The sequence below is a fragment of the Tympanuchus pallidicinctus genome, unplaced genomic scaffold, assembly GCF_026119805.1.
Source record: "Tympanuchus pallidicinctus isolate F22 unplaced genomic scaffold, pur_lepc_1.0 scaffold17, whole genome shotgun sequence".
Taxonomy (NCBI): domain Eukaryota; kingdom Metazoa; phylum Chordata; class Aves; order Galliformes; family Phasianidae; genus Tympanuchus; species Tympanuchus pallidicinctus.
In genome coordinates, this window is record NW_026294690.1 from 9,766,058 (window position 1) to 9,830,162 (window position 64,105).

A 64,105-nucleotide genomic window follows, 5' to 3' on the forward strand; every position below is an offset into this window, starting at 1 on the left:
TGCCTTTCATTATATTTCAGTGAAGTTCTGTGCTTTTCTGAAGTTCTTAGGTGCAGCGCTTTTAGAAATGAGCCTGTTCTTCCTCTTTGCTCTTGCAAAAACCGCGACTTTCATACCATTTCCCAAGCCAATCTTCCTTTACAGATTGTGCAGCCAAAATTTCTCTTCTCTAATTAACCCAGAATGGTTTTTGAAGAAGTTTTAGCCACAGAGAACATCGAATTTAGCTCTTAGCCTGGAGCCAAGCTCTAGGCTAAAGAACACATGTCATTTTAGGAATTCATGCAGACACACCTTGACATCTGGGATGTGATATGTTGCCTGTGTGCTTCCCTGCTGAGCCAGTGAGCAGTGGTGGGCAGTGCTGATGCTGCAGGTGAAGCATCAGGTGTTTTGCCATTCGTTCCAATGCCTTGTCCAAGCTATACAAGTAATTGCAGCTGATTTCTCTGACACATGCAAGCCTCTTCTGCTGGTGTTTGTCTATGTGATAACTTAATTGCTTCGTTTCTTTTTCGGGTTGCTTCTGTGCAGCATACTGTAGCGTTTCCTAAATATGTCCCATAAAAAAATCGCCTTCTCTGGTTTCCAATGGAATGTTCCTTTGTAGTGCTAAAAGACAGCCAAGAATACGGAACGCACAGCGTTTTCCAGCGTGATTTCAAAACGTCCGTAACGGAATGTGGTTCACAGGTATCTGGTGAAATTCAGGTATGGAGTTTTAAGGGATCTTCAGAAATCATCTGCCTTGAACTAGAACCAACCAGGCTTCCAATTCGATAAAAGCCTCTGGTGCTGGTTGTTCAACCTCTAGAAACAGTAAGGTTAGCATCCAGGTCTGCCTGTTGTAGGGCCCTCTCCCACAGGCAGATACAACAGCCCCTGAATCTTGTTACCTGCAAGTAGGTGTCTAGCTTAAACTAATCAAATGAACTTTGTTCCTTTGCTTCTGTTCCAGAAAGCATGAATTTCACCCTCTTTTAGATGCCCTAGATGGGATGAAGCCCTCTTTGAATGTTTTTCTCTCTGCAATGGCTGTAGAAAAAGTCTGGCAGATGGCACTTGGCAAGACTAGATGAATATGCACTGAATGTCTCATTTGCATTGGGTCCCTTTTTGTCTTCATGGTTTGGGCACCCAACATCTGAGATACCAATTTCACATCCCTGTGATCCTCAGTGTGTTCTTGAGCTTTCTTTTCTGCACAGCTGTGACTCATTTCTCTGTGCTGTATTTGATGATGTTTGGAACAGTGACAGGGAGAGATGAGTGTGATGGTTTCTTTCTCAATATCTTGTCTGGGCTAAATAAAGGTAAAACCTTGATGAGCTACACTAGCATCCTGTCCAGAATACGTGTTGGAATGACAGGCTAGGAAGGTGATGGCTTTGAAATGCTAAACCATCAACATTTACAATGGAAGCCCATTCAGAACCAAAGAAGAAGCAATGATGTGAAGCCGAAGTGTTTTGAGTCCTCGAGATTAATTTATTTTAGAGATCCTATCTGTTGTCCAAAAGATATTTTTGGAAAATGCTGAGAGGGTAATTTAAAGTAACGATAGCTTGTGGAAAATAGCAAACAGGTGGAAGATCATTCCTGAACAGGAGAAAGTAATGCATTATTTGCTATCACTTACTGCCATGGAACTTAATCAACAAAGAAAATGTGCTTTCCCTCTGGGGTAAATATCCTTCACGAGGCCATTGGTTTTTAATCCTGCCTGTGTGCCCACAGAACCAGGCCTTTGCTTCTTCTGGCTAAATGCAGCTATATGCAAGGTTCATGGAAAAGCTTTCCTCTTGAGCTATAGAGCCATCAAGCAGTGGGGCATCATGTCACATTCTGCAGAGAACAAACTTCCACCTGTAAGCCTATAACGTGCATCTCTGAGTCCTGAAGGAAAGCCAGCTGCATGTAAATTGAGGCGGCTTGGTTTCCTGAACTGCCTCTTCAGAGGCAGCAGAAATAGGAAGGATGAGTGAGCTTCTGTGCTTGCTTGCTTCTTTATTCTGAAAGCTACTGGGGACCAGCTGCACGGTAACATTAACCTGTTCCACTTTTCTTTTTGTCAGTGAGCTCCAGCTACTTTCCAAATGTGGTACAAGCTTGCAGTTATGTGTGACAGCGTCTTTAGATGCACTCTATTTTTAAAGTTCAAAGAGCTTCCTTATTAAGTACTACGTGTACTCAGCATATGAGTGATAAGCAGCAAGTCTGTTGGGCAAGGAGAAGCCAAGCTGTTGTGTCTCACTCCATCTAAATGACCCTGGTGGGGCTGCTCTGAGCCAAACATGCCATCATTTTGTGCTCCTGATGGTCGATGCCTATGCAGCAAACTGCTCTTATAGCAAGAGAGGGCACAGAAAAAACATGGAGGAGAACCTCGTCCTACTGCTTCTCTTTGCCAGCCAGTTTCTGAAGTGAGGATGCAGAGATCATTTTCACCCCCGCATTAGTAAAGCAGAGAAGTTTTGTCTTGAAATCTCTTACAAAGTGCCACTTTTAGCCTGCCTTGCTCATGACTGCATGGCTTTGGATTTTTGTCTTTTTCTTAACTACCAATCAGCCACCCTCCAGCTGCAGTAATAACGTGTGGGATGGCAGTTGCCTCCAGTGGCTGTTTAAATTAAACACAGATCTACTGAATAGACACTGAGTGTCAAGAGATCTCTTCTGGGAAGTGAGAGGAGGATCTGCTTCCCTGTTAGCATTGCCAATGTGTTTCTGAATCTAAGGACTACACCTTTCTGACTTCAGAATATGTCCATAATCATCTTCCGTAAGCAGCCTGTGTGCCTGCTGTCTCCTGGCTGAGGTTTATAGGCTGTGATTATGCATTATATTTAGAATCTTCTAAAATTTTGATCAGCCTTGGAGACTCAGCTTCAGTTCTCAAATGAGTGCAACAGGGCTGTTAGCCAGGCACTGGGAGGCTGCTTCAAGCCAGAGACTACAGTGAGCTAGGGGAAGCAAAGAAGGGGATGTGGCTAGGGGAGAGACATCCCTGGAGAAAGTGACCCTACTGCTTTATTCAGCGCTCAGGATGCCAGTTCAGGCAGCATTTCCCAGATGGACCCATGGGATTACAGTCAGTGTTAACTTCAAAGCTGGGTACTATGGGAATATGAGGGGCGCAGGTCATGGATGTCCTTGAGGGCAGCTCCTTTCTCCCCATGCTGTGAAGAGCAGATGTAGTATAAAAGCTTCCTCTAGGAGAGGGCATGATTAATCTTTGCTTCTTAGAGGATGACAAATATATTATATTCGCCGACATGCACACGCATTCTCTTCATCTGACGGGTGACCCCTGTCTTAATGCCAAGCGTGCGAGGTCCGGCTCTGTAAACGAAGAGGAGAGCTTTGCAAGCTCATTAATGCTTTGAAGTCGCTCATTAGGAGCAGATTCCTCTGGAGCTGGCAAGCGTAACACCCTTTGTGAGCACAGCTTCATTTGATATTAATGCGGGTGCTGCAGCTGGAGGCATACAGAGATGCTGAGCTGCCGTTCTGCACACATAGACCAGCATAGTGGGTTGCTGTGGCTGTAATAGGAAGGGTAAAGGGAAGCAGAGAATGTTTTTGTCCTCTCTTGGCACCTCAAGAGGTGACATTTCCTCTTGGCAGGGTTTTTATGTGTGGTAGATTAACCCAGTCCTCTGCTGAGCTGCAGCATCCTGCATTGGGCCTTCCCAGTCCTTCCCATAGTGAAGGATGCTCCAGTATGTCTTCAGCAGAGGGTATGCTCTGATGAATAGGTTTCTCTGTGTGGGCATCATGGGAAGCACGGCAGTGCATGGAGGCCAGGCCATTTGGGGATCTTCTGGGAGGGGACAAGACTGGGAATGGGTTGCGGAATCCCAGTAAAGCAGTGGCAGCCCTGTATAGAGATGCTGGCCTGGGAATTGTGAGAGTGGCTGAAATCAGAGATGTAAAACATCAGGTTGCTGTGGCTTAAAGGTTAAAGACTTAGTGCATGTAGCTGTTTTGAGGCTGTGAGTTTGAATCTCATGTGAGTCAACAGAGAGCGTTTTTTTTTTTCATTTAAAACAAAATAAAAGCTAGACAAAATAGAAGCTGTACCTCACCCCAAAGGAGAAAGAAGGACTCATCTCCCCACTGTCTCTTCTGACCAAATGCCCCAAAAAATCTGAACTACAGAGGGAGTAAGGATCAGGACCCAAGGTGGAAGGATGGTGCTAGAACTGCTTGGCATCTGCAATGAACACTGGTGGGCTGGCAGAGCTGCTCGTGTGCCTCTGGGCACCAGCAGGGTCAGGATGACAACCTCCAAAGATACCTGTGCTCCTGGCACAATGGTCTGGCATGGCATATGGGTTCCATTCTGTTCTCCATGGCCCGTGAGAACTGTTAACTCCTGGTTTGGCTGGGGTGGATAAATGGGCTGAGCAGATGCTATTTGGTGGTGGATCACCAAGATGTGAGGGAAAATCTATGAAAGTTTGGAAAATGCATGAGATCAGAAAACGTTTTTTTGGTGTGGTATAAGTAAAAGGTGTCAGGCAGCTTTTCTTTCTGTGCCTTGCCAGATTTGCTGGAGACCTTAAAGGAAGTGGTGAGGAGAGGAAGATGTTGCTGATCCTGGGAAGAGCCTTGAGTTGGGACTTTGGTGGCTTGGTGAGGTGAATGTCCTTGAGGAGAGGACCTGGCTGGCCAGGGGACAGCAGGCAGCCCACCAGGATGGCCGAGTGGTGAAGGCGTTGGACTTAAGATCCAATGGGCGCATGCCCGCGTGGGTTCGAACCCCACTTCTGGTAGGAGCCTCCTTTTTCTTTCAGGCCACAAACCCCATCCTGGCCTTTAGACCATCTGTTTGGAGCAGGGGCAGGAGCTGTTAGCCAAGATACTGTGGCACCGAGACCATTGGACACCCCAGTATGAACACTCTGGTGGGACTGAGCGACTTCATCATCCAGGCTGGATGTGAAGAGAGATGTGAAGCAGTCCCTCTAGCACACGGTTACATCTCTTATCCTTTGTGCAGGGAGTGTTGCCATCGTCATGGGCTTGAATCCCACATGCCACCAAAATAGAGACTTATTTTTTCCAAGACAGAAGTAGAAAAACCTGACTGTCCTGTGGAAGATAAAAAAAGATGTTGAGCTTTACACAGTTCAGGCAAGTCACAAGTGGGAATATGTGCAAAGAAGTGGGTTTGGGTTTTGGGTTTCATGCTGGCTTCTCCTGCCAACTCTGCTCTGTGACCCCATGCTCGAGGCTTGGATCACTCCAAGCACCATTTGGCACTTTTTGGAGGGATCTAGCAGCGTCAGCAGTCCCTGGAGCAGGTCTAGAGGGCTCACAGTATGGCACAAGGATGTTCCTGGTGAAGTTGGGGAAATGCAGCAGAAACTGAGAGCTGCTCCTGTGCTAGCATGCCTTGGCACCCACAAACACGCATGAGATTTCTTCATTCCCTTCCTCTAGTGCATTGATGGGCAGTACACATTTCCCTTTGAAAAGATTTAGCCCACCGGACCCATGGAGATGCTGTCAGACTTTCATTTGGCTGCTTTGCTCTAACCCCGAGGCCAAACGGAAATGTCCTACTGCTGGGACATGATTTGAAGTGATGGTGTTAATTTGGTTAATTAGGATTCCTGGGTAGCGTGCGTGTCTTGCAAATCAGCTTACCATTGTAGTATCTCCGCAAAGAGTTATTTGCTGGTGCATGAGGTTATGTATGAATTTACGATTATGATGTAGGACCATTAATTTCATGTTTGTGGCAGATGATGCAGCTCAATTAAAAGTTGCATGTTAAGATCCTTGGCTCTCTCTGATATATAGGAATCGGCTGGTGGCCTGCAGGAAGGATTATAAGGCCTGTAACTGTGGCCATATAACAAATGGGGCAGGACCCAGAGGAGAGGACATGGGAGAAATTACTGCTCCTCTCCCACTTGATTAGTTCTGGGAGTGAAATGTTTTGTGTATCTGCCAGTTGTGACTAACCTCGGTCATTAAGTGATGCAAAGAATGACAAATACATCTCTGGGAGCACACCAGGGGGTCTGAGCAGCACTGCGGGTCTTTTGCCTCTGATGGCTTGGAGTCAGACTCCTGTTTAGTCCATGTGTCAAAGGCATTTACTGCCCTTCACTGAGTTCAAAGCCCAAATCACCTTGTTTAAACTTCCCTGTTGATCCATATTCTCACAAATCTTGTGGTTTTTCTACTCTAAGGGTATGAGCTCTGCTCTGCTCTTCATCCACAGAGGGTATCTATCTACTTTGCAAAACTATTGGGCAGAAAAAGTGTTGTCTGCAGGCACCCAGATCTGAATTAATAGCCTTTGAATGGCACAGCTCTGCACACAGGATTGGATGAACATCTGAGGCCACTTGTTGATTCAGCTCAGGACTGAGATCAAATGGCAGAGCCATGTAAGAGAGCCGAGCAGGAGATCTGGGGCTGGAGCAGCAAGGAGGACAGCGCTCAGGGCATGTTAGGGCTGTGGTGGACTGCTAAATAAGGAACATGGCTCATTGGGTATGGTGGTGTGGTGGGTTGATAATTGGACTAGATGAGCTTAGTGGTCTATTCCAACCTTTATGATTCTATAAAGCTATGATAAGTAGCCTTTCACCAGGCCACAGCTTTCCTACTTCTCATAAAGTCCTGTAACCTCCAAGTGTGTGACAAAGTTAAAGGAGCAGCTTGTCCTTAATATTTATTAAGATGGTTACTGCTGATTAAATACCAATAGTTTATTGAAATACATTTATTATAGATTAACCGTGCAGTATGACATCTGTTATGTTGTGGTTAAAAGTAAACCTCAGTAAAAGGTTTTTAATAATGAATTTGTATTGAAGTAGTGTATAATAAGTATCTTTAGCAGTCTCACTCTCTATTTCACAAGACAGTTTTATGTTCAATAAATACCTTGAGATTATTAAAAACATATTTATCAAAGATTAACAGTGTTAAAATAGATACAAATCTAAGCTGCTAAGCTCAATAAGTGTGCCTATAATAATCAATTCCCATATTAAAACACAATAATAGCCCTGTTTAAATGAAATGGGTTTTTGGGATCTTTGTAAGTGCCATCTTTTGCTGTGTGCTCCTGCTTGCAGATCTCAGATTAGATCATGGAACGTTTGTACTTAAAATAAATCAAAGTAAAAGCAAACCAGTCCAGGCAGTTTCAGGAACGAGGAACCAGAGCTTCAAAGGATGTAGGTCAGTGCCAGACCACAGGCATCACAGCAGCCTGTCTGGCTTGCCCCAACTCTACATCCTGAAGAAATCCCCATACCCAGTCCAAATTACAGCCATGACACTTCCTGCAGCCCCACCACTTCCAGGATCGGGAGTTTGGAGCAGCAACTCTCAAAGTCTCCAACATCATAGATGCACCCACTCTGTTTTGGTGAAACAGACTGCCTGTCTTGTGTCCCGTTATTATCTAGTTGCTTGGAGGCAGAGTGCTAAAATGAGCTCACTATTTAGGGAGGTAAACAAAATGTTATTGTTTTACTGTTGTTATGCTACTGCTATAATTGCCGGCTGGTGGGTAACGAGAGCTTCAGCCTGTGCTGTGCTGCAGCTGCTGGGAGCAGCACCCCAGGTGCTCACTTTTTGTGTTGTGGGTGCCTCTTGGAGCATTTGGTGGTCAGTGTGGGTTGTTGCCTTTATACCTGTGATGTATTGGTGGGGAAATCTGCCTCTTGTGATAGCAGAATCTCAGAAAACAGCCCGAGGGACAGACATCCCTCATTGCTACTCAGCAGTTCTCAAATACTTGGTGCTTTACTGTCTCCCACTTGCCTGTTGACTCCCTCCTTTTTCAGTATGCGTTTGAATGATAGATTCAGACACTGTCTTACCTCTATGGAGTCAGCTTCTTTTCCCAAGTAATAGTAATAGAACAAGAGGTAATGGCCTCAAATTGGTCAGGGGAGTTTCAAGTTGGATATGAAGAAAAAATTATTCTCAGCAAAGGTGATGATGTACTGGTACAGGCTGCCCAAGGAGCAGTGGAGTCACTGTTCCTAGAGGCGTCTGAGAACCTTGGAGATGTAAGCACTGAGAGATGTGGTTAGTAGGCATGATGGGGGTGGGCTGGGGTTGGACTTGATGATCCTGGAGCCTTTTCCAACCTTAATTATTCTATGGTTCTGCAGTTTAGATGCTATCAAGCAGTTCTAGAGGATAAGATGTGTGCACAGGCTGCCAAGGAATACTTTCTAAGACAGGTCAGGGTCAGAGTATGGTGAAGGTAGCTGAACGGCTTTGGGGAGATGGGAGAACACATTGGAGAGATGGTGACAGAGAAGAAGTAGGGAATTTCTGGCCTGAATTTGTCTCCCTCCTCGCATGTTGAGTATATGTATCTCCTAGTATATGAATCCAATGAATCCTATCTTTGCTTGTATCTCCATTAGGTGTTGCAAATCTATGGCTTTGGGAGATGTCTGTCTCAGGACCTGGTCCATACAACAAAAAAGAGCTTTCCATGCTTAGCTGGGTGAGGATAATTCCTCAGTGGTTTGCAGTGCTGGCTCTGCTGGGTGCTGTGGAGATCTGTTGTATTTTATGTAGAATTTCCTTTTTATGTGATACCCATTTCCACGAGTCCCTGACTTCACTTTTCATCCCACCTCGGGAAGCATGACCTGCAGAACTTACAGGCTTTGTGGGTCTCTGATGCTCCTCTGTGGACATCTCAGAAGTTATACTTGTTTATACCCTGAGTGAGTTTGTCTTCCATATGTGTGTCTCAGCCCATCCACCCTGAGGAGGATGCTTAGCTGGTAGAAGGGAGTTTTCCATCTTAGCACAGAGCTGCAATTACAGGGGTGACCAGAGAGAAAAGACAAATGGGCACGCACCACTGCCTTTAATAGAAGGCAGTGATTCTTCTGGGCTCCGGAGTAATATGGGAGATCTGGTTTTAATAAATTAACAGTCTACAAGTAACAATCTCAAGCAATTAAACTCTGGAATGAAGGCAAGTACCATGAAATGTATTCTGGAGCTGACAGAGAGTGGAAAAGACAATCTCCAAGCAGTGCAGAAGGCAAAACTAAAATAAAAATGCCCCAGAGAGAATGGGTGAGGTCTGCTCCTGTCTTGTTTCTATTGTGCATGTATTTGGGCATCTCATCTTGCTCCCCATCACCTCTCCTTCCTCGGCTGGACTCTGGGGACATGATTTGGAGCCTCACTGGGGTCATTCAAGTCTCCAGATCTCCCTCATCTTCATACTTGCAATTGTAGGCAAGGGAGTGCTCATGGTTAGGAGGGTATGGCTGATGGAAGAGATGGGAAGTGTCTGGGAGCTTGAGCATGGCTAAAAGATGAGGAGGGGAACAAATACAAAATAAAACAGCTAAGCCTCCCTGTCTTACATTAATAGGCTGTATGGAATCCGCTTTGCCATAGAATTCAATTTATTTCCATTTAAAGGCTGTTCTTCTCAATCAGTGCAGCTAATAAATAGCTGCTGATGGCCATGACCCCCAGGCTGAGGGAAGAATTTATCTTCTGAGCCAATTAAAGGAATTGAACAATTCCTTTTAATAACGCTATGGGATTTTATATTAAAAAAAAATGGAGAGAGAAAGAAATCCTCCTTCTAAGCCTTGCAGAAAAGAGTCAGGTGGGCTCTAGGAGAGTTTCATGCTTTAACTTGCCTTGTGAAGCTTGTAGGGGAACTATAGCATTCCTTGTGAATGCAAAGGAATGCATTTTTTAAAATGATATTAAAAAAAAATAAAATAAACAGCAAAAAAAAGTAAAGGCAAATTATGTTCCTTTCTTTCTAGGGCTGTAAAGAGTTTGGAGTGAACAGTGAAGTTCTGCAATGTGGTGGGTGATATAAATGTGTCAGGTCAGCCATGATGACTCTTGCATGGAAAATGAGGATTTATCTGCATGTTCTGTGGGTGTGAGGGCAGTGGGACCCAAAGCATCAGAGCCTTTGGCCTCCGGTGCATCCTCATTCTTAGGGGGAAGGTGAAACTAGGCTTTCCATTTCTTCTTTTCTGTGATTCACATGACTTTATTTTAGTGGTAAAAATCCAAATTGACCTCCTTTCTTGTGGAAGGATGGGAAGCATCCTATGGGCTTTGTGGGCTCCTAAATCTGGCACTGGAGCTACGGCGTGGTTGAGAGAGTGGATGTACCTTGGAAGACAGACAGGTGTAAATGAGGTGGTGAGGAAAGCTGAACAGATACCTAGTCAATTTTTACAAAGCTACATAACCCCAAATGGCAGCAGGTCTTCTCCACTCCATCACTCTCCTGTCAGTAAAATCTCACGACTCCTGTTGGCATCAGGTGAGAGCATCTGTCAAACACACAAGTCTCCTTGAAACGCTGCTGTGCTTTAGGGAAATCTCTTATCTCCATTTTACAGATGTCAAGCAGAGGCACAGAGAGGTTAATTGACTTGCCCAAAGTCAACACTGGAGGTCTAGAAGTGACACTAGATCCCTCAAATCCCTGTCTTCTGGCTTAATCATAAGACCATCCATCTATTCTCTTTTCTCTTAGGACATGCAATAGTTCAGGCACTTGAGTGGGCAAAGTGCAGGTAGAGCCTGGGCATTCCTGGTGATGGTTTCTCAACTCTGTTTCCCAAGTGTACATCAATTTCAACCTTGAAAGGTGAGAGTTTTTTGTTGCGTTTTGTTTGTTTGTTTATTTATTTATTTTTGAAGTGAGACAAATTTGCCTGATTGTGAGGAAGAGCATTCACTCATGGGGAGGCATTTCAGAGTTATTGATGCCAAAGGACTTCTCTATGAGGTTTAGGTATAGATAAGACACTTTCTTTTGGGTTCTAATGAACCTCTCCTATCAAACTGAACAACTTGAACCCACAGGTAAAAAACAAACAGCAACCTCTATTTTTAAATAGTCACCTGGTAATAGAACCACACAGGATATTTGAGATCTGTCCCTGACAACAATTCCCCTATCTCTGCAAGCAAGTCTGTATGTGAAAGGCCATTGAGATGTGTGGCAAGGTGTAAACATTTCCATCACAATGTCTCTTGTTTCAAAAGTGTGAATAGAAGAAGCTGAGTCCTGAGTGAGCTGCTGATGAACCTGGGAACAAGCACTACTGTCCCTCTGAGACTGGGAAGGAAATCACAACTGTAAGTCCGCCTGTTACAATTTGCAGGCTTTCTGCAACATCTCTGTTCCTCCTTCTTGCTCTCTCATTTTCATTTTTTGTTAATTACCTGGTGACAATTTTCCCAGAGGATTGTTTCCCATTAATTATTAGGAAAGCTACAGGGGGAAAGTTGAACTGATGGAGATCTCCCTTTGAGAACATCGAGTGGCAGGATTTTCTGTTGCCTGCGTGAGTATCTTTTTGACAGTCATCTTGCACAGGGGGCTAAATGACCTGTCTGGGATGCAAAATAAGTTTTGTGTTGCAGTGAAACAAGCTGAGTAAGGAAACATTAAGTGTTGGTTTGTTGGCTCTGAAGACTAAGACACTGCTTGGATAGAATTGATCAATGTGCTTTGTACATGATATATTATCATGTACCATGTGTAGGAGAAGTCACAGACAGAAAATAGTGTCAATAAGGACCATGCTGCATTTGCATCACTGTTTTCTGTTGCTGGAAATGTAGATGGCAAGAGAAGGAGTAATGCTGGCTGAAATCTCAGGTCCAGATGGTGACTGTCCCCAGTACAGATGAATAATGAAGGTGGAGGAAGAGCATCTGCTCCTCCTCTCAGTCTGAAGCCATAGGTTTTGTAATTGTGTCTTTTACAGTCCCCATAGCGTAGTAAGATTCCTGGGAATTCCTTGAAAGAAATTCAGGTGTTAACACTGACTGACTCCTTGGTCTAGCACGTCTGTTTGAACACTTTTGGCATTCAATTTCTATTTGAAAGAAAGTAAGTTGATATTTTGATGATACTGATCTGTAGACCTTCTTCTGAGGATTACTGTAAGTTACTGAACACCATTTCCTAGGATATATGGTACTTCAATACTTCTGTGTAATCAGAATGGTGTCTTCTATCCATGAACTTACCTTTGCAGTAAGCCAGGAAGAGCCAGGATTTCCATCAGAAAATCCTGGCTAGGTTTGCTGGGAAAGGAATGGGGTGAACATAGCCCCAGAGCTGAAAACAAGTATCTGAGCCTTAATTTAAGGACCTTAAGTTGCATTAAAGAGTGGTAGCTGCCTTTCCGTGCCAAACCCTATTCTCCAGACAGGATGACTTTCTGCACAAGACAGCACTGCTCCAACCTGTTACAAGCGCATCCACAATTACCCTTCCTGAAGGGCTCTGTTCAGGTGTAGTGCTTTATTACACGTCAACTCCCATGCTGTTTTACAACATGGTTTCTATGGTTACCTACCACCCCCTGTAACCCACGGAGCCCATAAAGAGACAGGACTGCAATTCACAGTGGCAGGAGCTGTCATGTGCAGAGATGGGTGAGTACCAATGAAGACCCATGGTCAGGTCCTGGCTGTGAGATTTGCTGCCCTGGGAGCTGCTCTTTGTGTTGGGAAGCATTGGGGTCGCAGGTGGGTGAAGGTGGGAGACCTTGTCATACCTCAGGTAATTGTCATGCTGCTCCCAACTGCCCTACTTCTTAACCCCATGTCAACAACTGATACTTACCTGCCAAATCTTGGAGTTCATTGCGTGGGTGGGACTGGGAGAAGTGACTAGGAACTGCTGGCTCCAAGTGAAAGCCAAACGTTTCCAGGAATTAAGATACAAACGTGGTGTCTTGTTGGATTTGGCCCCAATAGCTTTTCCTTTCCAGGATAATAGGTTGGATGCATCTGTATTTCATGTTCTGGAGTGGCTTGTTTTCATGATAAAAGTATGTTCTGACAGATTTTTAAGGAAGGACCATGGAGCTGATTTGGATAACGTGACCACTATGGAAAATGAAATTTTATGGGCATAATTATTTAACAGAACACTTCCTGGTGCTTAGCTGTCTGTCTAGTTGGACCAGACCATTCCCACAAATCAGTTACTGTCATTTGATATTTGCTTGCTGTTAACCTGCCAAATAGTTGTATGTGCAGGGATGCTATCCAAAATAGTTAAGAGAGCCTGTAAAAATAAGAGATTTGGAGGGTTTCAAGGTGAAGCAGATTAAAACCTTATTTCCCTGAGGAGAAAATCGATGTCGGTTGTAAAAACAATTTTAAAAAATCAAGCTTCCTCCACCCAAAATAAGTCATCCTAAACCATAAACGTTGTGCTTTCAGGGAACACCCTTTCCCTCCAACTATATCAGAAATTAACTATTTTGACAAGTTATTTTCCACCGGTTCCAGGTGAGGTGGATGAAGGGCCCTTGAGGTGTCAGTAGATAACAAATTGGAGATCGGTCTGAAATAGTATATTACTGCAAATAACGTCATCTGCCTCCATGGAGGCAAAATATTCCACTGGAAGGGAACAGTCCTTTCCTACGTGGTTTGAATTCATCCTCAGAACAAACCATGTGCTTGTTCCCCGCCACCAACAGGCAACCAGCTAATGAGACCTGGGAGGAAGCTAAAAGGAGAGTGACCAGACCACCCTTTCTGCCTTCTGATGGCTAAATGATCAGATGTTTGGAAAAACTGATTTCTGTGGGAAGCCTCAGACGGCTAAACGAGGCTAGGAGATGACAACGCGTACTTCTGTGCGCGGAAAAAAGCCTAAAAATATCTGAAGGGTGTAAACATGAAGGAGAGAGCTGCAGTATCAAAGGGACAGCACACGGTACAGGGCTCAGAGCTGGCAGCTTTCATTGCTGTGTGGATCAGCGGATGGGGGATAACTGAGAGGCAGAGCTGCCTTATAATGGCTGTATTTCACTTAAGATTGTTGCTTTGTGTCTCGAGTTGTCATGCCCCGTTCCCTCCAAAGATGGGCATCGGGAGCTGTCCCACTGAAACACTGCAGACAAAACTGAGCTACAAAATATTTCCCCCATGCTGAATTGTGGTGACCTCCAAAACCATGAGATGAATGGGAGCCCACTGAGAGCAAGGGGACTTTGCCCATGGGGCTGAACGCCCCGCTCTCACCTGCCAAATGCCATTTGTCCTTGCAGTCGCTCCCGTCCTTCTCAAGTAATAAGATGCCATATGGATCATCATTACCTGACCTAAAGAAATTGTTACATATTTCCTATAGCTCTCTCTAGATATATGGTTGGATTCTCAGCTGATGGGAAGCAACGCTGATTCATAGCAGCTGAAGACAGAGCCCCTTGTGTTTTGTCTTGTCTTCTCATCTCATTGAACTTCCCAAGGATCTAAATGAATGTAGGGGAAATGTGACCTTGGCTCACTGAATTGTTTTGGGGGCTAATGTGCTGAGAGATTTATGGACAAAGAGATTTCTTTTTTTTTTTTTTTTCTCTTCCTTTTTCTTTAATAAAAAAATGCTTTCATTCAGCAGCTTTGATGGAAAGCCTGCGAGGACCCATGATAAGTATGTAACCGGAACAGACTCATATTAGATATCACTGTTACAAATCTATTAGTCCCACACATTAGAGCATGTGCTGGACCTGATGAGCTACACTAGTGGGAACATGAGTCATTTTCTGAAATAGATGTAGCTTGCAAATCTTTTAGACTGTTATCCAATTCCTTTTCTTTCAGTTTAATTAGGATATAAAACATGGCCTTAAGAGCTCACAAGAGTGGAAAAAACTCCATGTAAGAGATAGGGAGCCAGCTGTGAGCGTCTCCCAGCTGTTCTGCTGCTGATTCTGCTGGCTGCTGCCCACCAGGTGGTTTTGCTGTGCCCTCAACGGCCAGGTCTCTTGAAACAATGCAAGGCAGGACAGAGCTACTCTTGCTCGTGAGAGGGTAATGTGCACAAAGCTGGTTGGACTTGGGCTTCCTTTGCATTCTTGCTCAGCCGAACCTTCACTGGGAGATGCTGGGTTCCCTTCCTGGCCTGCATTGCTTTGCTGGGGCACTCAGCACCTGCAGGGACTTGGCCAGCACCCAGCATCACTCCTGACGTGGGGAGGGGTCTGCAGGGTAACACAGCAACAGCAGAGAGCAGCAACGAGACAAATCAGCGGTGGTTCTTTTCCAGCCACATATGCAAAGCACCGATAATGAGCGGAGATGAGCCCCTGAGATCTGTGATGCTGCTGATGAATTAATATAAAATCAAACTGTACACTTTAAAGACAAGAGCATCCAGCCCTTCTCATAATCAATGCAGGACATGTTTCATCCAGAGCAGATCTGCTATCATTGGAGCTCTTTCTGTTCTTGAATTCATCTGTTCTGTACGTTTGAGGACTGGTGCAATTAGCATTTGGCTTTGCACAATTCAGAACCTAATTCCTATGAATTTCCATGTCTCCCTTTTTCTTGTTTTGATTCTTGTTTGTCCGTTTGGTAGTTTGTTTGGTAACATATTTCCTGATTGAAATAAAAATAGCAGAGATGGGCATTTACTTTCTTCCTGGACAGATTCCTTTGGATAAGGATTTATTTCTTTTTTGAAGAAGGACACCTGGTTTCCTCATAAATGAGTGTTGGCAGGTTGAGGGGGGAGCGGGGAGGGAGGGGAGAAATGCATCTGTTTAGAACAAATGCAACACCATAGGAAAGCTTGATAATATGATCCAAGATTGGCCCGATTGCCTGATGCTTTAAACATATGGCACGCTCCTATATATATTATGCATGGAAACTAGCTGCATGCACATAGCAGCCGTTCTGCAATGTTTTACATACAGCCTGCCAAACCCTTAACTTCCCTGTTCTTATTCAAACACAGCTCTCAGTGAAGACAATGAGCTTTTATCTAAGAGGCTCACAGCGTTATGCACGCTCTATCCCTTCTCTATTAATTTCATCTCATCCGGATCAGGATTTTGTCCTTATGCACTGAGCCCTGACCTTCCTGCTCCCGAGGGCTTCTGTAGATGGAAACATGTGGCGCTGTGGCAATGGAGGAAGTGCTGCTGGGCAGGAAAATGAGCCTCATCTGCAGCAATGTCAGTGGCTCTGATGTAATGCTCATATACATCAATGTGTTAGCTCTGGCTCTTGTTATTATGTACTCAGCATAGTCTAGGATTGCTATGAGAGTTTTCCAGATCCACAGGGGCAAGGTGAGCACTGGGATCTAGTATGGAATGTGCTAAGAGCTGAGGAGAAAACTGCCCTACTTTCTACCTCGCCTTTGTCTGGCTGAGCTTTCTTTATTGTGAGGGAAAACTGCTCTTCTGAGTGGAACTTTTTACATCATCTTTGCAAGGAGGACATGTACATTCGTTAAGCATTCTGTATTTTTTGTGTGTGTCCGAGGAAGGGCAATGAAGCTGTGAGGGGTCTGGAGCAGAGCACAAATCTTAAGGGGACTGGCTGAGTGAACTGGGGTGGTTCAGTCTGGAGAAGAGGATGCTCAGGAGAGACCTTGCTGCTTTCTACAGCTGCCTAAAAGGAGGTTGTGGAAGGCTAGAGGTTGGACTCTTTTCTCAGGTAACAGTGATAAGAGGAGAGGTAATGGATTTAAGTTGCCCCAGGGGGTGTTCTAGTTGGATAATTAGGAAACATTTATTCTCTATAAGAGTGGTAAGACACTGGCATAGGCTGCCCAGTGAGGTGGTGGTGTCACCATCCTTGGAGGTTTTGAAGAACCATGTGAATGTGACACTGAGGGATGTGGTGAATGGTGAGCATGGTGGAGGTGGGTTGACAGTTTGACTGAATTATCTTGGAATTTTTTCTAACCTTAATGCTTCTGTGATTTTATGATTTTTGTACGACTGGCAAGAAATTGGGCTGGGGAGTGCTTTTGTGTGTATGCCTTGGTTACCATTAGTGCTGTGCTTGGATTTCACAAGGGGATACGTTTTTGGAGAAGAGGGAAACATATCCTTTTTTTCTTGAATTTTCTTGAAGGGCTGAACCAGGTGTTAATGTTACCAATCAGCACAGTGTCATCATGTATTTCCTTACTATGCTGATGTTTTTGCCCTTTTCTGGGGTCTTTGTACAACTGATATTTCTAATGCCTCTTCAAGTGGTGACAATTTCAAAATGCAAAGAGCAGACTTTTTTGAATCAAGAAAAGAAGGTGCTTCAAATTGTTCAGTCCTGTAGTGATTCAGAGCTTCACTGCCAACCTAGATACCACCTGCCTGCCAAAAAGGCTTTGAGGCATCCAGAAACAATGTGGAGAGTTTTGCACAACTTCTTCTACCATTATTTCTGCAAAAGAAAATTTCCAGCAGTATATCGGCTTTGACAGGCGTAATTATGCCTAACACGGTGTCAAAACTTCACAGTTTTGAAGAACTTACTGTCAGTCTGATCCCTGTCCACCCACATCTCCATTGAGAGGGTCTGAAACTGGTCAACGCTTCTTTTCAGTTGTCATTAGTTGGTAGCTGGCATGAATTCTAGGGATTTGATTAAAAAGAATATCCTCCTTTTTTGTCATCTTGAACACTGAGTAAGGAAAAGTGTTTTTGCTGTCTTTGGATTTCATTTTCTCCTCTACATAAAATATTACTTAAATTTCCTGAGCTCTGCCAGATACTAGGGGAATTCCTGTCCTCTTCTTCCCGTAAATACACTCTGTGGCCTTGCAGCAGTAACACCAAAATCCTACACAATTAGACTCTAAAGGGTGATCCAAATTCAGGTTTAATCTTGGGCAAAAAGAAGCCTTTAGATCAAAAATCCCCACTACTGTGCAAAGCAAAGGCTCTGAATACACTGCGATGCAATTTATCATTAGAGAGGCAGAAGATCTAAAGTTTAACACTCACCCAGATGAGTGATGGATAAACATGATTTCCCCCCCCCCCAAAAAAAAAGAAAAAAAAGCACTTTCTCATGCTCTTTAATCCATCCAGAATTAACAACTGGGTGCTGACTGAGACACAGCTTGATTGGGAAGAGATGAAGGGACAGAGTGGAAGCTTAACGCACAGCCAGCTCAAAATGAATGTGTTTAATGCTGCCTATCTCAGAAGCTTTGAAGAAAAAGGCTTCATGTCCTCAGTGACTCCCTGCAGCAACTTTTTGGCATTAAAGTTCGCGTAAGAGAATTATGAGTTCCCATTATCACGTATGGAGATGGGATCCATTGTGCTGATTCCAGCACTGTAGAGATTTAACATTTGCCATGCTTCATTCTGCACATACACTGTGATGTGTCCTTTTCAAGTCACAGCCGACTACATTGAAATCTTGACTGACGCTGCTTATCTGATAGGGGCCGCTTCTTTGCTGGCTGCTCTTTAGAGTGATAAATGTCAGGAGTTTGGGAGTTTGCTTGTATCTGGGCATTCCATCTGAAACTTTGGGCAGGTAATTATCCTGAGACCATGAGACTTTGTCATGAAATCCACTGCTGTGCTTGTATAAGGAACAAGTCAGCCAAGGGTCATGGATTCGCAGTATCCAGGAATCAGGGAGCCTCCACAAAGATAAGGAAAGAAGGATAAAATCTGAACAAAGATTTTCCCCTACTGAAAATGAAAGCAGACCTCTTCTGACATCGTGAAGTTGTCTACGCTGGTCACCTGGGAAGGCCATGAATTTGGACTGACCCAGTGGCCTCCAGATTTGAGACTTCAGTCAACCGAGCAAAGCAACTAACCCTTGCAGACCAGTGTCACAGCTGGAGCAGTGTGATAAACCTCTTACGAGAGGGAACTGAGACATAGGGCAGCCAGTGGGTGCTCAGCAGAAAACTTTCTTTCCCCATAAACTCTTAACACTTTTTTTTTTTTTTTTTTTTTTTGTCCTGTTGAAATCTGCAATGAGTTGGAATTGGAGGTTCCACTGAGCCAATCTCAGTGAGTTTGTTGGCTTCCATACAACACAGGAGGAGGTCAGGAAAGTGCTTGCATTTTGGCCAGCTGTAACAGTGACCACAAGAGGCTGCCTGGATCCTGCTGATGCTGGTTGCAAAGTCTGGGGTAATAGGGCTGGGGTTGCTGTGGAGTGGCACTGAGAGGACAGAGAAGCTCTGGCAGCTTCCCCCACTGCCCTGGAGCTCACTGCAGTGTGCCATTTGGAGGCACAGGGTAAGGAAGGCTCTCTCTGTGTTCACGCGCCTGAGTCAGTTCATTTAGGAGCTGGAGGGTAACAATTGCTTTATCTGGTTGTCTTTTTGTTGTTGCTTGTGCCTTTGTTTGCTTCCCCCTCCTTTCCCCTTAACATACCCTTTGAGCTGTTCTTTAATTGAAGTAAACGGAGCAGCTGCTATGGTGTGTGTTGTTTTTCCCATTTTCCCCTGTGAGTCACACATTTCCTTCCTTAATGTCTCTATCTTCGTTGGTCTGTACTAATGAAGCTCCACATCTCAGCTGCTGAATGCTCAAGCTCGTCTGCCTGGAATTTTCTAACTCATTTCAATTCATTTCCCACTTTCTCCTTTCCCTCCTGCTGCCTTTCTCCTGCTCCCATTCCATAGTTCTTTCTCTCTCTCCCTGTCTTTTCCTCTTCCTCAGTCCCTTCCTGCATGTGTGTCCCCAGCCACAGCTCCCCATCCCCTGCCACTATGTGCAGGGGCAGAACCATGCAGGTGAGCACAGCCTTTGTTGTGCCTCTTTCCCTGCAGCCCCCTCCTACCTGCTGCCCTCTGTATTGCCCCTTTCACTCAGGTTCTTTTCTCCTGCACTGTTTTTCAGAGCAATCCACAAAGCGCTTTCAAATCCATGGCCCCTCCTGACCCCATCTACTCCTGATCTCTGGCAGCAGCCTGTGCTTCAGAGGAAAGTGACTTTGTCCTCTGCTCCTGCCCTTGCACATCAGAGATGCTCATGTTCTGCACAAGACTCAACCCAGGGCTGAAACCAGAGGTGCACAGGCCATGGGAGTGCAGGCGCATAGGGTGCTGCACATCACTGAGTACAAATGATGCATGTGCTGGGAGATGCAGCATCATCACAGGTGCCGTGGTGAGGAAAGTTTCCTACAGCTCTGGGCTGCAGAGGGGCTGGAGGAGCTCTTCCTGGAAGCTAGGAAACACCAGAAAAGTATGTTGTCCCTTTTGTCCCTCTCTGCTCCATAGGGAAAGGAAATAAGGCTGTATAGCCCCATGCCTGAGACTCAGTGGACAAAGCTATTTCTTGGTTGTGTGTTCTGCACAGGATTCAACCCGAAGTGCACAGTCAAGAGCAAGCAAAGGGATAGACAAATGGCAACGACTCACTCTGCTTTGCTTTGCTTATGAGGGTCGTTTTTTCTACAGCTCTACTTACTCCAAGAATAGTAACGTGGGCAGTGGGAAGCAGTGTGTGGTGTGAGCTGTATGCCATGGAGGGCTGAGGCACAGGGAGGAGAAGATGTGAACCAAAAGGCTCTGCCCTGAATAAAGTCAGGTATGTCCTAAAGCACCCCTCCTCAGTGCTTGCCCCTGCTGAAATGAACTCAATTGCAGAAGTCTGCTGATCAGGGGTTGCAGTGCTAGTCCTGCTCTTTTTTCATTATTATTAATTTTTGGTGGTTATTGGTAGGCATTTCCTGCCTTCATTTTAGCTCTATGTCCTGCTGATCTCCATTGCATTTATATCCTTGCTCAGACAGAATAGAGGGAATGTTGTTTCTTTTCTTAAAAAGTTGGGTAGCCGAGGAATAAAGAAGCAAGGATACAATCAGAAACTTGGAGTCAGAGCATATCACATCAACTGTGGTGTGTCAGCAACCCCTTAAATCCGTTATGGAGAAGAGCCTGTAACCAGTCAGCACTGCATTCTCAGTAGTGATCCTCAGCATCGTCAGGAAATCCAAAGAGACCTCTGAGAATTTCTGTTTTAGATAGAAGCCCTCACTAAAATCCCACTATCATAGCTAGATCAATGCCCTTCCCAGCTTTCCCTTTCTCTCTTCCAACCTACAGCCATATTTTCACATAGGGGTAAGCAGAACTGAGTCCTTGAGATTTGGTTGCAGGAATCTGATCCCAGACCTCGAGTTTTGCAAGTTAATTCCTCCCTTATCTCTAGACATCTGCTTCCCCCAGGAAGAAAATCAAGGTTAAAATCATTTTGGAATCACCACTGAACAAAGAAATACAAATCTTTTCAAGGAAGGAAAATCACCTTACTAGAGATCAGATGGTTTACATGCTCCTAGGCAAACCAGAGGAAGAAGTCAGAATATGAGCACTGGATGGCTGGAGGAATTTTGCTCTTGCTTTAAATTTTGTCATATTGCTTTCACTTGAAAATGCAGGTTCAAAGGAAAATAAATAACATAACGAAACAAAACACACCAGTTCTTTCCTCTTTGGCTTCAGGGCCTCCTGTTGAGGTTTCTTCATCACCATAGAGATAATATTGCTTGTTAGACCAAAGACTAGTAGTTGGAATTCAAGTGGACAAAAAGACCTAAACAAACCCATTATAAATCCCCAATTACTTTCAAACTGTCAGGCTTATTAAAAAATGTAAATATCCTTCTCATTCTTGCAGAGAGTGTATAAAAATGCATGAGGCTAAAAGTCAGCTGAGCTGAAAGGAGCCGATTTGTGAAATAACTTTGCTGAGAAAATGGCAGTTGTTGTTCTTGGAGGGTAGAAGGAGGACAGCGTTCACCTGCTTGAGCCACCGATTGCACCCAATTCTTGGCACGCTGCTGGTGCTACCCTGTTCTACTGGCTTAATACATCTTTTAAGATAGTTTAATACATCTTTTTAGGCTGATGCTCAGCTCTTTGCAAGAGGCAGGGAATTTCTACCAGAGGATAAGACTCATAGCCCAAATACAAGCCCTACACTTTTTGGTATTTGTTACTCACTTTGGTTGAACCTTTTTTCTTTTTTTTTGGTGCCTTTCTTCTGTTTTCTCCTCTCTTCACTCTTCTGTGAATAGAAAGGAGATTTCTTTTGATTTCAAATTTGGCCCTTCTCCATCCACAAAGGTTCTTCTCTTTAATGCAAGACAGTAATACCTGTTTTCTCACCCTGACCTACTCCTGAGTTCAGTAATGACTTGCCCAGATGCTGAGATGTTCCACTCTCTAGCTGATGCTAGCCCAGTATGAAAGTAAGGTCAGTTCTGGAGGGAAGTAGAGTATCCTCAGTTTTCATCAACATGAATTCTACTGGAGACCTTCTTCCCAATTCTGTCCCTTCTACAGCAACCAAGGACGGGCAGTTAGGCACTAGAACTGGCTCCCCAGGGAAGTGATCATGGCACAGAGTTTGATGGAGCTCAAGAAGCATCTGGATAATGCTCTCAGACATATGATCTGAACTTTGTGTGGTCCTGTGTGGAGTTGGAATTTGGGTTCAATGGTCTAAATTGGTTCCTTCCAACTTGGAATACCCTATGATTCTGTGGAGGACAGACCTCAGGAGGGAAAATTATCTCTAGAGCTTTCTTCTTTTGTTGCTAATTTTGTAGATATCAAGTCATGCACTTGAGATGACAGGGTGCTCAAGAACAAGCTCTGGCCTGCAAAGGGCTTATCAGCTAATAAAAAGTCAGAAAGCATGTGAGAGATATGGTGGTCCAACATATCAGCTGTCATGTCCAGATTTAGTTGGCATCATATTGAAGGAGAAAACAAGAAAAGATTTGTAGGTGGAATAATAAATTGGGCTGGTAGAGAGCTTCTCATGTGCAGAAGGTAGCAAGGAGAAAGCATGGATGTGTTTGTGTGGAAGAAGGATGCTGGAATGTGCTGGATATTGGTATGTACTGCTGCACTGATGCAACACTGGTGGCCAGAGAAGTGGAAGGAAGGGTGGGCCTTCAAAGGAAGACAAGGAATTTAAATGTTCAATTACAGCACTGCTACGTGTATAGCAGCACATGATGTGGGATTGCTGTATTTTATCCAATTACCCATGTGTAACTCAGAGCTATTTACAAAAAGAGAGGAAACTGTTAGCTGTTCGACTGAGGAAGGAAAACTGAAGCAATAATCTAAAAAAAAAACATAGTTGCTGTTCATCTCAGTCATCAGCAAGGACTGCTTTAAAATTCTGCTATCTTAAAATCTTACTAGAAAATTCACAGAGACAGCTGAATTTGGCACTTCTGTTAGAAAGAAAAAACAAAACAGGGTAATCCTTTTTTCCCATTTTGCAGATGCTTTGGCACTATTCATATTTCTGTCTGGATGCTTTCAAGAATGCAGTATTTTAGTTTTAGAACATCTGAAGGAACCCCCAGGGCCTTGGCAGCAGCACCTTCCCAGAACTCCTGGTTGAAGCATGAGCGTGGTGGAAGGCACAGAGGTGAAATGCAACCTTCCTGTGTGCTTCTGCTCCACCTTCACTTCCAGCAATCAGCCTGTGATGGAGGAATCTACAATACCCCAGTGATTGTCCTCCAGGCTCGTATTCCTGCAGGGATTGCCGTGGTCAGAATAGCTGGGATGTTTTCTGCCTTGAGATTTTAGATGATGGATTTTCAGAGTGAAAGGACAAGAGCTGACTCCATATTAATGCCAAACTTTAAATGTTTTGACTATACAACTGAAACACCATTACCTATTCCCCACAGAGCATCCACTCTTTCTTTCTCTCTCCTCCACTTCTCCTCTCCACGCTGTAGCCTTTTGTATGTCTCAGGCATTAATCCCTCGCTGCCGGGGTGTGTAAATTAAAGAATAATAGAGCTGCAGAGGCATAAGCTTGCAATGATGGGGAATGTGTTTGTCTGCTAAGAAGCAATTTCAGCGAAAATTAACTCAATTTCATCTGAAATAGTGAAGACCGGCATAAGCTGGCAGATCCCCGAGGATGGTAAAATTACTTCGTCAAAGCTCTGCTTGCTTAAATTAACCAAGCAAGCACTCCAGGTTATTGGCAAGATGCAGCTAGTAACTAGGTTTTAATAAACAAAAATAGCTTTTTGGATAAATAAGGAAAGTGCAAAGTGTCTTATGTATTCTGTTGATGTTTTCATCTGTATGACCTCGACAGCAAGACCTTCTCGTTCCTGCAGGCGCATTCTTTGATTCCCTGTGTCCAACTGGTCTCTCTTCTGAGTCTTAGCAAACAACCTGAAAGTGCTTCTGGAGACGATGTAAGATTAGCTTTTATTCCAGCATCTAACAGACTGTTTGCAATACCTAGGTGAGAGAACAGCAACACCTTTTAGGGTTATTTCTGTGTTTTTCAAAGTTGGAAGATGACTATTCTTGATTTAAATTGCTTCACCTCAAAATATAATGCAGTGTCAGGACAAGAGTTAGTCTACACTGTCACTGATACAGCAGATTCCCCAGCTGAATACATTGCTGCCAATTGGCAAGTCAGGATGTGAGCTCCCTCCTCCTGCTAGGAGTAAAGGTCCAAGGGAAGTGAAAATTTCATTGTCAGAAAGATTGATTCAAGGAGCAGCTCAGAGAGCTTGTTAATCACTTGAGAATATGCTGTAAGTTCTTTTGGTGGTTGTACTGTCGTGTTTGGTGGTTGTTTTTTTTTTTTGGTTTTCGTTTGTTTGTTTTGATTTGGTGGTTTTTTTTGCTATTAATAGCTTTTCTTAGGACTGTGTTTTACAGAAGCATTGTGCTGTTGGAGGTTATGATCACTAGGAGGGGTCTACTGTAAAATGCATGTTGGGCTTATTGCTCTGTCTCTAGTCTACAAGCATCAGGACAGATTTTTTTTTTCTTCTGGATTCCGTTCCTCTCGGTACAGTGATTTGGGTTTTGGGAATAGTATTCATCAGAAATACTATCAGAAATATCCAACCCCCAAAGCAGGAGGGTTGGAACAGGATGATCTTTGAGGTCCCTTCCAACCCAAGCCATTCTGTGATTCTATATAATTCAATGATCCTATGATCATGTAATTGGTTAGGAGCGTAAAAGGCTTAAAAACCTATTTGTTGGAAACAAGTATGAAAAATCTCCCCAGAAATGCAAAAATACATCACTGTTTTGACTTTCTTAGGCTCCTGCCCCTCCATCAGTATTCCATGAGCACTTGATATTTAAAAGCTACCCTTTGTATGAATGTAGAATCATAGAATCAGAATGGCTAGTGTTGGAAGGTACCTCGAAGACCATCTAGTTCCAGCACCTCTGCCATGGGCAGGGTTACCACCCATTAGATCAGTCTGCCCAGGATAGATTGCTCCGTAATGTTCTAACCAATGGGTGATTATTGTCAGTGGGTGATATGTCTGTTCTTGGCCACAGGCTCCCATTGAATGGGATCATTAATGGTTGGTTGAAAGAAGGGAGAGCTGCAGAACTGTCAGACCAGCCAAACCAGAGGATGAGATGAGACCCAAGCATACCTGATTTATCCCCTCACCACTACACTCCCCTGGCTACTTATTTCCCCCCTCCCTTTCTACTATAAATCTCAGTATCTGCAGAAGGGAAAGCAGCTGTCTACAAGATTTGCTGAGCCATCCACTCATTAAAATGTTCCACTGGCAAATAAATACTTTCTCTTACTGATGCATATTTACAGTTTGGAGATTTCTTGTATAGAACAATCCGAGGTTATACTTTTTAGCTTTGCTAGTTACAAATGTTGGGAGAAGACATCTGGCTAATGACCTTGGTTACTGCCATGAACCATAGTGACCTGTTTTGGGAGACAGCTGGCAGCCCCTCAACAACAACAACAGCAACAAAATAGCAAAACAAAGGATAAAAAATACAGGACCTGCTCCATGCAAAATCACCTCTCTTTGATAGGACTGATTGCAGAAGTGACAAGAAACTTGTCATTAAATCCAGCAAATGCATTTGGAGCAAGGAATAAACTGCCTGGAGCAGCAGTGCCCCATGGGTACAAACGTGCCCTACTGAGACATTTCATCGCAGCCCTCCTCTATTGGGCCGTCAGTCACTTTTATTTCTTTTCACTGCTAGTGCAGTGGCCGTGGTCAGAAAGGTGCTGGCTTTAAAACAACAGTGTCAAAACTGGTGAGGAAAATAAGAGAAGCCCACACTATCACCAGCCAGGCTGGGCCCTTTGCAGAGCTGCTATCTGCTCCCTGCACACTGCACCTGCATTGTATCTGCTCCATAGGCTGATAAGACCCCACTCATCTATTGTTAGCCCCACTGAGCCAATCTAGCTCCATTTGAGCTTGCTGGATTTTGTTCTGCATCGTGTATCAGTGACAACTTCCAGCTATGGCCTTGCTTTAAAAACCTCACTGGTGAGGGTGCATGGAGCTTGAGGAGTGAGGCGTATCTCTAAGCACAAATGGAATTCAAAGCAACTGGAAAACAGGCTTTGAAAACTGAGGGAATATGCTGTGGAGGCTGTCAGAAGGGACAGGATAAACATGGGACATCAGGATCACTGCAGCTGACGCTGCTGTACAGGGCTGTACCTGGAGGAGAGTCACTGGATACAAAACACAGTGGTACGCCTGCTATAAAAGCAGCAGAAAGGGTGATGTGTGGTTGTGGCACAGCAGTGACACTGAGTGGCTGGAGTGTAGTGTAAGCGATCTTGGCTTGGAGCTCCATTTCTGCTGGATTTCTCCAGGGCTCTTGGCTGGAGAGGAGATTTTGCAGGGGTGTATTGAAGGAAGCCAAGAGAGTGGTGAGGTTGACGGACTCATGCTGAGCCCTTCTCAGCCCTTTGGAAAGTCTCCTGTGGTGCGGCAGTGTCTGAGGCAGGAAACAGAAGAGATTTCTGGTGGGATATTAAGAAAAACTTCTCTGAAGGAGTGGGTGGGCACTGGCACAGGCTGCCCAGGGAGGTGGTGGAGTTATTCCTGGAAGTGTTCAAGAGCCATGCAGATGTGGCACTGAGGGACGTGGTTAGTGGGCAATACTGATGGGAGGTGGACGGTTGCACTAGATGGTCTTAGTGGTCTTTTCTAACCTTGATGATTCTAAGACTTACCTCCTGAATTTCAAATAGATGGTCTCTAACTAAGCAGAGCTGCAGGCCAGGCCTCGAAGAACTACAGTAATTTGGACAATAAATAAGATGGAGCCTTCAACTACATTTTTATTAATGAGATGACACATTTTAAAATCAAATTACTTTGATACTCTTGGCTCAGGGAAGTCAAGATGCGGGGGAAAGCCAATCACATAATATGAAACAGCTCACACAGTAGTTTTTGTGTATTTCATCTTTAATGAACCTGCCATTTTATGAGTCAGCACTGATGGGAAATGTGATGGTCTCATTTCAGGAATTCTCCTTACGCTTCAGGTCTCTGCCTGCCAAGATGTCATCGCCTTGCTCTTTGCTCTAGGACTGCCATGGTTCCCTCCAGCCCTTTTAGGCTTTCCTGTTTGAAGATTAACCCTACAGTCTCCTGCTGGACAACTTAATTCAGCTGAGGAGAAACAGCAGTACATGACAGATAAGAAAGTAATTGCGCCCTGAGGAAGCATGAGGAGTGCCTGCGTCATATATACTTGCTTTACAAAACAGCAGCTACTTATTCAAAGGAAGCGGCCTTTGGAATCACAAACAGAGTATATGGAAAAGACGTAGTTGCAGGAACCTCATTAGATTTCTAACATGGCTAAGCAGGGCAGGTTCTATCCTCGTTTTCTGCCATTAGAGATGGTGGAAAAACAGATCGTGTATCTCTTTGTTTTCCCGTGCTAAATATTTTGTGGCCAGATCACAGGAGGAGGGCAGAGAGATGGAAAATTCATGGTGAGAAGCCTGAGAGGAAGAGACAGGAGAGTTGGGATTAGGCAGTTTAGGGTGAGGAGGAGATGGTAGTTCCAAGATGGGGCTGAGATTCATCTAGATTTGTTTTTCCCAGAGATAGAAAGAAATCACACACTTCTTTTTTTTTTTTTTTTTTTTCTTTTTCTTTTCTTTTTTTTCTGAGGGTCTTAATGATGTTTAGCCTTCAAGCTTCACAAAATGTCACCCATCACGTGCCCCAGAGATTAGAGGCACCCACCTAGCAGCTCGTGCTGCTGTCTCTCACCTTTGCTGTTAGAGGGGCAAATGCATGGAAGGATTACGGACATCCAGAAAAGAAGAGCAGACAAAACCATGGAAAAAAAAATCATCAAGATTTATTAACCAAGAGATCCCTCCTTTCAAGTGGGAAAATACCAGGCAGAGCTCAGAGCACAGCAGCCTCCATTCCCTCACCCTCTTTGTGCCCTTTCCTTGCTGCTGTTACAACGGGACAGCAGGCTGGATGGATGCTTGACTTTGCTCACTGCAAATGTTCTTCTCCTCTTTGAACCTCAAAGGTAAAAATAGTTAGAGATCTCTGACTTGATTCAAGTGTCTTTCAGATGGGAAAAGCTTTCAATTGCTTCCAGCCTGGGGCCAGTGCAGTACCAGTGACCATGAAATGGAAGGCTCTGCATCCTGTATTAACCAGTCACAGCAGTCTTGTTCTCTCTTCTTTGCCTTGCCTTGCCTTTGCTTTTTTCATCCTCTAATGAAGCACAAGTATCCGGAAGGAATGCATGCTAGGGGTGACAGGGAAATGTCCTTCTGATCTCTCCTCTTGAAGGAAGATTTGGAACATTTTAATAAAGTGGATTAAGAACTTGGACACAAAAAATAACCTGTTTCCCCATGATGGGTGCTTTAATCTTCTCCCTGAGCTGCTGACAAAAGCTTTCCTTAAAGAAGCCTCCTGAGCACAAAAGGGAGAATAAAAGAATGGGAGAATAGACAAAGATTTGCAAGATGTTTAAAGGCACCCCCAAAAAAATGAAGCTGCTTGGGTGCTAATTGTATTCACTATTCCCAGAGCCTGTTTTCCTCTTACACTTCTGATTTTGGATCAATGCTAGAGACTGCAAAACTAACCCAAGGAAGGAAAAAGCCTTTGATTAGACAATCTGAGTGATAAAGAAACGTATTGAACAGAAAGCACTGTCAATGAGCTACTCAATGCAACAATTAGAAGGTGAAACTTTTTCTTTCCCTTTCTAAGCAAGACACACCGATGCTCTGCTGAAAGGAGGTGGGTGGGAGGAATTTTTCTTGTTTTGGTGCCCAATTGTCTCCTGGACCTTTTTCATTCACATCACCCAATGTAGACTATCTGACATTTGAAGGGACACTCCTGGTGTTTCCAGTAACAAGCTTTCTGTGACAATAAATGAATAAAGAGGTGAAGAAAAATGTTATCTGTGCAGCTGTCCCTGGAATGTTTCTGTTTGAAGAGTCTTTCCAACACTGATGGTCATACAGCTGAAGTTTTGCTCTGATGGGGAATCCCACTGTTCCATGAGCATGACGTGAGAATAAAACCTGAGTTGGTTGGTTCAAAGAGCCAACATGGTAAGTTCATTTATTTTTTTCCTGTCTTTGTGGCCAGATTACTATTATAAAACTGAATATTTTAAATAATAAAAATAATTTTTCCCTTCCCAGATAAGGTGTTTTCAAGCATGGGAGTATCTAAATCAGGCGTTTGGTCTGATTTTTGACTGGTCCTGTGCGGAGCCAGGAGTTGGACTCAATGACCCTTACTCTCTTCCAACTTGGGATATTCTATGATTATATGATAAATGTGGGGTGGTTCGATAGGTGACTCTGAGCTACTCCGTGGGAACCAGTGGCCGGGGAAAAGAGAACATAGTTAACATCCCTTTGGCATGATTGTCAAATTACATCCTCTGTGAGTCTTTGCAGACTCTTGACTGCCCCAGTCCTGCAGCACTGAGAACAGCGTCAGTTTCTTGGACTTCATTTTGAGCTGATTTTCTTCAAGAACATGGTTTCTCTTTCAGCCTGGACTGTACCTACTCCAATCCAGGACAGACCCTGTTCTGCTTTTGCTGTGGTTCTGCAGAGGCAAAAGATACCACCCTAGGCTCTCTTGAAACATGGGTAAGAAGGTAAGAGTGAACCAAATCTTATGCCCACCAGGCAGCTACAGATATCAAAACAGCATGAGTCCCAAGGGTAGCTTATTTATTCCTTGACTTAAGCTTGTCTTTGCTGCCTAGATCTCACAGTAAGAGAGGAACTGAAGAGTTTCTGCATCTCTCCCCCTTGCAGTTTCAGGTGTGTCTACAGCCATTTACAGCCAGAGGTCACAGTTGCTGGGTTCACATTTCATTCATCTGTGTCTACTTTTGTAAGATGAACTCTCTCATTTTTGCCCCCTCACCTCTAAGAGGCTGAAGTCATCCCCTCCAGTCCCCAAGAGGATTTTGTTTTCTGGTTCTCTCTGTAAGCATCAGTTGCCTGCAAAGAGCTGGGGCAAGTTCTTTGGGTTATGGTTAAGCTCCATTGCTCTCTCATGCCCTACCATGCAAAAATTCACATAGACTTGTCCAAGCTGCTGCTTTCTTTCTTCTGCTGCATAAAAGGGGAAAGAAAACCAAACAAAGCAGAGATAAAACCCCAGCATGTTGTACAGATTAGAAGCAAAAGAAAAAATAGGAACATGGAGAAGAGGGCTGGTAGGGAGAGCCCTGAGCTGACCCTGCAAGGGGCTCCCTGTTCACATCTTTCACTACATCTTCTTCCCTCCAATAAAAACTGCTAATCCTGAGCATCACCCAGTATCACTGCTCTTCATTCCTGTATGTTGCCCATAGTCTCCCTTTAGTCCATGAGTTCTCTATGGGGCAGCCGACAACCCTGTGCCAATCCACACCTTCTTCCCACAGCACCCTGGTTTGGTGCCCATAGCACATATTCACAAACTATTCATTATCTTTTTTTTAAATACCATTTCCCCTTTTCTATACACCCTTGCTACTACCCTGCCTCTCCCCGTCCTTCTTTCTGTGCACCATCTTGCCCAAGAATGTCCTTTTGGAGAGGGAGGGTCCTATTTTTTTTCTGATTTGTGGAAAAAGAATGAGTACAGGAACTCTGTGAGTTTTGTTTTCAAGCACACATTTTGTTTTGATAAACTGCGTTGTTTTGTCTATGGAAAAGTATTAACTGCTTACATCTATTTTCTCAAAGACCGCACATGAATATTAAAAGGGATTTATTCCTACAATGGCTTCGGGCAGTTGAGTAATCCATTATAGGCTGTCATATCACACTGTGGTAATGTAAAAAGCTGGGAGTCCCTCCAATAATATTTATTAGCAATACAGGCACATTTTCACTTTACAGGTTTTTTTCTCCCTTCATGTGATAAGTTCACATATAAAAATATTCATTAGTTTCTTTAAGCTGTTGCTTGATTTTAATTACGACGGTGATAATGATGATTTAAAAGAGTAACTGAATTTCACGCAAGTGATAGTGACCTGGTTTATCACATTTATTTCAATATATACTGGGATGCTTAATTTAAGGCCCGCAGGCCACCTGGACAGTTCATTTGGCTTTTATTTCCTTCCCTCCCTCCTTGGTGTTTCGTGTGGGTACAGCAGTGCAGGAGCACTATGAATGTACTACTGCAGTGCCCACAGTCCTGCTTTGGGCATGGAGCAAAGGGGGTGAGGAAGGTGGGAGAAGGCTTATCTCCTTCACCAAACCCATAACCTCATCATGTGTCCCTTCAATACTTGTCCTTGCAAGTCAGCTGATATGTAGCCATTTTGGTTGCTTTTCCTTTGACTTTTTTCCACAGATTCTGACCTCTTTCGATGTTAGCTGGAGTTTTTGATTGCATGTAAGACTTCGATGGTGTTGTCTGTTCTTCACATGGGGTTGGAGCTCAGCAGTCGTTTCTGTTCTCAGCTCCAAGACCCAGCAGAACCTCCCGCTGTGTTACTCACTTGATGAGTGAACTCCCATCAAGGTGCTAACCCTTGAGATGAGCTCTCTGAATAGCTTCATTATTTCCCTGTGGAGTCAGCCAGGAATCCAGCGAGGACACCAAGTGCAGTGATACTGATGCTCATTCTACTGGGACCCAAGCCAAGAGCAGCTCCTTATTCCACAGAAGTTGTTGAGTTGCTGCTGAAGGATGACAAATAGTGGTCAACAGTGCACTGACCTTCCTCTGAAATCATGATCCCAAGGCAAAGAGCTCCATTTATCCAGAGCACACTAGTGCCAGTTGGTTATTCTGCATCGCCTTCAATCAAATCTTGCTAGAAGAGCACCTCCTAGTGATTTTGCTGTCCTTGGATGGATGCAGGCATGCAGAGAAAACACTTGCCTTCGTCTCACAAGATGTGAGCAGAGCCTGACCTGCTGATGAATACATCCTTAAGATAGAGTGTGTAAGAAGTCCACATTATTCTATTTGACAGGCTGTACAGGCTGTCATGACTTTGAAAGTACCCTATGGGATGAAAGGTTTTCTCCAGAAAATCTTGGCTGAGAGGTGTTAAAAGGCAGCTGGGTAATCTAAAATAGCTTTGGCAAGTATAAGCAAGGTGATTGTATGTAGGGCTGGTTAGTCCCCATGGATCACCTAGGGCTTTGCAATTCCTGCAGAGTTCTGCAAGAAGAGAGGATTTTTACTGTGTGTGTGGAGAGAGGGTGCAGAGGCCAAAGAATGGGGGAAAAGAAGTTTAGGAGCATCGCTACTGTTCTCTACTTTACCCCATTTGATTTCACCCGTTTCCTTCAATTCACAGCTTTCTTTTTCATTTACCTCCAGGTGTAAAACCTCTCCTCTCCCCTCTGTTGTCACTTCCCTGTTTTGTGGGTAAAAATCTGTGTTCTGAGGTGCCAGAACAAGTCAGCTTTTGTTTATGCATGGCCACATGCGGGATCAATATCTGCAGGTGTGTGAATTGTGCATGCATGTGGATGCAGGTGGTCCGTGATATGCATGGATGGGAGCGTGCACTAAAACAGCAGGGCTTGCCTCCATGCTCCCTTTGTAACTCATTCTTCAGCCAAAACTCCCTGACCTATACTTGTGACATAATGATAATCTCCACAAGAGCCTATTACGATTATATAAATAAACCCTTTCAACATTATTACACTGCACAGAGGAGAAACAGAAAGTGATGAACCATAGAGGACTAGGGGGAAGAAATAGTTGTGCAAACAGTCAAAGATATCTAACTGATCATAAAGGGAGTAATGATGCTAAATTGTCTGCAAACAAGCAGGATATTCTTTAAGATACCTCATTTGTTAATATTAATCAGGAAGATGATCTCCCAGCTAGTCTCTGGATAGAGTTCTCTTGATGAAGCTTGTTATAGGCCAAATGGTAGTGTTCAGACTTGCAGATCACAGCCAGGCTTAACTTTTCTTACTAGGTGGATACCAAGAGCTACTCAGAGCTGGTGGTCAAGGCATCTGTTTCCCTGCCTTTTAAAAAGTACTTATTTGCCAGAATGCCTTGGCTTTGGATTAACTGTTTTAACTCAGTATTGAAGTGTGACCAGCTTGCGTGGACTGGATGGTATGGAAAAGACTTTTTTCCACAGGTTGTCTTTGAAATCCATGCTCTTTTCTCTCTTTGAGGTCCTACAGTGGGGCCTATCTATGGACTTTTTGAAGATCAGGGCTGTGTAACACATCACACAGTGCTTGGGAGAGGCAGGAGAGAAGTGGACAGCTTCCATGTATCCTCTCTCTTCAAAGTGAAATGAAATTCTGTCTCCCAGAAGGAGTCTGTTACCAGCTCCCCTGATTCTGATGCCCTCCATGTGCTCTCTGTTGATTGCACTGGCCTCCAGTGCCTGCCGTGTGAAGCTCTGTGCCATGTTTTGTTGCTTTGTGGCCAGCAACAATGAGTGACCAAGGCCAGCCAGTCCTGCTTCCTGCCCCTGCCACTGAGCTGCTTCTGGAATCTAAGTGGAATCAGTATACAACAGCGCACAGCTTTATTAAACACATCCATTCTCTCTGGATGGCTGCAGAAGGCTTCATTCTCCCTCCCTATATGTAAGACTTGGCATGGATTTTTTTCTTCTTTCCTCACCCCAGTAATGTGGCACTCATTGCGGTTCTCCTGAAGTTCCAGACTGAGATATAAGGTGTTTGTTTGGTAACATGGTATAATCCTGACTTGAACATGTCAAAACAGCAGCTCAGCTGCTTGCCCCACACCAGCACGCTTGTCCTCAGCAGCAGGCATTTTCCCCAGGACTAGTTGGAAAACCAAGACCTGGTGCCTGGATGCCATGGCGGATGCAAACCTGGAGGCATTAGGTTGCAAGAGAAGCAGCGGAATGAGAAAGCTGTTCCCTGAGCCAGCCACAAAGGGCTCATTAGCCAGCAGCTATTTAGGCAGTGGCACTGCAGCAACTCTCTGCTGGAAAAAGCTGATTTGTGGCGGTTTCCTCTCCACACCAAGTGTGCACTGATCAGGAATATAAATACCGTTAATCCCCAGCGTTAATACCAGCAGCTTTGATCATCTTTCCCCATTATCACTCCCTTGCTGTTAATAAAAGTGATAACCATGGGGGAGAAGGGAATGGGGACTGGACTAATCAGTTTGCAGTTGGCGATGCTGTAAGTAAACTGTCAGGTCTGGAGATTAGGGATCTGAGGAAACCCTGGGGAGATGGTGTTAAATAAACACTTTTGTTCATGCAGGTTGGGAAAACGAGACACCCAAGGCAACCTGGCCTCAGTGACAGTGCCTCTGGACATCAAGGGGGAGCTCAGGAACAAATTTCTGCAAGGAACTTTCTACAACTTTCTAAGGTATGCTTTTCTTCCTGTTTTCAAACCAGTTACAGTGATTTATGGGCTCCTGCTCCTTCTTCGTCCTCCTTCTCTGGAAGAGGCTGACCAGGGAATTTCTGGATACCCCATCCCTGGAGGTGTTCAAGGCCAGGTAGCATGGAGACAACCTGATTTAGTGTCTGATTTAGAGATTGGCAACCCTGCCCATTGCAGGGGAGTTGGAACTAGATGATCTTTAATGTCCCTTTCAACCCAAGCCATTCTATGATTCAATGATTCTCTCACTAGTTACTTAGTGGCTGGCCTGGTGTCTCACCTATGAAAATTATCCCCAAGCTTTGGAAAGATTTTTCTTGGGTGAAGAGCAGAGAGAGTATATTTCCCTGCACAGTTCCTTGCTGATAGCTAAGACAAACTGGGCAAAACAGATCAAGATTGATAGTATTTGCTTGTGATGGTTTCCTGATGGCATTTTGTGGAAGAATGGAGGGATAACTAATTTGCTCACCAGAACCGTAGTTTACCTTCGAAAAACGTAATTGAGTCTATTGCCTTCATATTCAAAAGATAAATGTGCCTTGAGAATGGCCAATTGGGTCTGATTGTGTCTGCAGAGAGCCTGAGAATAACGAACAGCATGTGCATCACTAGCACATAAGTTACAAACTCTCTTGATATGCACTTAGGTGGCCCCATTATTAACCAGCACTGCAGAACTTAAAGGGCAGGGATGCCCCTAATGTGAAAGCACAAAGGATCTATAGGAAATAGCTCCTTATTCTGGTCTGGAGGAGGGAATAACACACCTGGTAAATCTGGATATGGAATCATAGAATCATTAAGGTTGGAAAAGACTACTAAGATCATCCAGTCCAACCATCAACCAATTGCCACCGAGCACAGAGCAGAACCTGGGGGGGGGGGGTACCAACAACTTTTGTTTTGGGACTGATTGTTGTTGACAGCAAAGCTGGGAGAGGAAACCAGGAGTGTTTAAACCCTGTAAGAGGAGTGGGGAGCCATAGCTCTTGCTTTTTGCACTGGCTGCTTGGGCTGATAACAGCCAGTGGAAGCAGGACTGAGTGCAAGACAGACAGTGGCTCTGTTCTGTAATTGCAGTGTGAGGCTGTGAATAAACAGTGTCCCGCAAGTGGAGGAAGCCTTTCCTGTGCCCATCTATCAGAGCAACACCCACAGTTGGATCAAGGCACCAGCTGGAGCCCAGTGTTCCCATTCCTGTCTGCCACTTGCTCAGCCCCATCCACCAAGAGCCCTTCCCCACTGTATTATTTTCACAGTTCCTTATTTTGTAGTGGCATCGAGCCCAGAGCTTTCACAGGAAAGGGCAAATGGTCGGGGACTCATTTTAACAGCGAAAGGGAACTTGCAAGAGCTTCACAAACTTCTGGATGGGGCCAGAAGGTCTATTTTTCTGTGGCAGCTGGTCAGAGATAGCGAGAGCAAGATTCGCCTGAACCTTTGATAATTAAACTCTCAGCTGCCGAAGAGCTGGCTGCCTGGCTGCCAGATAAATGCTGTTTCCCTCGAATTAGTGTGGAGCCAAAGTGACATCCAATGGCTGGTTAGGCTCATCAAACTGGCTGTTCTCTACAGCTATCCCAAGGGATAGAGCCCAGGCGGCCATTTGCCAATGGAAAAAGGCAAGTACAAATGCCGGGCACGTATCATCCTGCTGAATTTATCACATCTGCAGTTCAGGTACTTTTAGACTTCCTGATGTCATAATACTCCTTTATACAAGAGCTTTCAGGGAAAGCTCCCAAATATGCATTAGACGGAGATGTAATAAGACAGGTCCTGTATATTAAACAGCTACTGCCAGCTCAAATTGAGTCCCAAATTTAGGGTTGAAATGAATGAACTATTACAAAGCCTGACAACATCAGAAATATTCTTGCGCTATTTATTTTTTGGACAGGAGTTGGAAGAAAAATGGTGGGGGTGTCATTTCTGCAGGGGAAGGGTAGTGCCACCTGCAGGGCTGGGAAGTGGCAATCCGAGAGCCAAGCACTGATAAACTTGTGCCTAACGGTGAGCCTCATCCCCCAAGTAGAGAGAAATTGAAAATGCAAACAATGAGGTAGAAAGAGTGGAGAACAAATTGGATTTCAAAAATTCTTCCTGTTTCAGTCATCTCAGGTACTGCTGGATTTCAAATCCCAGAAGTGTGGTGGTGGTTTTTAAGCTGACAGTGTTCCCTGTGCTCCAGCTGAATGTGTCAGGACAGAGAATTATTATTACAAAGGCACAGAAGGAAAGGATGCAGTTTGTTAGGTGCCAAGCAGTGTCCCTGCCTGCTAAGAAACAGCAATGCTAAGACAGAATAAAGAGCAATGTTAAAACAAGGCTAAAGTGCTGCCTTGCAAAAGGTGACACTGGGAAACAGATATAAACACCAGCAGTGTACTGGGAGGGCAGCAGAGCTTTATTGTTCTTGGTTAGCCCTTTTTTTTTAAATACATAATTTGCCTGAGCAAATGCAGGGTGACTGACTCCTTCCTTCTGTAGAATGTTTTCTTGCTCAATCCTAATCCTGTACATCTTGAAAGTCTCTGACATGGGTGAACAGGTGAGAATTGTGGTGAGAGCTAGGGAGCTGAGCTGTGTGTGGCTTGGCTCAGCTCTGCATTGGTGCTGACCGATGAAGCAGGCTGGGTGGGCTGCCTGGAGATGGTTCCTCTCTGTAGTTATTGAACACCTACTCACCAGGGTTGAGTGATCACCTGGCATTTAATTATTAAGTATCAGTAAATCAGCTGGAAGTGTGCCTGCCTGATGCCTGGTGGATGTGAGTGGTGAGGGCTGTGCTCAGAGGCCACACACTGAGCAAAAAGGCTGTGCATTGGGCAGATTATAAAGACTACTTGTGTTGACTTTGTGCTTGAGAAAGAGGAGATAAATGCCCCAGCAATTCAGCACAAAAACATCTATTTCAGTGCAACCACCAAACACCTCAGTGCTGGGAACATATATTTTTCTGCAAATCAAAATGTGTTCTTTCAAAACCATATGTCACTGATGGATCAGCATGATTAGCTGGGCTTTCTTTTGTGAAGGTCAAGCTGCAGGTAAGCACTTTCATTTGCGTTTGTTGCTTTTGAAGCTGGGGAAGAGTTTCATTCCTAGCAGTTATCTGCTTGGCCACCAGCATGGAGCATCACAGCTCATGGCAGCTCCATGAGAGGTGATAACACCTTGGCTGATCTGCATTAACATTTATGTTTAGTAGAGCCAGCTCTTTCCTTGCAGCAGGGAGAACTTGTTTGTCTGACCCTACCGGGGACTAGAATGTAACTAACGTTGAGTAAATCAAGTGACTCTTCTACACAGAAAGAGAGCCTCCTGAGATCCCACTAGCAGGACTCACAACTGCGGCCAACAAAGGTATAGGTTTTCACTAGTGAAAGTGTTTTTCCTAGTGAAGGACTTTGAAAGAGTTCCTAGTTGAAGTGCTGAGGGTAAGGTAATCTGGAAGGGTTCTTAGAGGAGAAAAATGCCATCTGCTGCCACTCTAACATGCACCAGGAGCTTAAAAATGGCTGTTTCTTGGTTCCTATACCTTGCTTAACTCAGGTAGGTTCTTGGGATAGCAAAGGCACTGCAAATCAAAGATATTACCAGTAGCATTGGCATAATAGTTGCTGTGTGCTGCTGTACCCACACTTTGCCCACTTAGACAGCCCTCTCCTAGAGCAGTCAGCACCAAATACTGGAAAAACAGCTCTTGGTTATTGATAACCACCACTGATTTCCAATGAACCCACTCATCAGATAACTACCTTCTGAAAAGAGCGGAGGTCTGCCTTCCTCTGTGGCTGGGAAGATACCACATTGAGTAATTAGCACATGAAGGGCAGCATCAGAATCTGAACTCTGTTTCTGGGAGATCCTGTGACAGCAAGAACTGCACCATATTCCATCACTCTGTAGTTGCCATGGTATGGAAGAGCTTATGCTTACACCTATTACCCTTTATCACTCTTTCCTGGAGAGCTGAATTTTCTCTTCAGGAATGTACCAAAGCCCTGTGGAAATACAAGAACTTCAAGGGCTGTACTGATGTACTTCAGGCAAGTTGTAGACACAGTTTTCTATGTTGTGCTCTGTGGATATTTTTTGCTCTGTACCTCTACTGTGGCCTCCAAGCAAATTCAGTTTGGAACTCATCACTGCAGAGGTCTGTTAGTTATATCCCTGGGTTGAAAGCTGCTGATGGTATCAATTTTGAGGGTAACTGCCCCAGAATGTGGCATGCAGGTGTGGGAAATCTGACTGATGCCCTTCCTCTCTTTTCAGTCCTCTTCCAAGTGGATGATGGCTTTGCTTCTCCAGGATGCAAAGACACTGGCCTGATTGCTCTGGAAAAACTTTCAGCCAAGGTAAAGCACAAAATTCCCCGGAAGAGCCTGACCTTCTCAAGGGCTGTTCCCTTGGTAACCATCACCTTGTTGTTATGTTGTTATTCAAAGACAATTTCTAAACTTTTAAGAGAATATAAAAAGGAGCTGTTATGGGGCAGAAGGAGCCCCTGAACAGGGAAATGAGTTTCCTCTGCTTCCGTGCAGAGCAAGGTTTCAGGCGGAGAGGTGCCAGGCAAGAGGCAGATTGCTATTCCCTTCCCTGGGGACTATGAGCTTGTTGTGGGGAGATATGGGAATGATAAAGTCTTTTCTCCCTTCCTTCCCAATCCTCTTCCTTCAGAGGCTGGTTGGAGGATAATGTCCAGGCTGGGCTGGCTCCCCAGCACCTCTCGTTAAGCTCTCAGGGGAAGGTCACTTGTTCCTCTTTGAGTTCTTCAGTGAAACACTGTTCTCTGTCCTCCTTTGGCTTCACAGAATTGTAGAATCATGGGATCATAGGGGTTGGAAGGGACGTCTGGAGATCATCAAGTCCAGCTCCCCTTCTTATAGGGAATTGTTTCAATGTGGTGGTTTCCTGCTCTGCTCCCCACGCAGGGCAGCAGACGGAGACTATGCCTCACATGTGGATTGGTGTGGGCTCTCAGACATGGGGCTGTAGAGCAGTAGTATTTTTTTACTTTCCACTCTGTAGGCTTTGGCAATCAAGATTGACTTTGGAGACTGACTTTGCTTCTTGAACTGTTCTGGACCTGTTGGCTTCCCAGCCTTTGATTGGATGCACCATTTTTGTGATATACCACAGCAATCCAGCAGCAATTCCACACTTACACATCTCCTCTAAGAAGACAATAATTCTCATGGAGGTAATTTCTTGTGTCATTTTGGGAATACATGGGAAGTTCCATCTTCCTTAGCTTTCTTGCGTCAACAGAGAGCAGAAAGCAGGCCAACAAAACTGAGTAAATTCATTTTCACAGAAAGATCCTGTGGCCTCTAAACATGATCCCACCCAGTCAGAGTGTAGGATGGGTATCTCCCAGATGTTGCAAAGAATGAGTGCAGTGGGAACTTTTTGTCTAGATGGCTGTCTGAAGTCTTCCAGTTGTCATTGCAGTATAAATACAGCAACCTACAGTTGCCAGTTACTACTGCCTTGTATCCTACATGAATATTAAAAGCACATGCCTGCACAAACCTCTACCACTGCAGATATACAATACATATAAAATATATTCCTGTATTTATTCATAGTTACATGCTCATTTATCAAAGAGGCAATCTCTGTTGACGTCAATATAATAAAGGGTCTCTCACAGCAGTACTGCCAGGAGCCCTTTTCCTCCAGAGACTGTAATGCTGTCATGAATATGACAACGAGTCAACATGGGATAATGCTGCATCAGAGGGCAATAATTCTGGGGAGATGAAGGGCTCTGGAAGTGCAGGTTAAGGGACATAGGAAGTAATACAAGTGCAGTAGCTTCCATTTCTATTTTTGGAGGAGGGCATGAGCCTTTGAATTGAGGAAAGTGGTAAATCAGTGCTCTGGTTGGTATCCTTCATGCATTAGAACTCATCACATGGAGTCGGTGTGACTGTGTGAGTTAACTGAGCACTAACTACTTCATGCATTTAAAGGAGATCCCTGCTTCATTGGGAACCTTTCTTTGTTCTGAAGCCATTGTAGTGCCATGGGTGATTTATGGTTTTGTGTGGAAAACACAGAGGATGCCTGCATTCCCGTGTCCGTAAGGAGGCCTGCCTCCATTCGTCACTGGAGCTCACCACTTGGAAGTCTGCTTGGATGATTATCTCCATCTGACAGTGAGGTATTGGCTGTGGTTTGGAATTACTTCTCTGTGTTTGTGCTGCGGTCATAATCATGAGGTCTTGACAATTTCTTTTTGATTCCTGTGATTTTGGCCAAGCGCTAGATCTTTGTGAAAATGCTTAAGATCTTGATGCTTCATAAATATGAATGGGAATGACAACTTGGATCAGGGTTATAGAATGTACACTGTCCCTCTTGCTCTTCCCCAGAGCTGCTGTATGTGGCAGGAAACTGATCAGGTCTCCCTTTTCTCAAGTCCGGCAATGCTCATACTGCCTTGGTGGAACAAAACTATTTCTCGGAAGTTTTTGGTGGTTTTTGAAGCTGGAGGATGTGAGGACTTGGTCATGGGGGTTTTTAAACTCTCATACCTTTGTGAGATGGGACAGTGCTGCTTTATCCCCACATTTACAGAGGGAGAAGTGAGACCCAGTGATGCAACACATCAAAGGCTTCACAAGGCATGTGGGACAGAGAGCAGATTTTGACCTAGTTTTCTGTAGGTCATTACTTCTTGCTAGCTGGATGCCTGCAAGACCCAGTTTTGCTTTCCTGATTGCTTCATGACACAGAAAGTAATTTGGGTAACAGTTACTATGGTGCCATCCTATGAGGCTGGCATGAATTATGGACTTTAGCTGACAGAAGACCATCTTGGAACTGCTGTCACGTGGCAAACGCTAGGAAAGCCTGCTCACTGCAGGCATGCCCCAGAGATGGAAGGTGTTCTACCCCTTCCCCATCATGGTGATAAGTACATCACATCCTGGCAGGGCAGCAGCTTCCCAGGGAACATTGGCGCCAGACAGCCTTGCAGAGCAAACGGCACGTGGTCTCAGGGAATGCTTTCAAACAGCCGTCTGGCAGAAGAGGATTCATCCAGATGAGCCTGAGAATTTATATGCACAGCTGATATTGCTGGAAAGCAGAACTGGCATGGGAATAGCTCACAAAGTGGGAATGCAGGGGAATCTTCAGCAAAAGCTTTTATCTCCAGAACAATTCAAGCAGCTTGGGTGAAGCATAAAAGAGGTGCGTGCTCTGAAGCAGGGAAGGGAAATAGGACTGCTTCTGCATCTATTTATATACCTGAAAAGCTACCCTAATGATAAATAATTGCAAATAATAATCACAATATCAAAAACAGGAAGGGCAAAGAAAGAGCAGCTCCCTCCCTCCCCCTTCTCCAGTGCTGGTGTTTGAGATGTCATCCAGATATGAAATCTGAGCCTGTTTCTAGTGGAAGGAGAATGGCAGTCAGTGTATCTTTATCACAATCTCTTTCATGCTCCAATGAGCTCCTTACCCTGTGCAGCAGCAGCAGCACAGACAGAGATGCCAACCTGTCTCAGAGCAAACGGAGAGATTTGGGCTGAAGCCTCAGCTGACTCAAAAAAAGACCCCTGGGTGTTTTTCCAGAGTTGACTGAGGGTTGTTTTCCTTCTCTCTCCTGCCTTGTGCTAAGGTTTGAGATGGGCCATGACTTCCTCTGGCCTAAAGGTCACTTTTGTGCATGGAAGAGTTATCAGGTTCATCATTTCCTGCAGATTATAATGCACTTGATCCTATTTATTTTTTCATGCAATCTCAGCACTACAGCCTGAGCAGGGAAGGGAAGACTGAAAGCACAGTTTGCTTTTAACAGTGGAGAAACAGTGTCATGGTCTGGCAGGGCACTGCAGGGAGGCTCTGGTTCAATAAGGATTTTGGAAGATGCTGTGTTGACGTGCTGATCCACCTTACTCTGTTTCTCTGAGGCAAGGAAATATCCAGTCATTCCCCAGTAGCATTAAAACCTAATTCTGCCTATGTCACAGGAGTATCACGTTAGAAACCCTCAGTCAGTCCCTTGTTGAACCACTCTCAGAAGGGAGCTTTACACCTTGTGATCATGAGCTTCATTTGTCTTCTTTACATGGTTGAGACAAGAGACCTGGAGGAAGGCACTTAAATGAGTTGGGTTTTTAGATTGGTGCTCTGAGGCTCTGCACTGGTCTTGATGACGGAAAGCTCTTCCAGCACAGCAGTCCCCCTCACTTTGAGAGAGGATGAGTGAGATGCTTCAGGGGCAAGTAGCATTCAACCATGAGAAGCAATAAAATCTGAGAGAGAGCTACAACCAGACCTTGATTCACCAAGGCACCAGAGACCAGGCTTCAACTCCCAAGAGGTCTCCAGCAACAACAAGCATCCAAGGGGCAGGCACAGTGATGAGCCTCACTTTCCCATCATAGTTGCTGTCTGCCTCAGCAGAAGAATTTTGTTTCATTTAATCAGTTTTAAACTCCTACTCTATTTTTTTTTTTCTTTTTTTCTTTGAGAAACTGAAATCAGTAAGAACTATGAAGAAGAAAACTTCAGAACTGATGGTAAATGTCATGGTCCCGGATAATGTGCTGTATGTCCTCCAGTGTGGAAAGATTCCCTGTGAGCACAGTGCTGAATGAGAGCTGGGATGCACATGTATGACCCTGAGTCCTTTTGCTTGATCTTTCTATATTCTTCCACATCACTGACTAGTTAACAACTTGAGATATAGGATAGATTAATAATAAACTTCTGAGGATTCTTCATTAGGTTTTGTGCTGTCATGTTCAAGAAACACATTGATGTGATACTTAGGGATATGATTTGCTGGGTGACATTGGTGGTAGGTGGACAGTTGGACTGGATGATGTTAGAGGTCTTTTCCAACCTTAATGATTCTATGATTCTTTCATTCTATGACTTTTGCCCCCAAATCTTTCCTGCAATCCCCATGTTCCAGGCTCTGAGCACAGTCTTATGGCTCCATGCAGGAGCTTTTCTGCACAGAATTCATTTTAGCTGACTCGATACAGAGGCAGAGCAGCAGGAAAGCAGCACTAAAGGAGAATTGGTTGACAAGGAGGAGGATGTGGAAGCAGATGAGGAGCACTTGGGACTTTGGATGAAAAGTAGTTCATCCCTTCTCAGCCCATTAATAAGTTAATAACTTATCAGAGATTAACTTAACACCTTGAGGCACAGAAGACATTGCCTTGTTCTCACATTAGCCTGGCTCTATTGTAATTCCTTTATCTTACCTTTCTTTTTTCCCCCCTCAGCTATTGCATACTCATCTGGGGCCACACTAATATAACAGCATAAGATTCAATTACAAAAGACTACAATAAGAGTGCAAAATTCTCTTCCTGACATGCTGAATCACTGCTCAGAAGCATTAATTATTGAGTGGCTAGCGGAATATTTTTTTCAAGTTGCAGTAGAAAAAAGAGTGAACCCTATGGCACCTCCTATGCAGGGAGCAGCTCCTACTTAGGATGTTTCTGGCTTTGCTGATTCTTGAAGCCAGTCAGAAGGAATGGGGACAGGAGAAGGAAAGGGGGAGATGAGGGAAAGCAGCACCAAGCTGGCACAGTCCCCTCCTGGGGAAGGAGCAGACGGGATGTTTGGCTTCTTTTATTTCCCTTGGTCTATGCACAAGGGTTTTTATTACAAAGAAGAGGAGGGAGCCCATGTGGGGAAAATATACAGCTCTAGCCACCGGGTCTCTACTCTGCTTGGGAAGGGGATATTCTTATCAGCCCATTTGATGTTCTTCCTGAGAGCCTCAGCATTGTGCCCAGCACTCAGCCATCCCGATCCCTATCACCAGAGCTGCCAGTACCTCGAGCTTATCTCCTTGTTACAGGAGTCTCATCTCTGGAGTACCCATGCACATTTTACATGGTATCAAGAGAAAGAACAAAGTAGCCTATCCTTTCATTGGCAGCTTCAGGGGATATGGGGTTTGAGGGGACCATGGAAATGCAGCTTCCCTTTCTTATCTGGCAAGGTGCTTGCAGACTGGGGCTTTGAGTCAGAGCAATGGGAGATGCTTACGTTGCTGCTTTCTATTCTGTGAACCCAAGGATGTGTAAGGATCCAGATGGGTTAACATCCCTTCTTTTATCCACATTAAGTCATGGAATTTAACCTCTCCTAAATTCTCAGCTATAGATGGATTAGATAAACTGGAACTAATGAAATATATTTGCTGCACAGATCCAAATTCAGCTCCCAGCATCCTTGGAACAAATCTGAAGAAATAGGCATGCTCAGGGCACAGGCTTGCCCAGGATATCACAGCAGACAGGAAGGGTTGGGCTGTTATTTCAGCTGGAGCCGCTCCTGGCTTGCAGATGCCACTATGGACTTACATGGAGATGACAAAGACCAGATGCAATTCCCTCATCTTTCTGTCATGCCTCTCTGTTTCTATATTTAAACGCATGTATTCTGAGGGGAGGAAGACTTGGCTTCAGGACTTGTGCACAATCCTCCTGCCCCACATGGTTTTGCTCTTGTGCTGACACACAGTGACAAAATAAACATCGTGTGAGTGAAGAGGATGACATCAGGATTACAAGCAGTGTTAAAGGAGACAGAGCTGCCTCTCACAGATGGTATTTGCATGTGTAACACAGGCTCCAAGGACTCCTATTGCCTCCCTCCTCAACTAGCATTGTCTGTTCAGCTCTGAATGCATGACTCCATTTATCAGCTCTATGGACATGGTGAGGGTTTCCTGCAGTCCTCTAGGGATGAGGAAGTTTGACTGAGGCTGCAAAAAGAGCTGGAGATGGAATCAGACCAGTAAGCAACTGCAGTGTGGTGCACAACTTCATCCTACCCTCAAATGTCACATCTGGCCATTTGTTGGAGGTGGCATATGGGGTGGATCCAGTATCTGGTTCCACAGAACTGGGCTCAGAGCTGCAGGAGCCAAGGACATCCTTGGGGTTTAACCAGAGAGGATAATGCAGGTGTATTTGGTTGGTGATGAGGAAGGTCATAGAAGCTGAAGATCAGGGTAGAGCTGCTCTTTCACAGACAGAGTGATATTATAATGGCTTTAATTGAGCTGTAACATGACATTGCACCATATATGCTTTTCTGTGATCTAGAGAATTTGATTTAAAAATCATATAAACTGTGTGTTGGTGAGAGATGGTATGACATGCTCACTGCAGAGGCAGTGCAAAGAGAGCTTCACCCTCACCTGGATGAAATGATGAGGTTAGTAAAACCTTGTAACTTTATCTCTCCTACATACCTCTGCTGAGACGTACATAACACAATGTCATTTTATTTTATTTTACTTTATTTATTTATCCTTCTCTACTTCATTTTCTTTCTTTTAGTCACTTTATTTTATTCTATTTATTTTATTTACTTTTGTTACATGCAGTCTGTAAGCTTACATTATGTAAGACCTAGCAAGTATCATTTGATGGTTGTTTCCCTTTGCTCCTTGGGAGACGAATGATGTTTTGTCTGGTGATTGAAAATGAAAGGCACTGCATCTCATTTCTTATTCCTTGTGGCACTCATTTTGGCATTCTATGGAATTGTGGTTCTGAATGGAGATTGCTCTGATGTCCTTATCCATTCCCCCAGTATCAGACTCAGAAATCTGCAAGGTGTGACCATTACTACAGCAAACCCACTGTCTCTCCAGGATAAACTCCAGGATAAATGTTGCCTTCTCCCAGGACATGGGGAAATGGCCACAAGTTGTATCAGAGGAGGTTTAGATTAGACATGAGGAAGAGCTATTTCTCTCAGAGTGGTCAGGCACTGGAATGGCTGCCCAGGGAGGTGGTGGAGTCACCGTCCCTGGCAGTGTTCAAGAGGTGTCTGGACGACGTGCTGCGTCATATGGTTTAGTGCTTGTGGTGGCAATGGTGATGAGGAGATGGCTGGAGTAGATGATCTGACAGGTCATTTCCAACCTTGAATTCTGTGATTCTATGATTCTATAAAGTCACTCAAAGTACTGAAGTCCCTCAGCTCTTCTTTTCTCCTCCTTTTCTTCCTTCCCTTTCCAGTCTTGGTCTCTCTCCTCTGAATGATGTTGCAAGACTTTGTGTTTAATTAAGACACATTGTCCAACCAATTTGGAAGCAGAAAATAGCAGGAGATGTTTTACAAATAGGAACAATTCTTGTTCATTATCCCTTAATTGAGGCAACAAAAAGGTGCTGGAAAACATCCATCAGATGCACATTCATATACATCATCAGAGAGGATTGGATTTAGGAACTCACAAAAGCAACATCGAATGTTCCAATCAAGAGTTATACAGACAACAGGAAAACAAAAAATTGGAGACACAAATACATCAGAATTAGCACAATCACAGATTACATGTTTCTGGAAAACACATTCCCTGGCTCTTCTCCAGGATTTTCTTATTTCATACTCCTTTTCTTTCATTCCTATTTGTGGTACAGAAGTCAGTGTTGCTGACCTATCCTTTGCCAGCCTATGCAGCTTCTCATGAGGAGGAAGGTATTGTTCTGGGGGGCATTGCAGGAGTGGCTGGGACAACGTGATCACCAAGTTGGAAGCTTTCACCCCAGTTTGAACACAGGGCACTCTAAGGATGACACACTGTTCATCTTTTCCACCCTCATTCTTTCACACGCTGAAGTTTGGTCTCTCTGCTAAGTCGCTCTTCTTGTGCAGAGGAGATAAATAACAGGAGAGAACCTGCTGAGGGAGACATTTTGAGCCTGGAAGGCCAGGAAATCTCTTTACCCACTTAACTATGCATTTTAAAGCTTGCTTGGCCTCTTCTGAGCTCATTTACACTCTAACACCGGGGCCCCCACAGAGTCAATCTTTATTCCCACTGGTCTGTTAGACTCAAATTCTTTGGCTTGTCATTTTTAAAAGGTGCTTGAGTTTTAAATGAGGGACAGAATATGCCACAGACCTTCACGATACCTGCTGAAGTGTATGTGTACCTCAGTGCTTCCTGGAAGGGAGGACATCATCAGGAAAAATGGCATCACACCTCATCAGACTGTAGTAATAGACCAAAACATGATAGGATGCTGTTAAAAATTCTCATGATTGGTACCCACAGCTGTCGAGCTAATTATTCTTGCTGTCTTGTCATAGATAGTTATATGGTCTCCAGGGTACCTCAGCATTTCACAATCTCTAATAGAGTTCTCTTCACACACTCCTGAGAGACACCTCTCTGCTCTTACCTTCCCTCTCCTTCATTCCACTGGGATGATTGAGGCTCAGCAGCCTATTCCAGTGCTGCACTCTGCAGTGCCTTCCCTTGAGCAGCACACATGTCACCAGCTTTATCTAGCTCGGCGTCAGATGTGGAATTTAAGCTACCATCATTTATGGAAGGTGATGGGAAGCAGCAGAAGGGATGTCTGAAAGGTAGGGGACTCCCTGGAGGGGAATCTTGTGTGGTCTAAGTCCCCTGATGTCTAGAGGACATGAGTCCCATCAGAACTATCCCATGGGTCATGCTCTGCAGACTACAGTGAGAGCAATATGTCCCTATACTTCATGAAACCATGGATGGTTTGAAAGAACCTATTCTCGCAAGAACACACCTCTGCTCTGTGCTGTGAGACCTCATCTGGAGGACTGCATCCAGATGTGGAGTCCTCACTACAGGAGAGACATGGACCTGCTGGAGTGTGTCCACAGGAGGGCCACACAAATGATCCAAGGGATGGAGTACCTCCCCTGCAAGGACAGTCTGAGAGAGTTGGGGCTGTTCAGCCTAGAGAAGAGAAGGCTCTGGAAACCTGTGAGCAGCCTTTCGATATCTAAAGGGGAGCTATTAAGAAAAAAGGGGACAGGCTCTTCAGTAAGGTCTGTTGTGATAGTACAGGGGGAAATGGTTTCAAGCTAAAAGAGAGATTTAGATTGGATATCAGGAAGGTTTTTACAGTAAGTGTGGTGAGGCATTGGTACAGGCTGCCCAGAGAAAAGTGGTGGTGCCCCATTCCTGGAGACACCTGAGGTCAGGCTGGACGGGCTCTGAGCATCTGATGGAGCTATGGGTGCCCCTGTTCATTGCAGGGGAGTTGGATCAGATGGCCTTAGGGGTCCTTCCCAACTCAAACCATTCTATGACTCTCTGATTTTTTTGAACCTGAACCCCAGCCTGAGGAAGTTTTGGAGACATTGCTTGAACTCGGGTGAGGTTTTCATAGAATTATAGAATCACTAAGTTTGGAAAAGACCTCTAAGATCATATAAGTCCAACTGCCCCAGGGAGGTTGGGGCAGCAGACTGGCTCTGTGCCTTGTTTAGGCTGGGAGCTCCCCAGAGCAGCCCTGTCTTTGCCTTCAGTGAAAAATTCCCCCATGATTTTCCCTTGCACTTCCTCCAGCAGCTGCTGTGGCTTTCCTCTGTTGTCCCCGCAAGCCCTCCCTGCCTTGTTTTGAAATCCCCACTGCCTACCATGGAAAGTGTTTGCATTGTAGCTGGCATTTGTTGATTTTCTTTAGGTGGCTTAGGGCTGCAGGCATTCCTCATTACTTTTTTATTAACCAATCTGAATACTCATTTAGCCTTACTAAGCGTGTGCTGGTTTTTAATTCTTCCTTCAGAAGCATCTGTGCAGATCTGTTCCTTGGTCCTCAGTAACAATATAGGATCCCATGCAGCAAGGATGAGGCAAGAGATGACAGCTCACCACACAAGACCAATCTGGGTGACAAAGCAAAGTCCTCTCTTTGCTTATCCCTTGCCTTCCTGTGCAGCAGGACTGCCAGAAGTTACAGCAGTGCAATACTCAGCAGGATGACAAGGTATGTTGCGTCGGACAAACAACTTTCCAAAATACTTTCCAAAATTAATAATGCAAAGTGGCAAGACGATAGATAATAAAAATAGCTGAAATGGTCGAGGGAAGGCAGTTGATGAAGATTAAATTGTCATTCAACTATAAGGTTAACAGGAGGTAGGAAAAAGAATGATTATAACCATTATGCGTAAAAACCAAGAGACTGGCAGAGAAACGTTGTGTTCTGACATCCAACTCCCATGCACTGCCTTGGACCTATTTTTCAAGTGCGCTGAGTACCCAGAACTACGCAAGGCAGGATGTAATTTTTTCCCTTCTGACTCAGATGCCAAGCAGAAGGAAGGAGGTAGGGACGCTGGGTGGGAGGAGATCTGGTTCTGTCATTTCTCAGGTTGCAAGGCCTGATGAAAAAGCCATATCCAAGGAATGGATAATTATCATAGAATCATAGAATGCCTGGATTTGGAAAGGACCTCAAAGATCATTTAGTTCAACTCCCCTGGTGTGGACAGGGTCACCAACCACTAAATAAGGCATTACATCAGATTGCCTAGGGTCCCCTCCAACCTGGTCTCAAACACCTCCAATAGAACCAGCTGCTGGGCAGAGAGGGAAGCCAATGTCCTTCCATCCTCCCTGGGATGGTCTGGGAGCATTGCTGGGGTGATGAAGGAAGGAGCTCAAACACCACAGCTGCCTGAGCTGTGTCTACTGGATAAATATGAACGCTTGGTCTCTAGGCCTATTAGTCCGGCAGTTTGCTCAAGCACTAAATCCACTTGCACTCAAAAAAGGTACATTCTGCTGCTTTTTCAAGTGTCTTGAATTCTATTGTGTACAAATTTACAAATTAACTGCTTGAGTGTTGACTAACGCTGCAGCCTGCCGTCAAGGTAAGAGCCCATTTATTTATAGGCTCTTCAAGGACAAGAAGATGCTGTGTTTGTACAATCTTCCAGTAGGTGCACTGTGCACAGCCTAACAAACAGTTCCCTACCTCATCCATGTTTTGGAAGAGGACAAGACGTAGTATCATAGAATCCTTAAGACTGGAAAAGGTCTTTAAGATCACCTAGTCCAATTGTCCACCTACCATCAATATTGCTCACTAAGCCACGTCCCTCAGTGCCACATCTCCATGGCTCTTGAGCACTTCCAGGGATGGTGACTCCCTCACCTCTCTAGGCAACCTTGTACCAGTACCCCACTTCTCTTTTTGAGAAGAAATTCTTCCTAGTTTCCAAGCCATTATGAGACCCTCAAGGAAAACACACAGCTTAGTCAATGTCAGATGGCAGGAAGGCCATGCTATGCCATCAACTTCTGATGATGGCAGAGCTGCAAATGTATAATGCTGTGTGTTTGCAGTCCATAGAATCGCAGAATCATTACTGTTGGAAAAGATCGCTAAGACTGTCTAGTCCAACTGTCTGATGGGACTGTGATCCCTGGATGGTAGGAACTCTCTTTTTCTATTTCCTGGTGATGTTTACTTCAAAGGTGCTTGACCAGATGGATAGCCCTAGTAACAAGAGCCCCACAGAAGAATTAATGTGACTCTGATGTGTTTATCCTGAGATCTCGTGGTACCTGACAAAGGAAAGGCATCATCAATTCTATTTTTTTTATATGGGGGCAAAAAGCAGCGAAATTATTTACTAATCCATGCTCCTGCAGTGAATCAGTGATAGAGCAAGGACCTAGACCTTTCCAGCTGTGCTTTGAGGCTACCTGAAATGCCCACTGGAGCAGTCCTAAAACACTGACCCTTTGAGAGTGTGTCCTGCCCTTGCTGCTTCATGCAGCAGATTTTAGCCTTGCAAAGAACAACTCACCTTTGCTTTGACCAGGACTGGGGCAGGCAACAAGCAGAGAGATGATGCTTTAGAGAACACTAGTTTAAGTCTGTGGCCAGATGGGTAGAAGAGCACACAGAAAGGGCATGCATAAAATGGAAAGGAGAGACTATGAAATGTTTGGTGGATGTAGGCTTGATAGCCAGTTGAATGTAGAGCCAACTGGATGTAGAGGAGCATGTATCACCGATCCTTTGGTCACTGGAGCTGATCAGGGATACCTGGACTTGTGTGGGGTACAATACAAAGTCTTAAGGAGATGGGAAGTGTTTTGCATTGGCTGGCAAGGATGCACCTGCATGGACAGCAGTGTTGCCTTCCCAGAGCTCTGCTGGGACCTCAGCAGCCCAGCGGCGCTGTGTACCTGCATCACTTGCCCCAGATAGTCAGCCACTGCCAATATTTAATTATACAGGGGAAGATATCACTTAGGCTGAGATGTCTTGGCTTCATTAAGGAAGCTGCAGAACTCATCATGCTCTCCCCTCAGGCTCTGTGAAGGAAAATCCTGCTGATGGAGGCTGCCGAGTCTGGAGGGGCTGGGAAGCTGCTGAGCCCAGGTTAGCAGGGGATTTCAAGTCAGGCACACCAGCGTCTGGGCGTTAGAGCAGCAGTGTAACTGAGTTCCCTGGCTGTTTAGACAGGGCTGTGAGCTGATTGCAAAATGCCTTTTGTGCAATGCGAGGCCCTCACTCTGCACCTCCACATATTTCATTCATGGGGATGAGATAGCAATGAGGTGGTCATTCATTAGCAGTAAATAATCTCTCCCTATCTGAGGTAAGGGTTGTCATGGAATTGCTCTTTCATTTTATAGGGTTCTCTGTGATAAATTTATCTTGTAAAAGGTGATTAAGACACTTTGTTACATTTTAATGTGTCTGTAAGTCTACCTCTAATATCAGCGCTCACTTTGGATCTCTCTGGAAATAGTTAACTATCCCATGTTGTGCAACGAGACAAAGTGTGAGGGGTGTTTGCACCACAGTGAGCCAACCAGAAAGCTCCATCCTGTGCTGACAAACCCTGAAGATGGCTAATTCCTATTTTCTGTTTTGCTTAGTCCAGAACTTCTCTATCCAGTGACACACAGAAACAGAGGTGCCCTGGTTTGGGAAGGCAGGCAATTATTTCCTGCCTGAAGGGAAAAAGTTCAGCTACGCTGTGCTTTGTGTTTTCTGCAGAGCAGCTCTGATAGCTCCCAGGCTTTCTCAGCTGTTTGTCAGTCACAGGCTCTCTTCATGGACTATATAAGGAGCCCAAGTACCTCATTAAGAAGGTTTCAATAGCTCTCTGCAGCTACGTACATGGCAATACATAGTGTAAAACCTAAATTAGGTGCTGTTAAAGACTCACAGGAAGGTGTCCAGTGCTTAAGCATTCTGTCTACACAGGAAGGAATGTCTGATCCCAGAAAAGACTCCAGCCACATCACCTCATCCACCTTTCTCTTCTTTCTTAGCCACTACCCAGAATCTGATTTTTTTGTGTATGTGACTGGGCACTGGGATGTCACCAGGTAATGCAGACTATTACTTCCTTCCTTCCTCTCACCTAGCATTTCTATTACTTTAATTTGTACAGCTTCAGGCTCTTTTCACCTATTTTAGTCTTCAGTAGACATGTTGGTAAAACTTTTTACATAGTATATTGAGACATTGTGCATCTCTTCTATCCATTTCTGTTACTCTGTGGGTACATGGAGACTGAAAATGGTACCATGGATCGTAGAATCAAATAATCAGAGAATCATTAAGGTTGGAAAATATCACTAATATCACCCAGTCCAACCCCAACCCCCACCATGCCCCTAACCATGCCCCTCTGTGCCACGTCTCCACAGTTCTTGATTCCACTACTCCATGGGCAGCCTGTGCCAGTGCCTCACCACTCTTTCTGAGAAGGAATTGTTCCTAATATCCAACCTGAACATCCCCTGGCATAATTTGAGACCATTCCCTCTCATCCTATTGCTGTTTACCCTGGATACTTTGAAAGTTGACTGCTTAGAGGGAAAGCCTCTCCCACCCCGCCACATACAGACCTAGATGAAAGTGGTGATCCCTAATACAGGCAGATAAGATGTTGCCTGATGGTTTTTGGGTGAGAATTAAATGCTGGCTGGCCTGTGTGTCAGTCTCTGGGATGTGCACTTTGCTGCTCTCCAGGAAGAGCAGGGCATTTGGCACAATCCCAGAGAGTGCCCTTCTGCTCTGGTTACAGCCCACAAGCATCAAATGCTCTCATTCATTTATCGGTGGGTGATAAACAGCCTGGGAAATGCTGCTTCAGTCAGGTCACATTCTTGCTCTTTTATGAATGTGACATCTCTAAAAGTGTATCTGCTAATGTCACGAGAGCCAGAGGAAATCCCAGCCTGGTCCCTTGGTGCTTTCCTGAAAACAGCTGGGTGCAGAATGCACACAGGTTGCTACTTACATGGCTATTTCTGCAGAAGATGGATGATTTAAACATCAAGGAAAAATCCCCCCAATCTAGGATTTCTGCCCTTTAAATATGAGTGTAATGCGTTTTTGATTGCAGCAATGGGATTTCTTGCCTTGAGTTTGTGATCACAGCCACAGTGCTGGCTATGTTGCCATATATATCTCCCTTTGGGATGGGAAGGGGAGTCACACAGAAACAGAATGGGCAGAAATTAGCCTGATTCAGGTAAGCAAAATGCTTTTTCGCTTGATCTCCACACCCAGGCTCCCTCTCCTTCAAGGCCAACATCCCTCTAAAAGATCTTCCAATAAAGGAGAAACCTCCATGCCAGTGCTGCATTTAAGGCACTGTTTGCTCCTGGGTGACCTCAGCCTTTTTTCTCACCTTGTTTTCAGGAACCTGCAGTCCGGAAGAGAAGCAGCCCAGACATCCCTGTGTTCCTGCTGCTCAGTGATGTGGTTGTGTATGGGATGCAATCAGTGCTGTGCAGCTGCTCCTACATTAGTGTGCATCGGAGACACTCGATGGGTATGTGCATGATCAAATATGGAGTGATGAGAAGCCTGCTTGTCCCACCTGGGAGGGCACATGCTCCCTTGTGCAGGCTGACCTTGGGGAGGGCTGCTTTTGAGATTCCCATGCAGCTGCTGTTTTGCATTGCAAGCCATATGGCCGGCACCATAAATGCTGTCTCTAATTGTAGCTCTCAACCTGCCAACGTCCAAAGCAGGGAGAAGTGTTGGGACAGAGGGTGGGGGCGGGGGAAAAAAACAAGCATTTGCTTGAAAAAGAACCAGGAATCAGGAAAGGGTGAGAAAGGAAGCCCTGGGAGACAGCAAGATTCATTACTTATGTGCAAATCGCCTTTTCTGACCTCAGGTGCCTGACTCAGCTTTTTCCACGTCAATATTTTACAATAGTAAAAGTGAGAATGTACCAGGTGTAGAAAATGAGGGCAAATTTGAGTCTAAAAAAGCAGGGACGTTCCTGCTAATGAAGTACTGTGGAGAATCTGTTCCTAATCAAACCACTAATAGTAACTTTGTTCCTATAATCTGCCTTTTTTTTCAGTACAGTGGGGTTACATGTTACAGGGATTTGGGGGGATCTGGAGCAGGACTGGATAGGGATTTAAAACAGATTGCTTGGTTCTATTATAACATAATATGAGGAAAAAGGTGGTCCTGGCCTTATCCCTTCCTGCCTAGGTATTGTGTCCATCTATCCTCAGGCAAAGCTGATGCAAAATAACTACCAGGACAAAATGGAGATGCTTTTCACCTGTTCTGTATAGAATTTAATGGGCGAGATTCGAGGCAAAGCATTGCTATGCAGAGGTTATTTAGTCTGTCTTTCCCAAGGGGAAGAAGCATGTGAGCAGCTTCTCTAATCAAACGGAGACATAAGGATGTCTGTGATAGATTTGGTGCTGCATTCAAAGCTCCTTAAGTGGGTGGTGCTCAGGGAGCAGCCAACTGTGTTCAGTTTTGGGCCCCTCACTACAGGGAAGAAACTGGGGCCCTGAAGTGTATTCAGAGAAGGGCAACAGAACTGCAAAGGGTCTGGAGCATAAGTCGTATGGGGATTGACTGAGGGAACTGGGATGTTCAGTCTGGAGGCTCAGAGGAGATTTATTACTCTCCACAACAGCCTGAAAGGAGGTTGTGGTGAGGTGGGGATCAGGCACTGCTCCCAGTTAACAGTGAGAGGATGAGAGGTGATGGCCTCAAGTTGTGCCAGGGGAGGTTCAAGTTGGATATTAGGAAAAAATTATTCTCTGAATGAGTGGTGAGACACTGGCACAGGCTGCCCAGGGAGATGGTAAAGTCACCATCCCTAGAGGTGTTTGAGAAATGTGGTGATGAGGGATGTGGACAGTGGGCATGGAGGGGATAGGCTGACTGCTGTACTAGATGATCTTAGAGGTGTTTTCCAACCATAATGACTCTGTGATTCTATGATTGGGGTTCTCTAGCAGCCTCTTTCTGTCAGAGGGACAGCTGAGCTTGGGCAGCAAAGGTTTTGGTTCAGCAAAGTCTGGGGAGCACACATCCACAGCCACTGCTGTGCTGCCCGCCTTCTCTAGAGTAACGTGAGGGCAGCATCTCCTATCACTCCAAAAAGAAAGCTCAGAATAAAGCCAGGGTAACCTAAAAGGGGGTGGTTGAGAGACTGTCCTGGTACTCTTTTGTGAGTCACTCATCCCTTCCCAGTACACCCAAAGAGAGGGTCTGTCCTGGTTATCAACTTTGCTCCCAGAACTCATTAGCTTAAAGGAAAAAACACGTTTCAGTTCCTTCTTAGAGAACTTTAATTAAAAATCATGGAGAAAAACCCATCAGGAAAGAGAGAAACAAGAAAATAGGTAGACATCTCCACCTCTAATTTATGTGAGTTTAAAACCAGTTCCAAGATTGGCTTAATTACCTGGGAACAATGTATTTCTGCAGGATTGCAGATCAGCTCGTTAGTGATACACTTTTTTTTACTTCCAGTTGAAAATGATAATACATCCCTCACTCAAAACATTGTCTCCCAATCACCATGGTTACTGCCAGGTTTTCCACAAGGACCCAGCATATTCATCTGTCAAATATGCTAATGGAGAACGGACCCTGTCACACAAAGGAGCAGGCTATTCAAACATACACTTGGCAAATAATTGTACATGTCAAAAGAATGATGCTTGTTATTTGCCTAATATTATCCCCCAGAAGTGGGAAATAGTTCAGCTCTCAATGCAAAATGGCTTGCCCTTATCAAATAGGCAATTTGCTGATAATTTAGACTATTAGAGATCTTGGGGTGGGGAGACAAAAGGGGGGGGGGGGGTTAGCGAATGTAAGTGGTCTTTTATAATTGCACTGAAAGCAGAATGGGGCATTAAGTGCCCCGGAGGTGCAGTAACAAGGAGCATCACGGGAAGCTGCCGGCCGAGCAGAGGGGCTGCTCACGGCCTCCCCTCTCACCTCCACCAGGTAGCTGCCGGTGGGTGGTTAATTATAATTTAGAAGGAACACTTTTATCGACTGCAGGCTTTTTTTTTTTTCCTTATTGCTGTTTATCTTCATGATGGGCCAATTTCCAATTTGTCTATTTCAGTAATTAAGCCAAAGAAAAACGTTACTGTAGGATTCTTCCAAGTTTCTGAGCTCCTGATGTTAACAGCTGGAGTTGTCGACATTGTGCAGAAATTTCTGTGGCTGAGGCAGCGGCCTTTTCTCTGCTTTGGGGCACATAAATACTCATTCCCCATGCTCTTCTACACCTCCTTCCTCACCTCCATCTGCTCACAGCCCTTCTTCCAGCTTTCTGCCTGTCCCCAACACAGCTTTACCCAAATCCTGTGTAAATCCAGAGTGTTCTTGTTTAGATTTGGCTGAGCCATACCTAAGACTTTTATCTACAATATCCCTGCTGTTCTTCCCCTCTTTGGCTGTGCCCAAGCCCCCAAGGTGATGACCCTGTGACTCTGGCCCCAGGTTCTCTTGCATGGATGGGTACTGAGCAGGGGTGGGACCACAAACCTCACATCACTCGTGCTATACAGAGGGAGGAAGAAAATCTTAGAGCCCTGTTCCCTCAAACTGAAGAACCAATTAATGTCTCTGGACATGTATGAGGCTTTCAGCCTAAGTTGTAAAAGTGGCAAATACACAGACATCTCTGTTTCTTTGAATAGGATGGACAAATCTTCTCTCAGCATCGTCTCAAGACTGCTGGGCCTTTGCTGTTTATTCCTCTCGTGGTTTTGTATGGAATCATAGAATCATCACCATTGGAAAAGACCATAAAGGTAATCTAATACAACCATCAACCCATCACCACCATACCACTAAACTGTGAAATAGGAACCATAGTATCAGGAGAGGACACAGAATGTATCTCCTTTTACCCCAACCTCACTTTTTCCTTTCTCCCTACCAATTCTCAACATGAATGGGCCACCTAACATAGTTCTCAGCCAGGTTAGATCCCATCACCTACAAGCAGAAGATGGCTTCCCTTAATGCTATGGTTCCCTCCAGCCTGCCTGGGTCTGCAAAGGCTGGGATGGTGCAGCACAGGCGTGCTCTCCTTATGTGCCATTATTTGCCAGATGTGACTGAGGTACAGTCTTCCTGGATCTTGATTTCTGTCTGCTGAGCCTCCTGGTGCTCTCTGCAGTGCAGTTTATTTGCCTTGGGGTGGATGGGAAGGTCTCCCTCTGAGCTGTGAAATCATGTTCTGTTGGCCCTGGTGAAGTCAGACCCTGAAATACACATGGGGAAGGCAAGGAAATGGTAGTGTGGAAACTGAGCGTAGGGGGTGATTAGTAAATGTTGGGACGGGAACCAAGAGGGGTCACATTTTGCTACCCTATGTGCTTGTAGCACTAAACATTAATTTTATGATGAGCAGAAGGAAGAGAGGGGAAAAAAAAAAAGACAACTAGCAAGTGACCTAATCAGCTATTAAAATATTTCCAAGCAGTGAAATTAATACAATTCCCAACTCATAACTTATTTGTCTCTGTACAAAATTAACATAGATAAATAAATTAAAAAAAATAACCTCACCCAAACTGCTTCATAATAAAATGTGATCATAGCAATAATAAGATGCTTCAGTGCATGAATTTAGTTGCATTAATTCACCCCCAGGTGTAATTGACAGCTCTCAGCCTTCAGCTTTCTGCTGAACAGCCTACTGCGGCTGAATTATTATACCTGGCACTTCAGACTCTTCCACATCTCATTGCCTAATTGTCTTCTCTTCTAGTAGGTGAGTGTTAAACTCAGACATTAAAGGATCTCTGCCAATTACCTGAAGCTCAACATTTGATCTGCCTGAAAATCTCAGCGGTCCAGGGGAGGCTGCTCCTCCGCCTGCATCCTGAGCACTGCTCTGTCCTTCTGAGGGTGGTATAAAGCAAGAGTAACTCTACTTCTGGTTGTAAGGGCATAAACAGAGGGGAAAATTGAGGGAATTTGGGGAACAAATCTGTTCACTCTATCCTTTCAACATCAATGCTAGCACTGATACAGTAGCGGCTGCTAATTACATAGGATTTATAGAAAAATGTATTGCACTCTTTGTTTTCTCTCTGCTGGATTTACAGATGCCATTTGACTGCTGCTTCTGTGCAATACTTTGTAAAAGCAGCAGCTTTTCTGGGATTACCTCCCCACTGTATTGCTTCTGGTGCCTGCAGCTCAGTGATGTGTTTCAATCTGCGGTCACTGCAAAGCCCACGTAGCACAGTGGTGCTTTGGAGACTCTTGTTTGCAAACCAATCAGTTAAATTAAGAAGCTTGATTCTCAGTACTGTGTGATGACATCTCCAATTTAGCTGGTGCCCCAGTGAGGAAGTAAACAAACAATAAAAGTGTCACTATTCCTTCTAGTTCCATTAGACAAACAAGAAGTTTATTCAGCGTTTTGGCAAATGAAAATTTAAGCAAACTGTCAAGGGAGACATTTTCCACATCAAATGTTTTCTGAAAGGGGATTATAACAAGAAAGAGCTATCACCCACCATGTCATTATAAACAAAGGCTCCTGTGAACCCCTTTTATTAAAGATTAGCAGCACTGATTACAGACTTTCCAGGCTGAGCCAAAGGCAAATTAGAATATCTTTTGCTTTGGGATAACTTATGCTACCTTCTTGGGCACTGAGATGATTACAAACTCCCGAGAGCAGAATACCTTCACCTATGGCCATCCATTCTCTGCTGTTTAGAAGCAGCCTGGCGATCTGTCTGGACCTATTTGCTGCCTGAGATCAACACTTCATTCTGCCTTCTACCATACAGTTCCAGGTGAGATCAGTCAGTCATGCAATTGGGAATCCCAGATTTTGGGCATTTCTCATGGATAACCTTTAAGGCTACTTCAGAAAGCATTTCCAAGCCAAGTGTTAATGAGCTCTGTTCCAGCAGGGACAGAATGGGAAGCTAATATGGTGCTTATCTAGCCATGTAAATTCAGCCTTTAGTTCCATGTAGTACCTGTGGGCTTGGTGCAGACTTGGAGACCCAAGAGGCTGGTTGGAAAGGCTGGTAAACATCCAATTCATACTCTCACCTGTAATTCCTATGGCACCCTTGCAGTCCTGCTGGATTGAACACATACCCATCTCATCTGCTGACTCCTCCTGCCTCAGAGCCTATCAGACCTTCAGCTTTAGACCTGTGCGCATTCCTACAAGCAGGTGGACACTGCTGAGTTGGCCTCCAGTCCCCTGGATGCATCCCGATCCCAGGACACTGCACTAACAGGCCAGTACTTCTGTCCCACCTTGGTATGCAGGAAGCTGTTCTCCCAGACTTTTTTTCTTTTTTTTTTTTTTTTAAGCTAAAAAAAGCTCATCAGGGAATGAGCCCTGCCACTTGCACAGTCACAGCATCAGTCTTTGTTTATGTACTGAACTGATGAGCAATTAACTTGGAGAAGATACATTATATGCGGAGCACAAGCCTCTTAATGTGCTTTCTATTAAGGCTGCCTAACACTTCCTATTATTAAACCCCACTTTCTGTCACTTACAACTTTTCCAAATTCTAACCATTTAGGCTGAAATCTTCCCTCCCGAGTGTTGCCTCAGGCTGGCCTGATCATATTTTGTGAGGAAAGCTTATATATGCCTTAGGGAAATCCCCAGGATGGTTGTGCAATCTGTGCTAATGGCTCTGAATGACACTCAGTGAGAAGGGACATGGGAGAGGCCATAGACAAAACTAATGCAAACAAGGCCATGTAATTAGACGGAGATGGAGCTAAGCTAAAGGCAGAGAGGTCTTGTAGAGAGGCCTCTATGATTTCCCACTGCATGCTCTTTGTTCATAATAACTGGAAGAGTGATCCTTCATTGCCTGGTCATGCCTGGTTACATTTTCCTGGACGCAAATTACAATACAGCTTGTCTGACCTCGGTGTCATCATCCCCAGCAAATTGCAGCTGGTTCTCACGTTTTCATTATGGAGCACACAGCCATCCAGGGGAGTTATTCTCCCTCCGCTTTTCATCACGTGCACTTTCTCCTGCTCCTGAAATGGCTGAATGCTTTCATAATTGTGTGATTGGGAAAAGCGCCATGGGTTAAAGCAACAAAAGGTGTGAGCCTTGTAGGAAAAGGGCAAAGGATGGGGCTCTGAATATCCATAAGAGCCATGGATAATGCTGAGCAGCAGAAATTTTGGTAGTGATTTTGTTCATACTTAGTGAGAGCGACAGTGAGGCAAGAGGTTTTAGTGAGCTCCCAGCCACCACAGCTTGGATACTTGCTGCAAAATGTAGAGCACAGTGATCCCTGTTGAGCTGCTTTGTCTCCATGTCTTACCCTTCCAGAGATATGTGGAGGGAGGGACCCCTTCCTTCAGACAGCAGTCCTCTGGATAGCAGTCTCTGGGTTGTCTCTGACGGCGTAGTTTCATCAGGATTCCATTGTGCTCCAGCACAGGTGCTCTGACAAGCTGCGACCCCATTCCCAGAGGTCTCCCCACAATCTTATTATCTGAGATCCCAGTCCTGAAAATGGACAAGCTTATAAAGCAGCAAATCCCAGGGCCTCTTTTGTCACTGTGGGAAAAGCTGCCTGCACAGAGGATGAGAGCAGGGAAAGCCATGTTGCTTTAAACAAATATGAAATCAGATGCACTGAGGAAAAAAAGAAAAAAAAAAGCTAAACTATGCCAGCAGAGAGTTGGTACAGCAGCATCTCTGTTCCCTATGTATGGCACAGCCTGTTAATGCCTCCCGTGTTGGTCTCATCCCTCCCCCAAACTAGACAAGAAGCAAACCCATTATCTGAAGGGCATTTGTCTAAAACTCCTCTTTTGTGCCTTGGCTATCTAGGGCCTGCAGCTGTCACTTCCCATTCTTCCTGTAATTGCTCCCACTACAGCTAATAATGCATTTATCAAGAGGGCTTTATTTATTTATTTTTCATTCTCCCATTATTATTATTATTATTATTATTATTATTATTATTATTATTATTAAGGTATAAAATAGGTCTTTTCCCACTGCTCCAGCAGAAAAACTGGTGAAAAGCAGTGGCTGTCCTGCTCTCCTGCCTCAGAGTATTGGTTTCTCAATATATTGATCCCCCAGAGTAGCCTCTGCAGTGTCAGGTTTTCACCCCTGATAGCTCCTAAAGTGAAGCTCTCACAATTGGACAAAAAGCAATCCAAAAAGCAATTTGCTTTCCCAATAATTTGGTTTCTCCAAAGGCGTGTGGTAGAAGGTATTTGTGCATTGCAGGGAGTGAGGAGTCAGCCTTCCCCAGAGGTTTCCTGCAGTGGAGCTGGAGTCAGAGGGCTTTGAATCCCCAGCCCAGGGCTGCCATGGTGGCTGTAGGTTCAAGGTGTGGCTTCCCAGGACAAGAGGGATTTGGATATCTTAAAGAGAGCAGTTGTTGAGATGTAGCTCTGCAGGCTCAACTTGGCTAACATTCATCATTCCTACTTCTCTTTCCTCTTCTATCTACCAGGCCTTTCTGGATGACAAGCTTTGGAAATACCTCTTTTTGGTGGTACACCAAGTCCATGTGCACCTTATGGAAGAGCTGTTGAGATTTTCACTTTATCAATCAAGCATGCTGTTTCATTTAATTAGCTTCCTTCCTAGTCAATTTGTGGCTATCTTTTCCTGCTTGTTGTAGGAGTGATGGGAAAGAAGCTAAGTCAATCAGTGAACCTACGTGTTCTCCCAAGGCTCTGTTCATTTCCCTCATTTATATCAACAGAACCTCTCCCCCAAAAGAAGAAACTTAGCTGTCTCCCATTTCTGTCTGCAGTCTGTCTCCTTTTAAACCATGGGGGTATTTCATATATTCCTCAGCTTTTGGCAGCTATTTGTGAATTAATGGGGTGAAGCGATTTCCCTGAACTTATCAGAAAATCTATGTAAGACAGCAAAGAAGAACAGGATCTGGTCCATCAGGTTTAGAGATATGGAGTCTTGGCTCTCTCGGACACTTCTGATCTCATGGTCAGGCACTGGCACAGGCTGCTCAGAAAGGTGGGGGAGTTACTATTCCTGGAGTTGTTCGAGAAATGTGGAGATGTGGTATGTAAGGGCATGGTTTAGTAGGAAATATTGGTAGTCAGTGCATGGTTGGACTGGATGACCTTAGAGGTCTTTTCCAACCTTAATGTTTCTATGAACTCAGGTGCTGACTAGAACAAACAAGTGGTCCAGACCCTGGATGCTTTAATAGCCGTCTCTTAAGAAAGAGATCTTCTCCCCACTGTCCCATGAATGCATTGCTTAGAAATTCAGCCTTTCATTCTGGTGAGCCTCATCCACGTTGTTCAGCAGAGATGCCGCTTGTTTGTCCTACATTTGTGTAATGCAGCATCTCATCTGTCCTAGGGGAAAGCAAAAAGCAGAGACAGAAGCTGAAGTTGTATGTTTGCTGTATAGCTAAATGGCTGTGGAGTGTACAAGTTGTAATGGCTGAAAGATGTCTTTACTGATGTAACAGAGAGCACATGGCTTGCTAAAAGGGAAAGATGATGGTTTCCCTGTGCAGTGTTGTTTGATTATATCTTCCCTCTCCCCAAACATAGACAACATTGTTGTACTTGCTGGTGTTGATTGAAGTCAGTTTAATTTATCTGCTCCCCCTGCAGCCACCACAATCTTGTAAGGCTAGCTCTTGGATAATTTTTTAAAGAAAAATAATTTTTTTGGACTATTCTAAGTTTTGTAAAATGCCACTGGAAAGAGAAATTTAATGTGAAACTTATTCCCCTTTCATAGTAATAATCGAGGGTTTCACTGTAAGTATTTTCTGTTGAATTGCAGGAATGGATCAGCCAAATAATTTTACAGCTTTGTGCACGTTGATGAATGGGTTCAACTCTAAGATACCTGAAGAGTTTCCCTTAATGTTGAAAAAAATGACCTAAGTTTAGAAATACATCCAGATCCTTTAGAGAGGAGTAATAAGCTTCTCAAAATGTTTTGTTTCTGATTGAGTAGAACATTACATTTAAACCAGAATGAATTGTGGGTGGAATTCCAATAAATTTGAAGCAATGATTTGCCCTGACAGTCCTTGTTTTATGAAAACAATGGATAATATCTTTAATTTAGAGTCTGTGACTCTGAGACTCTTGAAAGGCAATAAGTTTACATATGTGAAGTGTTAAGCAAAGACTTTTGCCACACCCCACCGGCATTCCTGGTGCACAGTGATGCTTTATGTACCATAGACTGTGTGTTTAAAAAAGGAGTTTAATCCAGGTTCTCTCTGTGTGATACTGCTATCCTGAGGGACGGTCTGTAAGCAGAAACCATAGTTTAAGCAGACAAAAGGGAGGAAATCTTTATGCCCTGTTTTACTCTGATGCTTCTCACTCCCCATTGGAAATGGAACCTGTCTGAGCAGGATGAGCTCTGGAGGCTTCCATGGATATGCAACGCAGGCAGGATTTTGAGTCCCAGTACTCCGGTACTGAGTGGAGAACAGTGAGAGAGGACGTGTTCAGAGTGGTTTGTGGAATGCTGAAGTTGACAGAACCATTGTGGGCCTGATGCTGAAGAACCTCCCCCATGAGGAGTTTGCAATCAGACAGCTCTCCGTC

General features: G+C 44.5%; 2 long non-coding RNA genes and 1 other non-coding gene across 4 annotated transcripts in view; all 3 read left to right on the forward strand.

Moving 5' to 3' along the window:
- The window catches only part of LOC128078480 (uncharacterized), a 13,385-nt gene extending 2,749 nt beyond the window's left edge, over nucleotides 1-10,636 (forward strand). Inside the window, exon 3 of the long non-coding RNA XR_008205670.1 lies at nucleotides 10,529-10,636. This is a non-coding gene — a long non-coding RNA (uncharacterized LOC128078480). The remainder of the gene's footprint in view (nucleotides 1-10,528) is intronic.
- TRNAL-UAA (transfer RNA leucine (anticodon UAA)) lies at nucleotides 4,696-4,778 on the forward strand. The gene has a single exon. It is a non-coding gene; the product is annotated as a tRNA-Leu (tRNA).
- A 16,462-nt stretch (nucleotides 10,637-27,098) lies between the features above and the next one.
- Nucleotides 27,099-59,784, forward strand: LOC128078588 (uncharacterized). 2 transcript variants are annotated; one of them, XR_008205711.1, is made up of 10 exons: nucleotides 27,099-29,177; nucleotides 29,630-29,729; nucleotides 34,326-34,436; nucleotides 38,736-38,818; nucleotides 39,492-39,663; nucleotides 49,028-49,228; nucleotides 53,924-54,056; nucleotides 57,211-57,324; nucleotides 58,290-59,331; nucleotides 59,623-59,784. It is a non-coding gene; the product is annotated as an uncharacterized LOC128078588 (long non-coding RNA). The 2 variants fall into 2 exon arrangements; XR_008205710.1 differs by having other exon boundaries at nucleotides 57,211-59,331.
- The last annotated feature ends 4,321 nt before the right edge of the window (nucleotides 59,785-64,105 follow it).